This window comes from Tamandua tetradactyla, chromosome 16 (assembly GCF_023851605.1).
Source record: "Tamandua tetradactyla isolate mTamTet1 chromosome 16, mTamTet1.pri, whole genome shotgun sequence".
Taxonomy (NCBI): Eukaryota; Metazoa; Chordata; class Mammalia; order Pilosa; family Myrmecophagidae; genus Tamandua; species Tamandua tetradactyla.
This window is the reverse complement of record NC_135342.1, coordinates 8,439,852-8,511,940: the sequence shown is the minus strand read 5'-3', so window position 1 is coordinate 8,511,940 and position 72,089 is coordinate 8,439,852. Positions and strand designations below refer to the sequence as shown.

Genomic DNA, 72,089 nt, shown 5'->3' with positions numbered 1-72,089 from the left:
CAGCCCTGATGCTTGTAGAGGGTGGAGCCAAGAAAAAGCTGGTCTCCTGAGTATTCCCCAAGATTGCATTTGGAGAGAGGCAAGCCACTGCATAGGCCCTTGGAAAGGGTGGGACTGCCACTTTCAGAAGCCCTGAAGATAAATGATACTCAGACTTTGAAATCTAATGGACTTTACCCTACGGGTTTTCAAAACTGTGTGGGCCTGGTGACCCCTGTGTTCTTTCCTCCCTATGGAAATGTGTATATGTATTCTATGACTGTTCCTCCTTTGTGTGTTGGCAAAAAAAAAAAAAAACTTGTTTTGAGTTTTTATAGGTCCAGAGCCAGAAAAGAATTTTGCCTTAAAACAGACCATGCTTGTAACTAACTTTGAGATTTTGTACTGGCTGTAACCTTGTTTTGTATTTGTAATGTTACTGAAATGGTTTAAGTTTCTCTTATATTGTTAAGGAATGAATGTATTTTTGTATATGGGGAAGACATGTCTTTTTTAGGGTCCAGAGGGTGGAATGTGCTGGTTTGAAAGGATGTATGGGTCCTAGAAAAGCCGTGTTTTAATTAAAATCCCATTATGTAATAGCAGAATAATATTGTGTGTTTGAAACTGTAATCAGATCATCTCCCTGGAGATGTGATTTAATCAAGAGTGGTTGTTAAACTGCACTAGGTGACAACAGGTCTCCACCCATTCAGGTGGGTCTTGATTAATTTCTGAAGTCTTTTAAAGAGGAAACATTTTGGAGAATGGAGGAGATTCAGAGAGAGCAGAGCACAATGACATAATCATGAGAAGCAGAGTCCACCAGCCAGCGAACTTTGTAGATGAAGAAGGAAAATACCTCCCGGGGAGCTTCATGAAACAGGAAGCCAAGAGAAGAAGCTAGCAAATGATGCCGTGTTCTCCATGTGCCCTTCCAGATGAGAAAGGAACCCTGACCATGTTCATGATGTGCCTTCCCAGATGAGAGAGAAACCCTGATTGTGTTTGCCATGTGCCCTTCCACTTCAGAAAGAAACCCTGAACTTCATCTATCTTCTTGAACCAAGGTGTCTTTTCCTGGATGCCTTAGATTGGACATTTCTATAGACTTGCTTTAATTGGGTCATTTTCTTGGTCTGAGAGCTGTAAATTAGCAACTCATTAAATTCCTTATTTTAAAAGTCATTCTGTTGCTGGTATATTGCATTCTGACAGCTAGCAAACTAGAACACAACAGAACTTATGGGATGTGGCAAATGCAATGCCATGAGGGAAATTAATTGCTTTAAATACCTGTATTAAAAAACAATAATGGAAAAAATCAAGGACTCATCTGCTCACCTAGAGAACTTAGAGAAGGAACAACAAATTCAACCCAAAGCAAATAAGAGAAGAGAAATAACAAAGATTAATGCAGAAATAAACAAACTGGAGAACAGCAAAGCAACAAAAAGAATAGAAAAGGTTGGTTCTTTCAGAAAACCAATAAAATTGATGGACATCTAGTTAGACTAATAAAGAAAAAAAGAGGGAGAATGTAAATAAACAAAAATAAAAAATGAGAGGGGGTTCATTCTTATGAACCCTGAAGAAATTTAAAGAATCACAGGAGAATACTATGAGCCACTGTATGCCAACAAAATTGACAACTTAGATGAAATGGACAAATTCCTAGAAACACACAAACTATCTATACTGACTGAATAAGAAAGAGATCTCAACAAACCAAATACAAGTAAAGAGATTCAATCAGTCATCAAAACTCTTCCCACAAAGAAAAGCCAAGGACCAGACAGCTTCACAAGAAAATTTTATCAAACATTCCAAAAACAACTAACAGCAATTCTTTTTAAACTTTTTCAAAAAATTGGGGAAAAAGAAATGCTACCTAACTCATTTTATGAAGCTACTATTGCTATAATACCAAAACTAGATAAATATGCTAAAAGAAAGGAAAACTACAGACTGATCTCCCTAATGAATTTAGATGCAATAATTCTCAACAAAAATATTAATAAATCAAATCCAATGACACATTAAAAGAATTATACCCCACGACAATGTGAATTTTGTGTGGGAATGCAAGGGTGACTCAACACAAGAAATTCAATCAATACATTACAGCACACTAACAAATTGAAAGGCAAAAATCACATGATCATATTGATTGATACTGAAAAAGCATTCGACATAATTCAACATCCTTTCCTGATAAAACATGTCAAAAGGTGGAAATTAAAGGAAACTTCCTCATTGCCATAAAAGATATATATGAAAAACCTATAGCCAGCATTATACTCAATGGGAGAGACTGAAAGGATTACCCCTAAGATTGGAAATTGGACAAGGAAGGATGCCTACTGTCACCACTATTATTCAACATTGTACTAGAAGTCCTTGCTGGACATATTAGACAGGAGAAAGAAATAAAAAACATCCAAATCAGAAAGGAAGAAATAAAGCATTTATTATTTGCAGATGACATGATCTTATTCTTAGAAAACCCTGAGAAATCTATGATAAAGCTACTTGAGCTGATAAACAAATTCAGCAAAGTTGTGGGGTACAGAATCAGTGTTCAAAAATCAGTAATGTTTCTATGACCTATCTAAGAAGACAAAAAAGGAAAAATTCCATTGAAAATAGCCAACCAAAAGAATCTGGTATCTAGGAATAAGCTTAATCTGGGATGTCAAGGGCCATACACACACATTGCTAAACATTGGTAAAAGAAATTAACAAATGACCTAAATAGATGGAAAGGCATTCTATGCTGATGGATAGGAAGTTTGGCTGTCATTAAGATGTCAATTCCATCCAAATTGATCTACAGATTTAATGGAGCACTGATAAACTTCTGAACAATATACTTTGAAGAGTTGGAAAAACTAGTTATAAATTTTTTTTGGAAGGGAAAGAGACCTCAAAATAGCTAAAGGTATCTTATAAAAGAAGAGCAAAGTGGGAGGACTATCACTTCCTGACGTTAAAGTTTACTATAAATCAACAGTGGTCAAATCAGCATGGTACTGGCACAAAGATAGAAATATTGACTAATGGAATCAAATCAAGAGTGTAGAGATAGAGCACCAAATCTATGGACAACTGATCTTTGATAACACCTCCAAATCCACTGAACTGTGATATAATAGTCTTCAATAAATGGGTATGGTTGAATTGGATATCAATAGCCAAATGAATGAAAGAGGACCCTTATCTTACACCCTATACAAAATTTAATTCAAAATGGATTAAAGATCTAAATGTAAGATCCAATACAATTAAATTTCCAAGAGAAAATGCAGGGAAACATATTCAAGACCTATTAATAGGAGGTAGTTTCTTAAACTTTACATCTAAAGCACAAGCAGTGAAAGAAAAAAACAGACAAATGGGAACTCCTTAAGATCAAGAGCTTCTGGGGCCTCAAAAGACTCTATCAAAAAGGTGAAGCGGTTGCCAAGTCAATGTGATAAAATATTTGGAAATCATATACCAGATAAAGACTTTATAACCCATGTACATAAAGAAATTATACAGCTCAACAACAAAGGAACAACTTAATTACAAAATGGACAGAGAATTTGAATAAGTGCTGTTATGCAAAACAAACACACATGGTTAAAAACACATGAAAAGATGTTCATTTTCATTAACTATAAAGGAAATACAAATCAGAATGACAATTAACTATCACTTCACACCTGTAAGAATGACTGCTATTAAAAAACCATAAAACTAAAAATGTTGTAAAGGATTTGGAGAAATTGGAACACTTATTCATTGTTGGTGGGAATGGATAATGGTGCAGCAACTATGGTAGACAATTTGGTAATTGATCAGAAAACTAAATATTGAGTGCCATATGATCCAGCAGTACCAATACTCAGTTTATACTTAAAGAGCTGAAAGCACTGACACAAACAAGCATTTGAACACTTACGTTCATAGTGACATTATTCATAATTGCCAAAAGATGGAAACAATTCAAGAGCTTGTCAACAGATGAGTGGATAAACAAAATGCGGTATATATGTATGATGAAATATTATGCATCAAAATGATGAAATGAGGTCCTGAAGCATATAATAGTGTGGATTAACCTTGATGGCATAATGCTGAGTGAAATAAGTCAGACACAAAAGGACAGATACTATATAATTCTGCTATTGTGACTCTGATATAGGTAATCTCAGAGGTTATGTTGTAGAATATAGCAGACCTAGAGGTACACAAAAGCTAGAGTTGGGGGAGAGGCTACACTAAGAGATTGAACCTAAATGCAAGGGAACAGATAGAAGCAATGGTAGCTAATTAGCAGGGTTATAAACAATATTGTCATAGTGAAGGTAAATGTGATTAAAAGGGATGTTTAGTGCTAAGTCTCCTACTGATTAAATCTACAATTACAAATAATTTCTCACATGAACGATTTCAAAGGTTTGATAAGTGTACAAAAAGTCCATAGTAGAGGAGCATGGGGGGAAACTAAAAATGCATGCTATGGTGAATAATTAACAGAAAGACATCACAGTACCATAGTACTACCAGAGGCAACTAACTGGGGAGGAGAGGCAAGTGAAAAGAGATAGTTTCGATTTGATAGTTGGTGATGCTGTGTTTATCAGTTCTTTGTTGCTATGGACCAATGAAAATTGTCTAAAATTGAGAGTGTTACTAACTGTAATAACTAAGCAAGGATACTATAAGACAGGTTTGTTTATTTTAGATGTTATCCATGATGCCCAATAGATGGAGGGAGCTGAAGGCTACCAGAACTGAGAAGCTGAATGGCAAACTGTAAAACATTTATATGATGGAAGATGATATGGCTACAAAAGGGAAAGATGTTGAGAGGCATGCGATGAACTGAGTAGACAGTGGGGATAATGTGTTTTGCAATTTAAGTCAGAAATGAAAGAACAAATATAAGGTCCCTTTTAGAAAATAATTATATAAAAATTGGAGCCTAGATTTTAAGCAGTTATAGCAACCACACTTAGTTCGATGTTGTAAGTGTATTTCTGGAAGCTGAGATAATTGCATGTCAGCTGGTAATTCCCTGGGCCTTTGAGTAACTGTATGACACCTAAGACCCAGAGATGGAGTGCTTTAGCCATGAAGATTAGCATAGCTATGTATAATAATTGCCCAAATAACCTAAGGGGAGTTATGGCCTCAATTAGAGTTATAAATGAAACCAATCTGGCTGGGTCTAAGGTAAATCAGAATACAGGGTAAAAGATGATAGTGTATGTATTCTAGACCTGCATGGGACCAAAAGCAGAGAGGTTTATTATGCCTAGAACTTAGATTTTCTGTAACACGTACTCTAAATCAACCTGTCTGGATAGCTCACTTGAATGATCAAGACTCCTGGGGCCCAGAGTGGGAATGAGGCCTTGTAGTTCTGTGTAGCTTGGTATAATTCCAGGATACATCTCAGACTGTGGTGGGCTGATAATTGTGATGTGTTTGTGGAGTTCCTTGAAGATCCGAAGGTGTTCTAGTTTGTAAACTGCTGGAATATGATATACCAGAACTGAGTGGATTTTTAAAAAGGGAAATTTAATAAGTTACAAGTTTACAGTTCTAAGCCTATGGAAATGTCCAAATGAAGGAATCCAGGGAAAGATAACTTAATTCAAGAAAGCTCAATGCATCTAGAATAACTCTGTTACTGGGAAGGCATGCTGTTCCCTTGCTACTAGGCTTTGTTGCTTTCTCTGTTTCTGTGGGGGTTCTTCATTTTGCTTCTCCAGGACTAGTTTTCATCTCTTGGCTTCTCTTGGCTCTCTCCAGGTTCTGGATTGCTTAACATCTCATGGTGACATCTTCTTGCCCCAAGCATCTCTAAACATCTGTGTCTCTGTTCTCCAAATGTCAGCATCTATGTCAGCTCTACTTTTAAGTTTCTCTTGGGTCTCTCTGTGTGGCTCTGAGTTTCCTCCTAAATGATTCTCCCTTTAAAGACTCCAATTATCTAATCAAGACCCACCTAAACTGGGTAGAGTCACATCTCCATCTAATTAAAAGATTACAATAGGGTGTGCCACATCTCTGTAGAGATAATCTAATCAAAGTCTCTGACCTACAGTATTGATGCAGGATTAACAACATCTGCTCCCACAAGATTGTGCCAGGTTTAAAATATGGATTTTCTGGGATATATAATACTTTCAAACTGGCAGAGAAAGAAAAACATTTTGGAACTATTAAACTTTCTCATCTGGGAGGCCCTGGGTGTCCTCTCAACCATTGGGGACTTCCAGGAAAATGAACCTGACCCTTGATTTTGAGGCTTGCCTTTATGAAACTTGTTTCTGCAGGGGATAAAGTAAGACAGCCCATGGTGAAGCCTAGATGTTGCTTTCAGGGAACTTCTTTTTTGCTCAGATATGACCTCTCTTTCTCTAGGCCCAATCCTGCAAGGAAAATCATTGCCCTCCCCCCTGAATGGGACATGACATCCAAGGATGAAGGTCTCCCTGGAAGTGGGTGGCATGGCTACAGGGTATAAGTCTGGTTCTGTCACTGTGGCATCAACAATGCTTTTAGGACCAATGTGGGGGGGGGCAAAATTGTAATAAAATAAAGCATTAATGGGCAAGAGAGATGAAATGGAGTCAAGAGGCTATTCTGAAGGCCACTCTTATGGAAGCTTCAAGTAGATAGTGCTGATTGCTGTGGTTTGTTAAACCCAAACCAAAATTACTCTTGTTGATTCTTAAGAACACCTAGGGCTTGAGCCAAGACTACATAAAAGTTTTGTGCACTAAGTTTGCTTTCCTGGAACCTATAATTCCCAGAGGGTTCCTAGGTCAGATAAATCCTGAAACCCAGAGGTACCAGCCTCTCCTAAATGATCAATTAATTAAATCCCCCTATCCTTTAGTGTTGACACCCATTCCCAACATGAAAAAGTAAGAATGAGCATTGCCAAAAGATCTCTATAGATTGGGGAAAGATCAAAGGAGAAGGAGGAGGTATAACAGAGAGAAAAAAGATTTGGCAAATGAGCATGAATGCTGAATCACTATATTAATATTCCTTCTAGCTTCCAGTGTTTAGAAGTATCCAGAAGGAAAAATCTGAGATGGTGGAATAGCAGCCCATGGCAAACTCTAGGATCTGTTCTGTAACTACTTGTTGAAGTGTGCTTTGAAAACTATTGCTTGTTTTTCTTTCTTTGCTTTGTATATACATAATGTTTTACAATAAGAAATGTTAAAAAATATGGGGCAGGGATGGACTAAGGGGTGCCATTCTCAAAAGTCTGCCAAGCAACTCTTCTCCAGCTTAAAAAAACACCAGCATCAGATCCCAAGAGAGATGAAATGGATAATACCAAGGATAATACCTGCTCAAAACCAGAAACTGCTGTAGATGTACATGAGGTAAGATCTCACACTTCTGCCATGAGGAGGTCCATGGGCTGAGGTGACTTAGTCTTTCCTGGTCAAGGAGCTTGAATCTCATTGGCAGCCAAGGGCTTGCAGTCCCTGGACTCTGGGGAAGAGATGGCTACTGAGTTTTGTTTGAAACTACAGTTACTTGTCTGTTGGGATCAATCAGGTTTTCTTGGGTGCCTGCTTGCAGATACTCATCCCAATGCTCCTTTTACCCACAGAATCAGAGTGTTGCTCATATGCAGAGATCTCCTGGAGAAGGAAAATCTGTCCCAAGGGCAGTAATCATAGTAATGCAGGTATGATCTTACTTTTAGATCAGGAGGACCGTGCGCAGGCAAGCAGATGTACTATCCAAGCCATGGGTGGCCTGATTGGGTTTGGAGATCAAGAATGCATGTAGTCTGACCTCTTTCCAGAGGCTGAGGCAGCTTGGAAGGGGGGCAGTTACTGGGGTTCTGGAGATGACTCATGGTGAGATGCCAAAAAGTGGAGTCAGACCCTTCTCTCATGCATATGTTTTCCCACAGGATTCTGTCTGTGCTTTGAACCCAGTGTGACTTTGGAAAGGAAGAAACCAAAGCCTCCAAATCTAGTGACTACAGTAAGTGTGAGGAGAATCATGATGCCCACCAGAGTGTCTACTCAAGGGCACTATTGGACTCAGCAGGTAGCCCAAATCCAGGTCCTAGAAGAGGCATAACCTTCCTGTGTGCTCTGCCTGAGGGCATTTATCAAGACATGGCCCAGGTGCTGGACAAGTAGATACATCCTCAATTGACCTGGGAGCAGTTCTTGGGGCTTGCTTAGCTCTGTAGAGCCCTGTGCACCAAGAAGCAGATCTTTAACACTATGGCCACCCAGGCAGCTTATGCCTTCCCTGTGTTCCAGTAAGAAATGTGGGTGAGACCTCAATTTGGACAGAGTCAGATTCATGAGTAACACACCTTTCTTGAATTTAAGCAAACAGTTATTTATTGATTAATAGAAAAAAGAGAAGAATAAAATAAAGTAAGTTATATCACCAGGTGGAAATTCACCCACACCCAAAAAAGAATGCTGGGGAATCCCAGAGACAGCAATTTTTGGATTTGACTGAAAAAGTGATGAGCAGTGCATTCTCCTCTTGGTTAAGATTTCCCAAATCTAACTGCTTGCATGCATGTTTCACAACTTATATGATATTTTTACACAATAGTGTCTGGATTCCAATTAGCTTGCAGGACTTGGCCCAGATGGTCCTCTGGGAACTGGGTAGGGACTGAAAGGAGTTTCCTGGGATCTAGGTAACTTTATCAAAGTGTGTATCCTCCCAGCTGGATTGCACATTTTAACAATTCAGCACCAAGGTCAAATAATGGCAACATCAGTTGAGCACAGAAAACTCTATAAACTTAGCTTCCTTTCTTTTTGTTTCACCCTGCTGAAGGCTGGCTTGTCCTAGCCCCTCTGCCCAGTCCTCAGGAGCCAGTGGGAGATGGAGAAGCACCTCTGGCCTATTCTGAAGGACAAAGTTCCCATTCCTTCCTGGCACAGGCAATAGCCAGCACCTTCAATGGATCTGTTTGAGCAGGGGTACCTGCACCCCTAATGTGCAGTGGACATGGCTCTTGCAGTGAGAACAAAGTCCTGCTACTTATCAAAGTCTTACACATGACTCAGAGAAGACTTTAGACACAGTGCCTTAATAAATTACAGAACCTCAACAAAGAGTCTGTTTACTTTTCTTAAAACCTATATGTATGCTTATTTTGATTGGATATTTCTAATTATATAAAAAGAATGTTAAAGTGTGTTATATTGGAGTATAATTTACATAAAGTAGAATTCATATTTATTGGTATCCAGGTCTATAAGCTTATAACTATATATAGTTTGGAACCCACCACCACAATCTAGGTATACAGATGTTTCATCACCCCAAACATTCCCCCCCCTTTTTTGAAATCATTATCTTCTCACCACCTCACACTCAGGGAAACTCTCATCTAGTTTGTTTCTCCATTGGTTTATCTTTTCCAAAATGTTATACAAATGAAATTGTACAGTATAGAACTATTGAATCTGGTTTCTTTCATTCAGAATAACATCCCTGTATTAGTTTTTTAAGCTCATGGGATGCAATATACTAGAAATGGAACAGCTTTTATAAAGGGAATTTAATAAGTTAGACATTTATAGTTCTAGACCCATGCAAATGTCCAAACCAAGTCATTCAGGGAAAGATAACATGACTCAAGAAAGGGTGATCTTGGAAGGCACATGGCTGGATCTGTTGGTCCTTGTTCCTGGTTTCATTGTCTCCAGCTTCTGATGCCAGTGGTTTCCTCTCTAAGCATCTGTGGGCCTCACTTAGCTAGCTTCTCTGGGACAAAACTCTGGGTTTCATCTCTTAGCATAGCATCTTCTGGGGTTGGAGATTTCTTCTCTTCAGTTCCTGCTATTTCTGTGAGTCCTTGCTTAGGCCTAGGCTATTTCTGACTTGATCTCCAGATTCCTACATTAGCTCTGCTCTGAAGCAACTGTTCTCCAAACAACTGGATCTGTTCTCATCTCTGAACTCTCTCCAAAATATTTTTCTTTTTAAAGGACTCCAGTAAGCTAATCAAGAAGCACATTAAATGGAAGGAGTCACCTCTCTATCTAATCAAATGGTCACACTCACAATTGGACAACTCACATCTCTGTGGAGATAATCTAATCAAAATTGTACCTTACAATATTTAATCAGGATTCAAAGAAACAACTACTCCCACAGGACTCGGTCAGGATTAAAACATGGCTTTTCTGGGTACATAATAGATTCAAATCAGCACAGCCTCTGATATTTGAAACCTCAGATATCAATTCTCTTGTTTCTTTGACAATTCAAGCAGAGATTCATATAACTATGCCATGTTTCCAGTACCCTCATCTCTAATCTGAGTTCTGCTTTGGGAAGGTCACAAGGGCTAGTCCCTATCCTTCTCATTTTTAATCCAAGATTTCCAACCTTGCCTGGATCACTGTCTTGTGACTAAGAAAAGTCAAGGAGTCCAGAAAGTTCATAACGAACTCCTTCAATAGTGTCAGGTGTTGGGTACACTACTGCTTCACTTTTTATTACTCAGTGGTAATCAATTCAATGATTGTAGCAAAGTCTGTTTAACCATCCATTAGTTGTTATACATTGGGTCATTTATAGCTTTGAAGATTATGGTATAACATAAAAAAAAAATCCAAACAGAAAGATCTTACTTTGAGTCTTACTTTTGTGATGTAAAATGTTTATTTTTAAGTGTTAAGTATTTGATATCTTAAAATTGATTTTTTGCAATAATTAATTCTTTAGATCAAATTTTAGATGCCATCTAAAATGAGGTCACAGAGTTTTATGAAGCTCTGTAAAAGATATCAAAACTAAAGTATTTGATGACCAATAATATATCACCAAATCCCACAAGTATCTCATGAAAGAGAATTGCAACTTTAAATGTCTTCTGGGACTGGAGAATACTGACACTATTGAAGTAGTGCATTATGAACTTTCTGGACTCCTTGACTTTCCTTAGTCCCAAGACAGTGATCCAGGCAAGGTTGGAAATTTTAGATTAAAAATGATAAGGATAGGGACTCGCCCTTTTAACCTTCCCAAAACAGAACTCAGATTAGAGATGAGGGTACTGGAAATACGGCATAGTTATATGAATCCCTGCTTGAATTGTCAAAGAAACAAGAGAACTGATATCTGAGGTTTCAAAAAAATCTGATTGAGATTTTTATTTCACAAAGTACAATCAAAAGGAAAGGGGATAAATTCATTTCTTCTCAAAGTATCTCTAATTTCTCCTTGTCCAATATAAATTACACTGAAGTCTAGCAAACCAGAAAATTCAATATTTTATAATGTTCCTGAAGTTTGATATGAAAAACAAAATACAGATATTATCAAGATGCAGGACTCTCCAAAGTCATGACATTTGGTAAATGCAGAGGAGTGAATACAAGAAAAGGAGAAGTATTTAATCAATCTTGTGGTTGTGGGTTTAAAGTTTACACATCAGTTTGAAATCATATTTGGTTATATAGATATTGAGAAATAATTAAAGATATGTGTAAACATAACTTCTTGGTCTGTGTGCTTGGAAGTCCTAAGAGTATTAACAGCCCAGTAGCACAGGACATACCCAGTACCCAGATGTTGGTTTCTAATTAAATGTCCCTTGGAGAGCTGACAAAAGCAAAGACATTTGAATATGAAGAAAGAAAATGCCCTTGGTAAAAAAAGTCAAGGACACCAGCAGATGTCAGCTCTATATCTTCCCAGCTGACAGAGGTGTTCCAGACTCATCAGCCTTTCCTGAGCCAAGGTGTCTTTCCCTGGATACCTTAGTTTGGACATTTTTATAACCTTAGAACTGTGAACTTACAACTTGATGTATTCCCTTTATGAAAGTCATTCCATTGCTTGTACACTGCATTCCAGCAGCTTTAGAAAACTGAAACAGCTGGACTTAGTGATTTCCTGCCAAATCTACAGTGCAGAATCTTGTCAAGGTGTTTAAACAAATGATTAATGTGAACATCACTGGTGACAAATCATGTTAATTGCATGGAACCTCTGATATAGTATGATGAAATGTTATATTTTTTCCCCAAACCCATAAGATCAATCTAATGATAAGAAAAACACCAGGTAAATTCAACTATAGGGATACTCTGAAAAGCATCTGACCAATACTCTTCAAATCTATCATATTCATAAACAAGGAAAGATTGAGAATTTGTGATGGCAGAGAAGAGTGGGGTGACCTGAGACTAAGTACAATGAGATATTTTAGATAGATCCTGAAAAAGAATACTCAAACAAGGAAAATTAGACTTCACCATAAACTATGGGACAAGTACATAACAAATGATAATGTATTTTTGGGGAAAAAATAGTCTTTATTAAAGAATATGTAACTTTATGTTTATTATTTTAGAAAAACAATTAAACTCTAATGGTTGGTTAAAGAAAGTTATGAAAATATAAAAAACATGCAAAAAGGAAATTGATAGTGTATTAGTTAGATTCCTCTAGAGAAACAGATCAGCAGGAGATATCTATAAATATTAAATTTATAAAAGTGTCTCAAACAACTGTGGAGACATAAGAGTCTCAGATCTGTAGGACAGGCTGTGAGCTGGGAGCTCCAATGATGGTCCTCAGTAAACACTCAGGAGAGACTGGCTGGCAGAAGCAGGAAGAGTGATTGCCTTTTCTGAATCCTCCTTAAAAACCTTCCTGTGATTAGGTAAAGCTTCACTCATTTCAGAAGACATACCCCTTAGCTGACTGCAAATGCAATCAGCTATGGATGCAGCCAACATTGTCATGATTTAAGTCCATGAGATAGCCTCACAGCAACAGACAGACCAGTGATTGTCTGATCAGACAACCGGGCACCACCAGCTGGCCAAGATGACACATGAACCTGACCATGACTGTCCACCCCTACTTAAAATTAGGGCAAAGAGATGCCCCAGGGGATCTCATATATTCCAGGAAAACTGTTCTTTACCTCCATTGTGTAGTTGTACTCCAATTTCCCCCAATAGCCAGGGTCAGTCACCCCAGTCAGTAAAGTAATCCCCTTCTTGGCTTGTTGATCCAGGGGCATGAGTAGCCCAAAGTGACCAGGTGGCAGTCTTAGATTCAGTTCAATGGAATAATTTTTTTCTCCTGTTGGAAGCCTCCCCTTCTAAAACTAAAACCTGTAGACCAGCAGAGCTCAAGGTTGCAGGTACAGGAAGCAAAATTTTTCCTAGTGGGTCACTAGGGGTAATAGTGAATGGTGCCACTCCTATTTCCACTGCTTGATTCCTGGACCATATGTATCCTGGCCATGGGAGATACAGCACCATACAGTGGACACTGATTCAGAGCTTATGTTGTTTCCTGGAGAACACCCCACCCCAGCCCTGAAAGGTATTGTCACCTATTTGGCAGCATAATTGAGGTTTTTTTAAACCTTTTTTTCTTGTACAGTAAAACATATATACAAAGCAAAGAAATAAAAAAGGAATAGTTTTCAAAGCACTCTTCAACAAGTAGTTACAGGACAGATCCCAGAGTTTTCAATGGGCTATGATACAATCCTTTCATATATTTCCTTCTAGTTGTTCTAGAATATAGGTGGCTAGAGGGCTTAAATATGTTTTTATCATCACAATTACCCTTTCTCCTTTCTTTTTTTTTGTGAAAAATTACACATGTATAACAAAGCTATAAATTTCAAAGCACAACACCACAATTAGTTGTAGAAGCATTGACCAATGGAATTGAATCAAGAGTGCAGAAATAGATCTCTAAACCTATGGTCAACTGATTTTTGACCAGGCCCCCAAATCATCTGAACTAGGACAAATAGTCTTTTCAATAATTGGACATGGAAGAACCGGATATTAATAACCAAGAGAATGAAAAAGGACCCCTATTTTACACCCTAACAAAAATTAACTCAAGATGGATCAACACCTAAATGTAAGAACTAACACCATAAATCTTCTGGTAGAAAATGTAGGGAAACATCTTCAAGACCTAATAATAGGAGGTAGCTTTCTAAACTTACACCCAAAGCATAAGCAACAAAAGAAAAAAATAGATAAATGGGAACTCCTGAAAAGCAAATGCTTCTGCACCTCAAAAGACTTTGTCAAAAAGGTGAAGAAGCAGTCAACTCAATGGGAGAAAATATTTGGAAATCACATATAGGACAAGGGTTTGATTTCCTATATATAGAAAGAAATCATACAACTCAATAACAAAAGAACAAACAACCCAATTATAAAATGGGCTAAATATATGAATAGGCATTTTTCTGAAGAGCAAGCACAGATGGCTCAAAAGCACATGAAGAGATTTTCATTTTCATTGGCTACAAGGGAAATGCAGATCAAGACTATAATGAGATACCCCTTCACACCTATAAGAATGGCTGCTTTTAAACAGACAGGAAGCTATAAATGTTGGAGAGGAGGTGGAGAAACTGGGATAATTATGCACTGCTGGTGGGAATGTATAATGGTGCAGCCACTATGAAAGACTGTTTGGCGGCTCCTTAGGAAACTAAATATTGAGGTGACCTATGACCCAACATTAGCACTACTTGGTATATACCTTGAAGAGCTGAAAGCAATGACACAGACATTTGCACACCAATGTTCATAGCAGCATAATTCACAATCTCCAAAAGATGGAAGAGAACCAAATGCCCATCAACAGACGAGTGAATCAACAAAATATGATATATACATGTGATGGAATATAACACAACAGTAAGACAAAATGACATCCTGAAGCACACGACAAGATGGATGAGCCTTGAAAATGTAATGCTGAGTGAAGTTAGCCAGACACAAGACAGATACTGTATGTTTTCATTTTTAGAGCCAGCATAAAGATATAATCAGAGGCATTTAATGCAGAATATAGGGGACAAAGAGGTATATAGAAGCTAGAGACGGGTGAACCATTAGCTAATGAGGTTGAACCCCAATAAGGGAATAGATAGGAGTGAAGGTGGTTCTCTAGTGTGTCTATAAGTAATATTACCATACTGAAGAGGAACAAGATTGAAAGGGGTATAGAGCTATATGTCCCACTGATTAACACTACAAATATGAATAAGTTCTTGCAAGAATTACTTCAAAGATATGATCCTTGTATAAGGAGTGTTTAAGTCCAGGGTACAGAGGGAAAACTGCTATTGCGTGCTATGAGCTATGTTCAAAAAGAAACAATCGTGTTGAAAATAGATAGTAATTCACATTTTAAAACTTTAACTTATGTATGAGACTAAGCAAAAAATGTTTATTTGGTACAAAATTTATATTTTGACTAGTGCATTTCCTAATATAACTTCTGTGGACAGTTTAATTGAACACATTAAGTACATGGAACCTTGAGTAGGGCATGAGATTTTGTAGGTTTGTCCAGAGTGATGCCCCAATAAATCCTAGAGTGATTTAAACAATGAATTAAAAAGTATTTGCAAAGTCCCCTTGGGGGAATGGTGAGAAAGGGAGAAAATTCAACTTCCCCCATTTGGAGAATTCCCGATATTCTCAAAAGCAGTGGGGACAACCAAAGCAAAAGGCTGAGCCCTCAATCTTGGGGTTTGTTCAAATGAAATTTATGTCTAGCCTACAAAGGTTAGACTAAGCCTACTTAAAATTAGGCCTAAGAGTCACCCCCAGAGAACCTCTTTTGTTGCTCAGACGTGGTCTCTCTCTCTCTCAGCTAACATGACAAGCAAACTCACTCTCCTCCCCCTTTCTACATGGGACATGACTCCCAGGGGTGTGACCTTCCTGGAAATGTGGGTCAGAAATTCTAGAATGATCTGGGACTCAGCATTAAGGGATTGAGGAAATATTCTTGACCAAAAAGGGAAAGAGAGAAATGAGATAAATTAAAGTGTCAATGGCTGAGAGATTTCAAACAGAGTCAAGAGGTTATCCTGGAGGTTATTCTTATGCATTATATAGCTATCACTTTTTTTCATTGAGGTATAGTGGAGAGGTTGGAGGGAAGTGTCTTAAAATGTTTACCTGTGTTCCAGTAGCCATGTTTCTTGAAGATGATTGTCTAGTGATATAGCTTTCATGATGTGACTGTGTGATTGTGAAACCTTACGTCTGATACTACTTTTATCTACCTTATGGACAGATAAGTAAAACACATGGATTAAAAATAAATAAATAATAGGGGGAACAAATGTTAAAATAAATTTAGTAGATTGAAATACTTGTGATCGGTGAGGGGGAGTGGTAGGGGTTATGGTATGTATGAAACTTTTTCTTTTTATTTCTTTTTCTGAATTGATGCAAATGTTCTAAGAAGTGATTTTGGTGATGAATATACAACTATGTGATGATATTGTGAGTTATTGATTATATACCAAGAATGGAATGATCATATGGTAAAATGTTCATGTTTGCATGTTGTTATGTGTTTTTTTTTTTAAATAAACCATCAGCATTTCCAGAACAACAGCAGAGGTAAATAATGGAAGGAGGGACAAGAGTAAAGAGGAGGTTTAGATTTCCTATTTGGTGAGATTATGTTTACTGGTTTTCTTTCTCTTGGGAACAATGAAATTATCTAAAATTAAGAATGTTAATGGACTGTGGACTTTGGACCTGATGACCGATGAATGCAGGCAGCTGCAGGATGCAATGAAGGAGAAGTAGGTTGGTGAACAATGGTGTATACTTATGAACAACGTTTGGCTGCTACAGAAAAGAACAAAGTCGTGAGTCATGCAATGATGTCAACGAACATATGGGGCATTTGGTGAGACAAAATAAGCTAGAAACAGAAGAACTAGTTTAGAAGACTGATGCTACCTGACTTCAAGACTTATTAATAAAGCTACAGAAGAGAGCCCAGAAACATACACAAATATAGTCAATGGATATTTAACAAAAGGAGCAAAGGCAATTCAATGGAGAAAGCAGTTTTTGTTTTTGAATAGATGGTTGTGGAACATGTGGGCATTCACATACTAAAAGGGAATCTAGACACAGATTTTACACATCTCACAAAAAAGTAACTCAGAATGGTTCATAAACCTAAATATAAAATCTGAAACTATGAATACTTTAAGGCATAACCTAGAAGAAATTTTTTGGCACCTTGGGTTTGATGATGACTTTTAGACACAGTATCAAAAGCATGATAAGTGAAAGAAAAAACTGACAAGGTGGATTTCATTAATATTTGTTGTTGTTGTTTTTATTTATTTTTTATTATCAAAACAACCTACAAACATGAACATTCTTAACATACAAACGTTCCTTACTTGGTGTACAATCAATGGCTCACAATATCATCACATAATTGTATATTCATTACCTTGATCATTTTTTAGCACATTTGCATCACTCCAGAAAAAGAAACAAAAAGAAAAAAGAAAAAATGTATACATACCATACCCCTTTCCCTTCCCCTTCAATGACCACTTGTATTTCCATCTACTCAATAGATTTTAACCTTTGTTCCCCTTATTTTTTCTATATCCCTTACCACTCCCTTACATTGTTCACTAGTATTTCAATCTACTCAATTTATTTTAACATTTGTTCCCCTTCTTATTTATTTATTTTTAATCCATATTTTCAAACTCATCTGTCAATATCATAGATACAAGGAGCATCAGTCACAAGGTTTTCACACTCACTGACTCTTAGGCCTAATTTTAAGTAGACTTAGCCTATCCTTTGCAGGGATATTTCGTATGAACAAACCTTAAGATTGAGGGCTTGGCCTATTTAGTTGGTTGTCCCCATTGCTTGCAAGAATATCAGGAATTCTCCAAATGGGGAAGTTGAATTTTCCCTCTTTCTTGCCATTCCCCCAAAGGACTTTGTAAATACTTTTTTATTCATTGTTCAAATCAATCGTCTATCTTTCCAACTGGTTTCATTTGTTCCCCTGGCCCTCCCCCTCTATCATTCTCACATTCAGCTTCATTCAATGTACTAACACTATTGTGCTACAATTACATAGTGTTGTGCTATCCAGTTCTGAATTTTTGCAATCAGTTCTGTTGCACAATCTGTATCCCTTCAGCTCCAATTACCCCAAATCTCCTGATGGCCTCTGTTCTTAACTGAAATTCTCCAAGTGCATTCGTTAATGTTAGTTTGTATCAATGAGACCATACAGTATTTGTCCTTTTGTTTCTGGCTAATCTCATGCAGCATAATATCCTCAAGGTCCATCCATGTTGCTACGTGCTTCATGACTTTATTTTGTCTTCCTGTTGTGAAATATTCCATTGTATGTATATACCACAGCTTGCTTAGACACTTGTCTGCTGATGGACATTTGGGCTATTTCAATCTCTTGGCAATTGTAAATAATGCTGCTATAGACATTGGTGAGCAAATGTCTGCTTGTGTCCTTGCCCTCATGTCCTCTGAATAGATACCTAGCAATGGTATTTCTGGGTCATATGACAATTCTATACTTAGCTTCCTGAGGAACTGCCAAACTGCCTTCCACAGTTGTACCATTTTCCATTCCCACCAACAGTGGATAACTGTGCTTCTTTTTCCATATCCTGTCCAGCACTTGTCATTTTCTGTTTTATTGATAATGGCCATTCTGGTGGGTGTGAGATGATATCTCATTGTGGTTTTGATTTGCATTTTCCTAATAGCCAGGGATATTGAGCATCTTTTCATGTGCCTTTTGGCTATTTGTACTTCCTCTTCTGAGAAATGTCTGTTCATGTCTTTTGCCCATTTTGTAATTAGGTTGTTTGTCTTTTTGCTGTTGAGTTTAATAATCTCTTTATAAATTCTGGATACTAGACCCTTATTTGGTGTATTGTTTCCAAATGTTGTCTTCCATTGTGTAGGCTGTTTTTTTTTTTTTTTTTACTTTCTTGACAAAGTTCTTTGATGCACAAAAGTTTAATTTTGAGGAGTTACCATTTATCTATTTCTTTCTTCAATGCTAGTACTTTGGGTGTCAGATCTAGGAACCTGCCTCCTATTATAAGATTTATAAGATATTTCACTACATTTTCATCTAAAAGTTTTATGGTCTTAGATCTAATGCTTGGGTCTTTGATCCATTTTGAGTTAATTTTTGCATAGAGAGTGAGATATGGATCCTCTTTCATCCCTTTGCATGTGGATATCCAGTTCTCCAGGCACCGTTTATTAAAGAGATTGTTCTGTTACAGGTGAGTTCACTTGACTGCCTTATCAAAGATCAATTGTCCATAGATGAGAGGTCTATAACTGAACACTCTATTCAATTCCATTGGTCAGTATATCTATCTTTATGCCATTACATGCTGCTTTGACCACTGTAGCTTTGTAATAAGCCTTAAAGTTGGGTGATGTGAGACCTCCGACTCCATTTTTCTTCTTCAGGATATTTTTAGCTATTTTGGACACCTGTCCTTCTAAATAAATTTGGTTATTGTTTTTTCTATTTCTGAAAAGTAAATTTGGGGGATTTTAGTTGGTATCGCATTGAGTCTAGAAATCAAGTTAAGTAGAATTGACATCTTAACAGTATTTAGTCTTCCAATCCATGAACATGGTATGCACTTCCATTTATTTAGGTCTTCTGTGATTTCTTTTAGCAATATCTTTCAGTTTTCCTTATATAGCTCTTTTATATTCTTAGCTAAATTTAATCCCAAATATTTTATTCTTTTAGTTGCAATTGTAAATGGATTTTTTCCCTTGATTTCCCCCTCAGATTGCTCATTACTAGTGTATAAAAACACTACAGATTTTTGAGCATTGATCTTGTAACCTGTCACTTTCCTGTACTCATTTATTAGCTCTAGTAGTTTTGTGGATTTTTGGTTTTTTTTGACATATAATTTCATATTATCTACAAACAGTGAGAATTTTACTTCTTCCTTTCCAATTTTGATGCCTTGTATTTCTTTTTCTTGTCTAATTGCTCTGCCTAGAAATTCCAACACTAAATGTTGAATAACAATAGTGATAGTGTACATCCTTGTCTTGTTCCTGAACTTAGGGGGAAATTTTCAGATTTTCCCCATTGAGGATGATATTAGCTGTGGATTTTTCATATATTCCCTTTGTCATGTTGAGGAAGTTCCCTTCTATTCCTATTCTTTGAATGTTTTCAACAAGAAAGGATGTTGAATTTTGTCAAATGCCTTTTCTACATCAATTGAGATGACTATGTGGTTTTTCTGCTTTGATTTGTTGAAACTGTGTTACATTAATTGATTTTCTTATGATGACCCATCCTTGCATACCTGGGATGAATCCTAATTTGTCATGGTGTATAATTCTTTTAATGTGCTGCTGGATTCGATTTGTGAGAATTTTATCAAGGATTTTTGTGTCTATATTCATTAGAAAGATTGGTAGGTAATTTTCTTTTCTTATAGTATCTTTGTATGGCTTTGGTATGAGGCTGATGTTGGCATCATTGAATGAGTTAGGTAGCCTTCCCTCCTCTTAAATTTTTTGAAGAGTTTGAGCAGGATTGGTACTAATTCTTTCTTGAGTGTTTGGTAGAATTCACATGTGAAGCCATCTGGTCCTGGGCTTTACTTTTTGGGGAGCTTTTTTTTTTTTTTTTTTTTTTTATAGAAACTTGTTTATTTTCCGGCAACTTGTTTACGAGCCTACACAAGAACAGCTTATGACCACTCAGTGGTTGTTCCTACCCACTCAGTGGCCTGAGCAGTGGGAGCTGCAGACCAGTCTTCAGTTGCAGGCTGAGCACTCCAGTCTTCAGTAGGGAACTGCTGAATAGGCACAGAGGGCACCTGTACACCTTCAGACCAGTCTGCAACCTCAGGCTGAGTAGCAGTAAATTCAGGAGCTGGAGCAGTCCATTCGCCCTGAAATTCCTCCTTGGTCACAGCCTTTTCAGCAGCAGCTTGCTCTTCCTTTTCAATCTCTTCAGGATCCCTGTAGAAGTAGAGATCAGGCATGACTTCCCATGGGTGCTCACGGGAGATGGTGCCACACATGCGCAAAACTTCCCGGGCCAGCATCCACCACATCAGACCCACTGAGTGAGCTCCCTTGTTGTTGCACGGGATGGCAATGTCCACATAGCGCAGAGGAGAATCTGTGTTACACAGTGCAATGGTGGGCAGGTTAACATAGGATGCCTCTGTGAGAGGCTGGTGGTCAGCCCTGGGATCCGTCACCACCAGAAGACGTGGCTCTTTTGGGAGCTTTTTAATGACTAATTCAATTTCTTTACTTGTGATTGGTTTGTTGGAGTCATCTATTTCTCCTTGAGTCAATATTGATTGTTCATGCCTTTTTAGGAAGTTGTCCATTTCATCTACATCGTTAAGTTTTATAAGCATAAAGTTGTTCATATCCTCTCATTACCTCTATTTCTGCAGGGTCAGTGGTTATGTCTTCTTTTCCATTTCTGATTTCATTTATTTGCATCCTCTCTCTTCTTCTTTTTGTCAATCTTGCTAAGTGTCCATCAATCTTATTAATTTTCTCATAGAACCAACTTTTGGTTTTGTTGATTTTCTTGTTTGTTTTCATGTACTTAATTTCATTTATTTCTGCTCTAATCCTCATTATTTCTTTCCTTTTGCTTGCTTTGGGGTTGGTTTGCTGTTCTTTCTCTAGTTCTTCCAAGTGAACTTTAATTCCTTGATTTTTGCTCTTTCTTCTTTTTTGATATAAGCATTTAGGGCAATAAACTTCCCTCTTAGCACTGCCTTCACTGCATCCCATAAATTTTGATATGTTTTATTTTCATTTTCATTTGCTTTGAGACATTTACTTATTCTCTTGCAATTTCTTCCTTGACCCTACTGGATGTTTATGACTGTATTGTTAAGTCTCCAAATATTTGTGAATTTTCTGGCACTCTGCCTATTATTGATTTCCAACTTCATTCCTTTATGATATGAGAAAGTGTTTTGTATGATTTCAATCTTTTAAAATTTATTGAGACTTGCTTTGTAACCCAGCATATGGTATATTCTTGAGAATTATCCATGAGCACTTGAGAAAAAGGTGTATCCTGCTGTTGTGGGTGTAATGTTCTATAAATGTCTGTTAAGTCAAATTAATTTATTGTACTATTCAAATTCTCTGTCTCTTTATTGATCCTCTGTCTAGATGTTCTGTCCATTTCTGACAGTGGGGAATTGAAGTTTCCAAATATTATGGTAAATGTGTCCACTTCTCTTTTCAATGTTTACTTCATGTATTTTGGATTACTCTGGCTTGGTGCATAAATATTTATGATTGTTATGTCTTCTTGCTGAATTCATTTTATTTATACAGTGTCCTTCTTTGCCTCCTTTAATTGTTTTACATTTGAAGTCTAATTTGTTGGATATTAGTATAGCTACTCCTGGTCTTTTCTGGTTGTTGTTCACTTGAAATATCTTTTCCCAACCTTTCACTTTCAACCTATGTTTATCCTTGGGTTTAAAATGTGTCTCCTGTAGACAGCATATAGGTGGGTCTTTTTTTTAAATCATTCTTCCAGTCTTTGTCTTTTGACTGGGAAGTATAATCCATTAACATTTGGTGTTATTATTGTAAGGGCAGTATTTTCTTCTACACCTTTGCCTTTTGGATTTTATTTGTTATATTTATTTTTTCTTCTTTTTACCTTTACTGATAGTTTTCATTTCTACACTGTTCTTTACACCTGTCTCAACTGTCTTTTCCTGTCTGTCTCTAGTGCTCCCTTTAGTGTTTCTTGCAGAACCAGTCTCTTGGTCAGAAATTCAGTGATTTTTTTTTTTTTTGGTCTCACAATGCTTTAATTTTCCCCTCATTTTTGTAGGACAATTTTGCTGGATATAGAATTCTTGGTTGGCTATTTTTCTATTTTAGTATATTAAATGTCATACCACTGTCTTCTCACCTCCATGGTTTCTGCTGAGAAATCTATGCACAGTCTTATTGGGCTTCCCTTGTATGTGATCAATTGCTTTGCTCTAGCTACTTTCAAAAATCTCTCTTTCCCTTTGACATCTGACATTCTAATTAGTAAGTGCCTTGGAGTATATCTATTTGGATCTATTCAGTTTGGGGTACACTGCACTTCCTGGATATGCAATTTTATGTCTTTCATAAGAGTTGGGAAATTTTCAGTGATAATATCCTCCATTACTTTTCTCCTCCTTTTCCCTTTTCTTCTCCTTCGGGGACACCCACAACATGTATATCCATGCGATTCATGTTGTCACTTAATTCCCTGAGTACCTGTTCATATTTTTCCATTCTTTTCCCTATATTTTCTTTTGTTTGTTGGATTTCAGGTGTCCTGTCCTCCAGTTCATGAATCCTATCTTCTGTCTCTTGAAATCTAACATTGTAGGGTTCCATTGTTTTTTCTTCTTCTCTACTGTGCTTTCATTACCAGAAGTTCTGTGATTTGTTTTTTCAGACTTTCAATTTCTTCTTTTTGTTCATTGCTTACCTTCTTTATATCCTCCCTCAATTCATTGATTTGATTTTTGATGAGGTTTTCCATGTCTATTCAAACATTCTGAATTAAGTGCTTCAACTCCTATATCTCACTTGAATTAATGGTTTCTTTCTTTGATTGGGCTATATCTTCAATTTTCCTAGTATGGGTTGTTATTTTTTTTGCTGGTGTCTAGAAATTTAATATCCTTAGTGAATTTATTCTGGTGATTGTTTTAACCACTTTTAGCTAGGATTTTCTTGTTGTTCTTTGACATTTACTTCAGCTTGTTCTAGACATCTAGCTTAGGATTTGTTTAAAAGATAAAAAATTTTCAGTTCTTGTTTCTTGTCCTGCCGGTATGGTGCCTTTTTCCCCTTAGTGTTGCTTCCTATTGAAACAGAGCTCGAAAGATATTAAGGAATGATGAGAAAAAAGAAAGGAAGAAAGAAAGAAAGACACAGACGGGCTCAGGGGGTCTGAAGCTTGAGTTTACTTCAGACAGACTTCAGACAATTTTATTCTCAACCAGATCCTAGTTATATACCACAGGATGTCAATAGATATGCAGGCATTTCCTGAGGGAGCAAGATTCTTCTCTCACAGTGTTCTTCATACTTAACATAACTGTTTTGGGTAAACATTCTCTTCCTCCCAGGCTGCTCTACATAACAATCTCCACAGTTTACCGCTGCCATCCTGAGGCCAGCAGCTTGCAACAAATTCTGTAGGTCTTGCTTTAAACTCTTGGCTTCTACATTTCCCCCTTTTTATTTTATAAGCTGAGGAAAACAAGAATCACCTTTTTAGGGTGACTATAAGCAGAGGTGACCGCGCCTGTCTTAGGTTGCCCTTAGGCTCTGAAGGGTTTTACCCATCATTGGCTGCCAGTCAAGCTCTCTGACTTTGATTCACAAGAATCACATTGTTATAAGCAGAGGTGACCGTGCCTGTCTTAGGTTGCCCTTAGGCTCTGAAGGGTCTTACCTGTCATTGGCTGCCAGTCAAGCTCTCTGACTTTGATTCAGGAGGGAGCCAACGAGTTTTTGCAAGAATCACCTTTTTCTTTGTTGTTAAACACAGCTGAAGAGGAAGTGAAGTATAAACAGCCCCAAACCTAAGATTTTTTAGCTCTTGGGTAAGTGATTGTGCAACATTACCTCCATAGGCTACATGTAGATTATTCTAATTTTACATTTTAATACCTCTTTTTTGTAATTCTAAGATATCAGGACTTAAACTATCTGAAACCCTTAAAAGATGCCTTTTCCCTTTTCCCATTCTATTTCAGACAGGCCATATGTTAAAAGAGGGTAATACAAAAACTGCTCTTAGTCCTTTTACACTTTAAACTTTGTAAAAAATTTAAATTATACATTTGATCTTCAATATGAACCAATGTCATTTCTATATCATTTAGTCTATTATTAGTTTGCTCATCAATGAGCTTGTCTATGCCACAGTTCACTGGTGTTTTTCTAACAATGCTGCATCTGTATAGTTTGTGGCAATGCGGTTCCAGTGACTGCAGCTACTGTGATGCTTCCAATGATTCCAATGACAGCTGCAATAATGAGTCCAATTAGTCTATTAGTAATTTTTATATATTCTTTTGCCAAATGGATCAGTATATGTGTTTCTGGAGAGGATTGCAAAGATCTTGACATCTGCACCGGCAGCCAAATACCTCTTCTCCTTGCTGCTATAATCGTCTCATTTTCCTGCAACATAAATGCTTGGGGACAAGTGAATAGAGAATAATTTTCACAATTAGAAGTTTGATTTCTTATATGCATATGAACTTTAACAAGTATATATGGATCTCTAATACATATTTGTATATAGTGTTTATGGCTGCTAAAGAGAAGTTATAGTTACTAGAATTCACTATGAAAATTGGTCCCAGTCCTAGGAAAATTCCCCATAAATTTCTCTGAATAATGTATTTATCATCCCAAATCATGGCACAAATCATCCTCTATGTAATAACTCTGGTTTAGCTTGCCTATTCATATAGTCTGAGTTATCTTCAACCCCACAGGGGAATCTCACAATTCCATAGGAATCATTAATTATGATAGCTGCTCGATCCATATGACATGACTGCCATCCATTCCAACTTTCTTTCCCACCTAACAGGCAAGTATCTGTTGTATCCAGAGTTAAGCATATAGGTCTTTCTAAAAATGGAATTAAATTTGACACCAGTTTTCTTCTTACTGGACCTGGGAATCCTAAACTTGTATTTAGGTTATTTTGGTAAAGTTGGATTGGCCCATGTTAGGGCTCACAGATAATCCCAGTAAGTATAAATATGTCCCTGTCCTTCAGCAATCAAAATTGTATGTCCTATAGTATACATTACCCATTTAGTTATTTTTTGTCCAGGTCGATATGTCTGGGTTTTATTCTCTTTGAGGGAATCCAAACTGAAGTTCTGTCATCTGCAATGACAAGAGCAAATCCCCTACCCCACACCTTTACCATTCCTGGTTTCCATAAATCATCTTTAACATCTTTCCAATAGATTGGCTGCAGCTGCAGTTCTGTTTGGGTTGTATCATTTTTCTTTCCCAAAGTAGTAAAATGTTGTTCTGCAGGAGTCTGTGATGAATTATCATAAATGTTTAAAAAATTTAGAGTAAACAATGTCTTTGCTAATTGACCTTTAGGAGTACTTATTTTCATAACATTATCCTCCTGATCATCGTCTCCCCATTTTTGTTTTAAAAGCATAGACTTTAGCGTCTGGTTTGCTCGTTCAATAATTCTTTGCCCTGAAGGATTGTGTGGAATTCCTGTAATATGAGTAATATTAAAAGTAGTACAAAATTTATGAAATTGTTTTTCTGTATAAGCAGGACCATTGTCCATTTTAATAGATTGAGGGCATTCCACAACAGCAAAAGCATTAAGTAAATGTGATTGAACATGGCAAAAATGATCTGCAGATTGTGTGGTAGCCCAGACGAAATGAGAACAAGTGTCTATGATTACATGTACATATTGCATTTTATTAAAATGTGAAATATGAGTAACATCCATTTGCTATAATTCATTTGCTTTTTGACCTCTAGGATTAATCCCTGATGCAAATGGGAGTGCATTTAAAGGCCCACAGGTTTAACAAGTCCTAAAAATGTCCTGAGCTTGCTGTTTAAAAAAGATGGAAATTTCTTTCACAGCCCTTTGCTATTGATATGAGTCAATTTGTGAAATGTTGTGGGATTTTGCATTACCCCCATAAGAGTATCTGCTTGCTGATTTTGTAATGATAAAGGACCTGAAAGATTGGTTTGAGCTCTTTATATTCATGATAAAAAGGGGAGTAATTCAGCTTTTGACTAATGTTTGTGAATGTAAAAACATTTAGAACAATTCATTTCTTTTAAACAAAGAAGCCGTCTCAATGTGAGTAACTGTTTGGTAAACATATTCAAAATCAGAAACAATATCAAGAGATTGTGGAAAACTTTGCAATACCTGAATTACAGCTGCTAATTCAGTAAGCTGGGCTGAGGTATAAGGTATTTTCTAACTTGTTTTCCACTGGGGTGACATAAAGACAGTAATAGCTGGTGGAGAAGCTGGAAATATTTTAGGCAAAAATCCATTGCGTTCATTTTTAAAAATTGTAAAAGTTTTGACATAGCAAATGATTATTCATTTGTCCTTTAAAGTCACTCAATACTATTTGCCAAAAGGTATTGAAAATATATAGACTTTGAACCTTTTCCTTTGTGAGATTACACACTATGCGATTGAGATCATGATATTTTAATTGATAATATTTTTGGTGACTTTTGGCTATTAAAGAAATAATCTTTTGCAAATATGTATTTAAACATTTTTGTCAATAGTTTGGTAAAAAAATCCATTTTAAAACACTGTCTTGCTAAAATAGGCCTGTGGGAGATTGCAAGGTAAAGAAAATAATAAAATCAACAGGCTTTTTTAGATTTATTTGAACAAGCTGTCCTTTTTGAATGCATTGTTCAATTAATTGTAACTCTCGTTCAACTGCAGCTGTTGACTGCTTTTTGCTTAATAAATCAGTATCTCCTTGTAAAATATCAAACAAATTTTGTAACATATAATTAGGAATCCCTAAAGTGGCAGGTAGCAAAAATGAATGCAGAGTGCCAATAGTGATGTGTACTCATAGTAAATGACCAGATTTTTAAAATTGAATTCATTGGATTGATTAAAAAGGAATGCAAGAATGTGGATTCTTTATAATTGGTTGTGCATTTTTGCTAATTTTAAATTTATTTCATACAGTTTTTATGATATTTTCTCACAATAGTGGCCAAATTCTGATTTGCTTACATGACCAGGCCCAGTTGGGTCCTCTGGGAACTGGCTAGGGACCAAGAGGAGCTTCCTGGGACCTAGATATCTTTATTAAAGTACACCTCCTTCTGGGGGGATAGCCAGTCCTCCCAGCTAGAGTGTACATTTTAACTATTTCTTACCAAGGTCATGTGATAGCAATATCAGTTGCATGTAATGGCAACAACAGGTGAACAAAAAGGACTCCACAAGTATATTTTTTCCTTGCATTCAACCCTCAAATCTGATCTGCTTCCAATATAAGCCATGGTTATCCTGGGATAAATTTAGTTTGTACATATATAGTTTATATAAACACTGGACAAAGCATTAAAGTATTTTGGCTTAAAGGAATTTAGGTATTTAAATGATTTGAATATCATTTAGTCAGTAATAGATTCATTTATAGTAATAGTACTTAGATTAATAGATTAAGCCACCTGGTTTAGGGCAAGAAAAGAAGCACTTTTTGCCAGTATAATGATACCCAGGAGAAAATCAGTATTTTTTATACAGATAACAACATGATAAAAGTTAACATAAGTTATTTTGATAAAACACAGACTCTTTGCTTTTTAACTAATTATTTAGAATTTTTTTAATATATCTTTTCATTAGAACAGGCTAAAAGTCCAAGAAAACATTGTCATTTTAGACTCCTTAAATCTTTCTTGATTTTAACCATAATTTCTATTTTTACAAACCCTCAGCACTTATTATATTAGTTTAGGCTTTGTCCTATATTTTTCTCACTTAGTAACAGTTATTCATTTTAGGATAAAACTATTCTGTTTTCCTATTAATAAAAATACATCTTTCATATTTTTCATACTTAAATCATTATTTTGAACAAATATTTTACCACATATGTAATTACCATCAAAATGAAATTTGTTAGAATGTTAAATACTTAAAACACTTTAGTTAATGTTTCAAATATGCATAACTATCAATATATAGTTTTTAACAAGAATTTTTAGTTTTAAAGTTCTTAAAATATATTTCTTTTTAAAATATGAATAGGAGCTAAACTCATGGCCAGTTTCCAAACCACTGCCTGTCGAGAATTTAAGCCAACAAAAGAAGATGGGGCTACTATTCCCACTCTCTGTCACAAGACTTTACTTGTATCATTGGTATAAATTTCATAGAATAATTATTCAGACTAAACAAAGGTAACCTAACAGAATACCTTGAGTCAGAACTACAATCCCGAACTGCACACCCCGTTGAGGACCAACCTGCCACAGGAACCATCAATGAGCACTGACCCCCGTTTGGTATGGCACCTTTCTCACTGAATACTCTCTGACTCAGGTGTACATGAATCCCTATATAAAGGCACCCATCAAGAACAAGTCCAGAAACCAATCTTTCTTTATCCTGCTCTGCCAAAGGCAAGGCAAAGAAGTAATTTTTAAAATCTATCATAATAAAGCAGTTCTTAGAAATTACAACTGGTGTGGGCAAGCCAGGCTGCAATGACTCCATAGGCTGAACCACAGTATCAACTTTTATCAAATCAGTCAACATTCTCCATTTTCATGACCTCCCTCCTGCAATAAATATTGGAGAATTCCAAGAACCACGAGACTCCTCTAAACGTCCTGCTCCAAACTGTTCCCAAATCAACCGAGTCAGAGCCTCAAACCTCTCTACAGATAAGGGCCACTGCTCAACTCAAAAAGGCCCACCTGTAGTATTTGTAGTGGATGTCCCTGGAGCATCTCCTCACTTTATGCTTTAAGAGTTCCCTTATTAGATCCCTGTTTGGGTGCCAATTGCTGAGTCTGGCTCAAGCAACTGTCGAAACAGGGTAAGAAGTGGTAGTGGGAGACTGAGAAGAAACACAACTTAGAGTTTAAGACAAAGCATGAGCCAGGTAGTTCATTGCCTGACTGAACACAATAACCAAATAGAAACAGGAATATTTTCCCTGTCTTATGTTCACTGCAAAGCCTTCATAACGAATTTCCATTACTTAAGATTTAAAGCATTATGGCCTTAAGGCTGAAATCAACAACAATGTTTTTGAATAAGATCAAATAAACTTACTAATTCAGATGTTTTAACAGGCACCCCAGTAGCTTTAACACACACACACACTCCTCCAGCCACCTATTATGATTACCCGTTACCCTGATGATCCAAGGAAAATGCTTACTTTACCAATATGACTCGAGTCCTCTTCTATTGGCTGGACACACGTGCCTCTAATGAGACTTTTCCTTGGTTCCTTAATATTGATTTGGAGTCTTCTTCTTCGAGCCCCACCTTGGGCACCAAATGTTGCTTCCTATTGAAACGGAGCTCGAAGGATATTAAGGAATGATGAGAAAAAAGAAAGGAAGAAAGAAAGAAAGAAAGAAAGAAAGACACAGATGGGCTCAGAGGGTCTGAAGCTTGAGTTTACTTCAGACAGACTTCAGACAATTTTATTCTCAACCAGATCCTAGCTATATACCACAGGATGTCAATAGATATGCAGGCATTTCCTGAGGGAGCAAGATTCTTATCTCACAGTGTTCTTCATACTTAACATAACTGTTTTGGGTAAACATTCTCTTCCTCCCAGGCTGCTCTACATAACAATCTCCACAGTTTACCGCCGCCATCCTGAGGCTAGCAGCTTGCAACAAATTCTGTAGGTCTTGCTTTAAACTCTTGGCTTCTACACCTTAGGAAGGTCTACTTAGGTATTATAGACCCCAGTAAGATTTTCCCCGATGATACTGGTCTCCTTTCAGGAGGAAAGGGTCACCTGCATCAGTTTTCCCTGAGGGTGAGACCCAGCAGGTTGAAAGGCTTTCCTAAGAAACCTCTAGACACCATCTTTTTCTTATCCTGCCCAGTATGTGGTGCTTGTCTGCCTGTGGGTTCTATCAGCATAAAGTGATGCAGTACTTTTAACTTTAGACTGTCCCTGCTGAGGAATGGTTGAAACAGAGGAGAGTTTGTATACTGGCTTTAATCATTTCAGTTTTCCAGACCCTGTGGTCTGAATTCCTTGTGGGAGGGATTCCACCAGAGCTTGGACACACCCCTCTCCTGGGGAAGGCACAGCCTCCACACAAGCTCTCAGACAAATTTAATTCTGTCCTTGCCTGGAGCAGCTGGAGGTGAGAAGACTTGCAGTCGTATCCAAAGAGCAGCCAAACTGTAGAAACATAGCTACAAAAAAGAAAAGAAAAAAATCCTTTTCAGAGCAGGACCCCTATTCCTTGGGTTTGCTAATCAAGAGATTAAGTTGGTACATTGTTCTATGTATCTCCAGGTCCTATACACCCCCTCCTTTTCTTCAGGGTCCAGACCCTTTCAAGTATTTTGTGCTGTCTGATAAAAAAAATTGTTTTCTTTTTCTTTTTCTATCAACCCTGCCCCTCTGTGCCAGGGCAAAAACCAGCAACCACAGCTTTTACTAGAGGTTCAGTTGAACTGGGGGCCTACTTTTAGTAGTCAGAATTTGTTAATTATTTCCACAATTGGAGCTTGGTTGAGCCCAGCCCCTTGCTGTTTGTAATGTCTCTTTCCTTTCCTCTCTGGGTAGCACCTGTGGGGGAAGATCACCAGCATCCATGGCTTGGGGGACTCATGGTTCTGTGTAGGACCACACCTGGTTCAGCTTGAAGAGACTCTTGTACACCATGTCTTGTCACTGATGTGGCCCCAGCAATTGTTCTGTCCTTTTCTTGGTTATTTACTAGCTGCTCTGGAGGATGAATTAAATCCCACACCTCACTAAGCCCCGACTGGGAATTTAATTAGTATTAAAAACTTCTGCTCTGTGAAAGGCATCACTGAAAGAATGAAGAGACACACCACAGACTGGGAAAAGTTATATACAAAACACATATCTGATAAAGAACTTGCATCCAAAGTATACAGAGAACTCTTATAAATCAACAGTAATAAAACAAACAAATCAATTTAAGAAATGGGCAGAAGAGAAGATACACAGATGGAAAATAAGCACCCAAAATGGTGCTCAATATCATATGTCATTTGAGAATTACAAATTAAAACCATGACATTCTACTATACATCTTCAGAATGACTAAAATCTAAAAACTGCATAATACCAAATGCTGGTGAAGATATGGATCAACAGGAACTCTCATTTATTGCTGTTTGGAATTTAAAATGCTGCAGCTACATTGGAAGAAGTTATACATAGGCTTACTGTGTGATACAGAAATTGCATTCATATACATATTCACCAAAATGAGTTGAAACCTGATGTGAGCTCAAAAACCTGGACATAAACTATTGTAGCACTGTCTTCATTACTGCCCAAAACTAGAAGCAACTAAGATGGCTTTCAATAGGTGAAAGACTAAACAAACTGGCATATCCAGCAATGGGATACTATGCAGTGATAAAAAGAAATGAGCTCTTAAGCTATGGAAAGACAGGCAAAAATCTTAAATTCTTATTGTTAAGTGAAAGAAGCCAGTCTCAAAAGGTCACATACTATATGACTGCAATTACATGACATTCTGGAAAAAGTAATATGATATAAACAGTAAAAACATCAGTGGGTGACAAAGGTTCCAGGGAAAAGTTGAATTGGTGAAGTAGAAGGAAATTTTAGGACAGTGAATACTTTAATGGTAGGTACATGACATAAAAGATCCATCAACACCAGTAACATTATACAACACATGTAGTAAATTTAAGTAAACTATAAACTTTAGTTAATACCATGGAAGTTTCAAACAAAATTTTGACAACTCACTCATAATATGTAACATGTTAGTCCTGTAAGAAGGGGTAATTTTTCCACAGCCAATCCAAATAACACACCAATTTGCAGTAGATATAAGGATGCTTCCTATTTGAAGAGACATGGTTATTATATTAATGCATATTTACTGCCCAAGTCTGCCCACTAGTAAATGCTATAGCATAGATGTATAAAATGTAATAGTAAAAACCCAACATCTTTATCCAATGAATAAGATAAATGGCGATTCAGAATTGCAAAATAAAAGTGGCTTGAGAAAATAAGGAAGATTTTAGTAAAACATTCCTGGAAGACTGACAAAGTATTATTCTGAATATTTGTTACAAAACTTTGTAAGGAATATTAACAGTTGGTCTGTTTGATACTGAAAATGCATTATCTGTAAACCATAAATTATTAATATTTTAGTAACCTGGGACAAATCCAGCAGGTAAATAAGTAACCACAATTATTGAAAATTATAGTCTTTGGAATTCTAAGGGCTACTCCATTAAGAATAAAAAAATTATATTCCCAAGGGAAAACATACTATGAAAACCAGAAAATATGCTTTGAACCACTGACTTTAGAGACATAAGTATCAAGAAAGTATGTAATGATGTAATGATGATGAATTGTGGAAGGGTGATATAAGCAAAAATGTCAGAGTAGGGAACCCTCAATTATCCATGCCTTAACAAAAACAAGAAATAAACAGGTAAAGACTCTCAGAAATTATTTTACTGGAACTCTGGAAACAATTCAAAGGTTCACAGCAATGAGGTGCCTGTTCATAAAAGGTAGCAGAATCTTGGCAGGGAAGTTTTAGGGCATTTTAACCATACTCTGTCCACATACCCTGCTCCTCAGATTTGTGGCAATCTTGAAACTATAGCCCACAATCCAGTATGGGTTACTAACACCAGAGGGCACAGAATGGATCTTACCCTAAAGAAACAGCTCAAAAATATTTTGATCTGCATGGTGAGTTCCTGAAAGATTGGTTTGAAAGCCTAGACTTTATTTTGCACAACTGAAAACTCTCCCTGTGTGGACATCTTCCCATGGGGTGCTTCTAGAAACATTCACTCTCTAAGCCCAATTCTGCAAGTGAAATCATTGTCCTCCCCACTATATAGGACACGACTTCCAGGGGTGAAAGTCTCCCTGGTGACATGGGAGATGATTCCCAGGGATGAATCTGGCCCTGGCACCATGAAACCAACAATTCCAACCTGACCAAAAGGGGGAAAAGAAGTGTAACTAATAAAGTGCCAGTGGCAGAGAGAGTTCAAATAGAGCTGAGAGGATACTCTGGAGTTTTCTTTTATGCAAGCTTCAGTTAGACCTTGCCTTCAATCATAACCTGCTAGACCCCAACCAGGACCATTACAGCCAATTATAAAGAACACCTAGGGCAATATATAATATTTCACAAACGTTCTATGCACCAGACTAACTTTCCAGAAACCTACAATCTCCAATTGGGCCCCTGGACCAGATAAGTCCTGAAACCTAGAGGGCCCAGCCTCCCCAGATGTCAGATAATTCCATCTCTCTACCCCATATTAGTGACAGATCCAACATGAAAGAGTTAGTATGGCCATAGCATAAACTCTAAAGAGAGGGATGGAAAGATCAAAGGTGATGATGGAGTTATACAGAGAAGATAGGATTTAACAAATGAGTATGAATACTGACTCATTAAACTGATATCTCTTTTAGTTAGAAGCAAAAACCTAAAATTGTGGAACTGTAATCCATGTCAAACTCTGAAATGTTCTACTGCTAATTGTGGTGTTGTACTTTGAAATTTATTGCTTTTTTGTATATATGTTATTTTTCACAAAAAAGAAAGAAAAATGTCGATTTTGATGATAAAAATATATTCAAGCCTTCTAGCTTCCTACATTCTGGAGCAGCTAGAAAGAAAAATCGGAGAGGATCATATGGTATCCAAGACATACTCTGGTATCCGTTCTGTAACTACTTGTTGAATAGTGCTTTGAAAATGATTGCTCTTTTTATTTCTTTGCTTTGTATATATGTTGAACTATACAACACAAGTTAAAAAAATTAAAAAAATGAAAAAATTTGTGAGAAATAAATGAGATGTGAATCAAAATCATTCTCTAAAAACATCTATCTACTAAGTAGAAAAGATGACAGTAAAAATAAAAGACATGACAAAACGCAAATAGCAAAATGATCCTATCTTATTAGTAATTATATTAAATGTAAATGGATTAAACTCTACTTAAAAGGCAGTTATTATCCACGGGATTAAAAAAATCTCAATATGCTGTCTATAAGAGATCATTTTAGAAGCAAAGACAAAGATAGGTTGACAATAGAAAAAAGTATATTCCATGCAAGCAGTAACCAATAAAGGTGGGTAGCTATAATAACATTAAAGCAGACATCAAGTCAAATATTTTTTATCAGAGATAAAAATGACATTATATAATGATAAAAGGGACAATCATCATGAAAATCTAGCAGTTACAAACACACATGCACCTAATAACAGAACCTCAAATTATATGAAGCAAAACCTGACAAAATTGAAGGTAGAAGCAGTCATTTCTAAAATAATAGTTTGAGACTTCAAGGCTTCACTTTCAGTAATGGGTAGAAAATCTAGACTAAATATATATAAGGAAATATAAGACTTGAACCCTATAAATAAACTCAGCCTAACAGAAATTTCCAGAGCATCCACCATACAACAGAGTACACTCTTCTCAAGCATAAATGGAACATTCTTCAGGATTGACCACATGCAGAGGCTCACAACAAGTTTCAATGAATTTAAAGAGACTGAAATCACTGTAGATAACAACAAAATTAAATCAGAAGTCAAAAACAGAAATATTGATTAGCCACTGTAAATTAAACAACTGATGGGTCACTTTTAATCAACCAATAGGTCAAAGAGGACTTCATAAGAGATTCTATAAAATACATTCAGACAAATGAAAATGACAATGAATTTACCAAAGTGCACAAAGAGAGTAGTCCTCCTAAGACTATCTCACTTCAGACACCAACTACAAGTCAAAGGATCCCTCAGTGCCACCCACCCTCACTTCAAACCAGCTTGCTACAAATTTGGGGATCCCATGATCACCCTATTCCCCCTAAGATCAAGAGCAAGACAAGAATGCTTTCTTTTGCCACTGCTATTCAATATTGTACTAGAAGTTCTAGTCAAAGCAAGTAGGCAAGAATAAAAAATACAAAGCAGTCACATTGGAAAAGAAAATAAAAACTATTTTGATTTGCAGGTGACACGAGCTATATGTAGAAAATCTTAATGAAGCCACACAAACACCATACCCTAATTTAAAAAAAGCAACTTAAACGATTCATACACAAATTCAGTCAAAATTGCAAGGTGTAAGATTAAGCACTAAAAAATCAGTTATTTGTTCATGCATTGTTGTGACATCTGAGAGTCAGAGTTAGAGCAGTGAACTATGAAAGGCAGCATTACCCATTCAGCAACTGTTAAGAAAGCTGAAAAAGTGGCCAGACTTCAACTAGAGAAATGAATGAAGCTGATCTGGATAGGATTAAGGTAAATCAGAATATTGGATAAAGGATGATATGGCCCACATTTTCAAGCTTTAACATCTGTGTGAATCTGTGTGAAGGGAAAGAGATTTATTTGGTGCAAAATTTACATTTTGGACAGTGCGTTATCTAATTTAGCATTATGGTCGATTTACCTGAACACCACATCTACATGGAATCTCGAATATGGCAGGAGATCATGTTGGTTTGTTCAGGTTAGTGTGATGCCCTGGTATATCTCAGAGTAATTTGGGCAGAATATAAAACTATTTGCAAAGTCCCCTTGGGGAACTGGAGAGAAAGGAGGAAATATTCAGTTTCCCCATCTGGGGAATTCCTGATATTCACACAAGCAGTGGGGAAACCAATTCAATAGGCTGAGCCCTCAATCATGAGACTCGCCCTTGTGAAGCTTATTCCTGCAAAGGAGAATCTAAGCCTACTTATAATTATGCCTAAAAGTCACCCCAAGAGAACCTCTTTTAGTTGCTCAGATGTGGCCTTTCTCTAAGACAACCCGGCAGGTGAACTCACTGCTGCTACAAGGGACCTGAATCCTGGGGATGAGCTGGGACCTGGCATCATGGGATTGATAAACCCTTTTTCACCAAAAGGGGGAAGAAAGAAATGAGACAAAATAAAGCTTCAGTGGCTGAATAATTTCAAACAGAGTTGAGAGGTTATCCTGGAGGTTATTCTTACACATTATATGGATATCCCTTTTTAATTTATGGTGTATTGGAGTGGCTACAGGGAAGTACATAAAACTGTTGACTTGTGTTCCAGTTATGTAGATTCTTGAAGATGATTGTACATAGCTTTTACAGTGTGACCAAGTGATTGTGAAATCTTTGTGTCTGATGCTCCTTTTATCCAGGGTATGGACAGTTGAGTATACAAAATAAGGATAAAAATTAAATAAATAATTGGGGGGTGGATAATGGGTAAAACATTGGGTACATTGAAATACTGGTGGCCAATGAGAGGGAGGGATAAAGGGTATATAGGTATATATGAGTTTTCTCTTTTTTATTTCTTTTTCTGGAGTGATGCAAATATTCTAAAAATGATCATGGTACTGAATATACAACTATGTGATGATGCTGTGAGCCACTGATTATATAATATTATTGGACTGTATGTGTTTTAAAGATTTCTCAATAAAAATATAAAAAAAATACCCCTGGGGGGTGGTGGAAGGGGAAGTCAGTTGTTTTTATGCACTGGCAGTTAACAACCTGAAAAGGAAAACAAGAGAACAATTCCATTTGTAATAACATCAAAGGAAATAAAATACCCAAGAATAAACTTAAACCAAGGAATTGGAAGACATGTAAAGAAAAGTACAAAACAATGTTGATGTAAATTAAAGAATACGTAAATAAATGGAAAGATATCCATGTTTAAAGATTTGAAGACTAACTATTGTAAAATTTGCAATATTATTCAAAGAGAATTGCAGATTCTACACAATCTCTATCAAAATTCCAATGGGCATTTCTGCAGAAAGCAAGGAATTACAAGGAGCCCCAGTGAGCCAAAAGAATATTTAAAAAGTACAAAGTTAGGAGACTCAAACTTCCCAATTTCAAAACTTACCACAAAACTACAATAATCAAAACAGTAGTACTGGCATAGGATAGACACACACACACGTAATAAAAATGAGAGTATAGAAATGAAATCATATATTCAAGGCCAACTGATTTTTAACAAAGATGCCAAGACCATTCAAAGGGGAAAGTATAGTATCTCATCTTGATTCAGTAGTGCTGGGACAACTGAATATCCAGAGGGAAAATAAAGAAGTAATGGCCTACCTTTCACCATGAGAAATAAATTTTAGTCACACTGGATCAAAGCCCAAAATGTAAGTGCTAAAACTATAAAACTCTGAAAAAAAACAATGGATAATAAACATTCATGATACTGGATTTGGCAAGGGATACTTAGATATGATAGCAAAAGCACAAACAACAGAAAAAATAGGACTTTATCAAATAAAAAATTTTGTGAATCAGAACTGTCCTAGCTTGCTAGCTGCCAGAATGCAATATACCAGAAATGGAATCACTTTTAAAAAGGAGAATTTAATAAGTTGCTAGTTTACAGTTTTAAGACCAAGAAAATGTCCCAATCAAAGCAAGTCTATAGAAATGTCCAATCTAAGGCATCCAGAGAAAGATATCTTGGTTCAAGAAGACCAGTGAAGTTCAGGGTTTCTCTCTCAAGTGGAAGGGCACATGGTAAACACAGATTTTCTCTCTCATCTGGAAAGGTACATGGTGAACATGGCATCATCTGCTAGCTTCTTCTCCTGGCTTCCTGTTTCATGAAGCTCCCCGGGATGCATTTTTCTTCTTCATCTCCAAAGGTCCCTGGCTGGTAGACTCTGCTTCTTGTGGCTATGTAATTCAACTCTGCTCTCTCTTAATCTCTCTTTCTCCAAAATGTTTCCTCTTTTATAGGATTCCAGGAAACTAATCAAGATCCATCCAAATGGGTGGAGACACATCTCTAGCTAATCCAGTTTAACAATCACTCTTGATTAAATCACATCTCCAGGGGGATGATCCAATTACAGTTTCAAACATACAATACTGAATAGGGATTAGGAGAAAGGCTGCTTTTAAAAAATGGGATTAGAATTAAGACATGGCTTTTCTAGGGTACATACATCATTTCAAACCAGCACAAGGACACTGCAAAGAAAGTGAAAAGATAATGAAAGGAGATATTTGGAAATTGTATTTGGTAAGGGCCTAGTACCCAGAATATATTAAAAAAACTCTTAAAACTCAAGAACAAAAAGACAAAATTCCAATTTAATAATGGGTAAAGGGCTTGAATAGATTTTTCTTCAAAACAGATTTACAAATGGTCAAAAGAAATATGAGAAGATGCTCAACATCATTTGTAATCAGGGAAATGCCAGTCAAAACCATGTAGCATTTCACAACCACTAAAATGGCTATAATAAATAAAAATAAAATCAAATGTTGGCAAGGGTATGGAGAAATTATAACACTCTACACATTGGTGGTGAAATATAAAATGGTGCAGCTGTCAAGGAACTGTTTGGCAGTTGCTCAAAAAGTTAAATATAGAATTACCATATGATCCAGCAATTCCACTTGGAGGTGTACATATACATCCAACTGAAAACAAGAATTCAAACAAATACTCATACACGAATGTCCATAGAAGAACAATTTACAGTAGTCAAAAGATGCAAACATTACAAATGTCCATCAATGAATGAATGGATAAATGAAATGTGGTATATCCATATGATGGAATATTACTCAGACTTAAAAAGGGAGGAAGTAGTGATATATGCTGTACTACAAATGAACCTTGAAAACAAGCTAAGTGAAAGAAGCCAGGCACAACAGGAAAAATATTATATGATTCTAATTACACATAATATCTGTAACAGGAAAATCAACAGATACAGAGCACAAATTAGTGGCCAGAGGCTGGAATATAGAAGACGAAGAGTGTATGGCAGTAAGTAATGGGTGATGTGGGAGCAAAACCTGTGCTCTCAAATATATACAAACATGATTGTGCTAGGAGAGTTAAAATCCTTATATTGGAAGAAAATACCAACTGGTATAATGCTGACTTACTTTGTGGGAAATATACAATAGGAAACAGGGAAAGGTGGAGATTAAAAAGGGATGGTGTGATGAAAGCAAGTTTATATCAATATTTGCTCTAGATTTTATCAAGTTGAATGTCCTAGGAATTCCATTTATAGGTATACACTTTGGCAAGTCTTACATATATATTTCAGGGGATATGTTTAAGAATGTTCTCAGCACAACATAAAAGTGAAAACCTGGAAATGACCATCAAGAGGAGAATGGATGAATTCATTCTGTAAAACACATGCAGAAAAAATGGACCCCTATCAAGTGCGTGGTTCTTCGAAGGTATACATACCCCAGAAGAAGATGTTCTAAAATTTAATACACTACTGGGTGTGTGAACACCCTCTAAGTAGGACCTTTTGATGAGGCTACTTCAATTTTAAGATGTGACACACTTCAACAGAATGGGTTTTAATCTTCTTACAGGAGTCCATTATAAGAGAATGAAATGCAGACAAAGCCATGGAAGATAGAAGCTGAAAGAAACAAAACCTGGAAAAGAAGGGTGAGACCAGCAGATGCCACCATGTGCCCTGCCATGTGACAGAGGAACAGGAGCCAAGGAGCCAAGGAGCTCTAGCAGCAGGTCTTTGGGAAGAAAACATCACCTTGATTTGAACATTTTCATAGCCTGAAAATGGTAGGCTTAAAGTAATAAGTTCCCATTGTTTAAGATGAACAATTTCATGACATCTGCTTTGAGTAGCCCAGGAAACTAAAACAAAGGACCCAGCAACGTGTGCTGATCATGGATGCAAGGTGACAATCCCCTAGCTGACAGGAGGGAAACAAAGAGAGCAGCAGCCTTTACAAAAGTCTGAGCTTTTAGGATATGTCATTAAGACTGAAGAACTCACAATTAAGATTGAAGAAACTTACTAATTGAGCTATTAATTACATAATATATTTTAAAAATAGAAACATGCAATTTGGCTCATTAACTTTTTTCAGTCTAAGTCTCCTTGTTTGTTATATTACGATAATACTGCCTCTTTTGCCAAGTCCTCTATTTGAAATCATATCTTCAGATCTTTTAACTCAATTCCTAGCATAAAAGAGACATGAGGTGGGGGGTACTCTTATTAAAAGTATTAGCAGACATATGATTATAAATAAATGGAAAAGATTTTATTGGAGAAGATGCTTTTTAAGAATGTGATTATGGTAATTAATTTTTGCATGGTAAACTTTTTGAGGTTAAGTCTCCTTTTGTTTGTCATATAGAATCTCTTTTGCTGGTTTCCTCTAGGTATTTCAAATCATAACTTTGGATCTCTTTAAATAATCCTTTCAATAAAAGAGCCATTAAGTGAGGGGAGCTCTGACTGTATGTATTAGTGGATCTATAGTTGTGACATTATGAATAAAAAGAAATGAATAGATTCTACAAGATTCGTAAAGGTCATCCAAGGAACATATGTAATTTTAAGGGGGAAATAAGTAAATGATCCACAACAAGAGTTTCCTTCAGGGCCTTCATAGAAACTATTACACATGTCAAATGGTGCATAAGCTTCTTATTTGAAGCCTTCAGCTCATAAGTGTATCCAGCATATCTAACAACAACCAGACAACATCTCTATTCCTCTTAATTCCACAAAATTCCATAAAAGTGTCAAAAATATTATCACCCAGAGTCTGGCTTTGTATAAGCATACAATTAGCAGAATCAAATGGTGATATTTTGACTGTCTCTTTTACCAACTCACCTCATGAACTGGCAGTGCCATACTGATTATGGGAAACAGAGTCTTTAGTGCCTTTGAGTCTACTCAGAGTAGAAAACCCATTGTAAAAACTGATTAAAATTTTCCTTTATTATCACAATTAGTTTTTGTTCTTTTCAGTGAAAAATAACATATAAATGAAAAATGAATAAATTTCAAAACAAAGCATCACAGTTAGTTGTAAAACATATTTCAGAGTTTGACATTAGTGACAATTCCAAAGTTTTAGGTTTTTATTTCTAGCTGCCCTAAGCAGACTAAACAAGATATCAATTTAATGATTCAGTGATCATATTCATATGTTATTTATCTTCTCTCTATAAGTCCACCATCACCTTTGATCTCTCTATCCCTCTTTTTAGGGGTGTTTGGGCTATGTCCATGCTAACATTTTCATGTTGGAAGTGTCTGTCAATAATATGGGGTAGGGAGATGGAACTTTCTGATGTTCTGTACAGGCTAGGCCCTCTATATTTCAGTACTTATCTGGTCCAGGAATCCATCTGGAGGTTGTAGGTTTCTGGAAGTTACACTAGTACATGGAACCCTTGTGGAATCTTATATACATAAAAACCCATTTTTAAGATTCTGTTTCTTAAGAACCACCACACTCCTGGCACCAAGCTGTATTAGCTAGGGTACTCTAGAGAAACAGAATCAGCAGGAAATATCTATAAATATAAAATTTATAAAAGTGCCTCATACAACTGTGGGGATGTAAGAATCCAAGATCTGTAGGGCAGGCTGCAAGCTGGCAGCTCCAATTAAGGTCCTCAATGAACTCCCAGGAAAATCTGGCTGGCTGAAGCAGAAGGAGTAATTGTCTCTTCAGAATTTTCCTTAAAAGCCTTCTGGTGATTAAATTAAGTGTTACTCATTGCAGAAGACACTTCCCTTAGCTGCTGCAAATGCAATCAGCTGTCATGCATCCAAACTGGTCATGATATAAGTCCATGAAATGTCCTCACAGCAACAGAGAGGTCAGTGCTTGCCCAACCAGACAACTTGGCACCACCACCCTGGCCAAGTTGACACATGAACCTGACCATCACAGATCATATGACTATTTTGCTTGGAATAAAGTGACAAGAAAGAGAAATTAATAGTGGGTCTGCAAATAACATTGGAAAGTGTTTGTATTAGAGAGAATGCCACAAGAAACATTTGAGTTTAAAATCTGAAGTCCTTAATTTTTTTCTGTTGTCTGAAACCCGCAATTATTAAGTGAACTTTTTCTTAAGATCTCCTTCTCTGATTTCAAGAAGGAAAAAGTCTCACCATGCTCATCAGACCACAGCTATTTTCAATATGAACCCATACTGTCTGCATGAAGCACATCTCACCCATTGTTATAGTCTGCCAAAGCTGCCAGATTGCAACACACCAGAGATGGATTGGCTTTTAATAAAAGGGGACTTATTTAGTTAAAATGTATAGTTCTCCAGAGGAAAGGCAGCTAACTTTCATCTGAGGTTCTCTCTTACATAGAAAGGCACAAGGCGATCTCTCCTGACCTTCTCTCCAGGTTTCTGGATTTCCAAAGCTTTCCCCTGGGTGATTCCTTTCTGCATTTCCAAAGGTCTGGGTTAAGTTGCAAGTGTTGAGATGAGGTATACTGATCTGCTTGGGCTGTGCTGCATTTAGCTTTCTCTTTGAAGTTTTCCATGAATTAAATGAAACATCACTCACTGAGGAAGGCACTCCCCTTAGAGACTGCAGATGCAATCAGTCATAGATGGGTTTCACAAGCTAATGATTCAAATCCACAGCAACAGAACTAGGCATCATCACCTGGCCAAGTTGACACTTGAACCTAACTACCACACCCATGTTGCCAAATATTTTAGCCATTGCTGCTAGACACTGTGTCTGCTGAGATCATTGAATTTGACCCTCATTATCACTGGTACAGAGGTTTTACATAAATTATTGCATTTTGAATTACTGTCTGTGATTTTAGCACATTAATAACTAAATTACAGTCCTTAAGAACCTTAAAATTCAGATTTTGATACCATTTGGCTAATACCAAGAATCACTGTCAGGAAGGGTTTCATTCATTTACATTAGCAATCAAGGGTTGTTGTGTAGGGTGGAAACTTCCAGTCTCTCTGTACAAACTCAGCCCATTTCTTGAGAGTTATTCCTAACTCTCCTGTGGCTTTGACACTGAGTCAGTTTCTACTGCAGGAGAATCACTTTTCCATATGTGAGCACTACCCAATAACCTGTTAGGTCTCCTTCCCTTATAAACTCTGCCTCTTAACCAGCAATACAAAATACTCACTTGAGTCTAGCTGCTGCCAGGATGGTGGGCTCAGTGTGACAGTCGCTACCACCCACATAGTGTGAGGAGAAGGCAGCCAGATGGTGAGATATGAGTTAGTGATTTGGTGACCTCATGTCCACACGGAACTATCATATCCCCTGTAGTGGCAATGACAGCCTACACTTGGGAAAGCAATGAATAGTTATGAAAATTTTCTTCAGAGTTTTCAATCCCCAGAAATGATTAAAGGTTTCTACTGAGCATTTTCAAGGATGATTTCCTGTCATCTTAGGTAACAAATTCTCACCTAAGCAATCAAGAACTGCTGAATTCTGAGCAATGAAGAATTGGCATAGATGCTCATGTATCTCCTTGCATTCTATGCTCTCTGTAAAGTTCTTATATTGACCATCCAATTGTTTGTTATTTCTCAGACTGTAGAGCACAACCATCATTTAATTTATTGCCAAATAAATGTATCACATAAAGTAAATGAAGTTTCAAACTGAGTATTCAATTTGATTAATGTGAAAGCAAAAACATAATATCAATATGTGGCATGCGTAAACAGTTGCCTCATTTAACTAACTTAATTCAAGATAACCAAGAAACCTAAGTGAGGTGGACATTCTCTAGAAAAAAAATACACTTTGCCAATTTGGAAGTCAGTAGAGATGGGAAGTCTAAACAGAACAAAGTCAATAAAGGAACAAGAGTTTATAAACATTGCTCAAAATGAAAAGCACCAGGATCAATTGTTCATTGGGTAGTTTCTGCCACTCTTTTAAGTATCACATAAAACACTGCTATTTATTTAATTCAAAAGCACAGAAAAAGTAACATTTCCCAATGACTTTATACATCAAATAAAATATTGATGATAAAAAAACCCAAAGATTATATACTGAATCCAGTACTGCTGAAAGATCCCCAAACACCCTTCAGATGGAGACCTTTTTATATGATGTATAAAATATAGCTCACAGACTGAGTAGGAATATAAAATAATATTTGATAATAAAGGTCAGATTATTTATGTAATTCAAGTATGTTTCCATATTTTAAAATCCATTAACATATTTAATTACATTTATAGTGATAAAGATCAAGAGCATTGAAGGAAAAGTGAAAATTCAAAATGAGTTTTTGAAAAACATGTTTATAGATAAATCTTAACACACATACAGTCAATACATAGTGTACAGTGTCTCACAATATCATCACATAGTTGTATATTCATCACCTCATCCTTAGAACCTTTGCATCACTCTAGAAAAGAAACAAAAAAGATAAAACTCATATATTTCATACCTCTTGCCCCTCCTTCTCATTGACCACCAGTATCTCAACTTACCCAATTTTTAAAATCTTTATTCCCCCTATTACTTATTTTTTATCCTTATTTTTTTTACTCATCTCTCCATACCATGGTAAAAGGAGCATCAGACACAAGGTTTTCACAATCACACAGTCACATTGTGGAAGCTATGTCATTATACAATCGTCTTCAAGAATCAAGGCTACTGGAACAAATTTCACCAGTTTCAGGTACTTCCTTCAAGCCACTCCAATATACCCAACTGAGATTTATAAATCAAATAGAATTTAGATACTAATATGTTCCACATATTTGGAGATTGTGCCAAATACTAGAGAAATGTTCCATATCTACCTACAATTGAATATATGTAAAATTAAATATATCACACACACAGCATATTTATAAAATATAAAAATAGTCATAAGATGGTGGAAAAAGGAGCACTATAATGCACACCACCACCAAAATCACCTAGAGAACAGGCAAAACCTGTTCCAAGAATCTGTTATCATACTCAGGAGGCAGGGGAGGGTGATGCTACATACAAGTAGAATTAGATGAAGAAATGGAGAAACTGCAGAGAGTGATTCAGTCAGTGTCAGTGCCCCCTTGCGTGTCCCCTACACTAGAGGTCAGCAGTATCTGGTCAGCCCAGTTCTTGCCCTGCTGCCTGATTCCAAGTAGGAGAGTCAGGGAAGTTCTTTCTTCTACAGTGAAGGTAATATGGCACAGTTTTTATAAAACTGTTGGCCTGCAAAATTGAACCTCTGGGTCCTGCAGCCTTGGTCCTTTTTGGACAGGCACCCTAGCACAGTTGTTTCCACTTACTCATATCAGAGGGGACATGTTAAAAACTTGTAAGGCTGTGGGGAATACGATGCTGAAGACTGTCATCTATTGGGTAGGCTGGGAAAGTGCAGTCTTGGTAAGAGACTTTCCTGATCTCTTCCCATCACCCTTTGGAACTGGTTTGCACCCCTTGCATGGGACCCTGACCCTGATTTGGCTGTGGAATATGGGCAAAGCAAATGGCAAGTAAGAGCTTTACCATGAACCCAAACAACAACAAAATCTTAGACAGGAAAGGAAACTCAAACTTCAGAATAATCTCATCAAGATAATCAGATGCCTGGAGACCAGCAAAGAAAATTACAAGACATACTAAGAAGCAAATATATATGGCCCAGAAAAGGAACAAATTTAAAAAATTGGAGGAGAAACAGAATTTGGAACAATTAATCAAATATTTTCCATCAAATCTCCTAAATCAATTGAAGGAGATGAAGTACAGTATGGCAAAACAGATAAAATATATTAGAAAGACACTAGGTGAGGATAAAGAAGATTTGAAAGCATGCAAAGAAAAATATCAGATCTTATGGATGTGAAAATCAAATAGAGGAAATTAAAAATGCAGTAGAGGCATACAACAGAAGATTTCAACAGGCATAAGGTAGATTATCAACCCAGAAGATGAGAGACCCAAATATGAAATGACAAAACAGGAGATAGAGAAAAGAATGGGTACATTTCATCAGGGTCTCAATATTTTGAGGAATTTAATGACAACATGAAGTACAAAAACATACAGTTCATGGGTGTCTCAGAAGGAGAAGAGAAGGGAAAAGGGGCAGAAAGAATAATAAAGGAGATAATGGCTGAAATGTCATCTTATGAAAGACATAGGATACAAATTCAGGAAGTGCAGCATACTCCAAAATGAATAAACCCTGATAGACAAACTCTGAAACATGTACTAATGAGAATGGGAATTACAAAAAATAGGGAATTCTGAAAACAGCAAGAGAAAAAGTACTTGTCACTTACAAGGGAATCACAATAAAATTGAGGGCCAACTTCAGAGACCATGGATGCAAGAAGAGACCATGGAGGCAAGAAGGCAGTGGTATGACATATTTATTGTTCTGAAAGAGAAGAAGTACCATCCAAGGATCCTATATCCAGCAAAAGTGTCCTTCATAAGTGAGGGAGAGGTTTAAATATTCAGTTAAACAAAATTTGAGAGAATTTGTTAACAAGAGTCCAGTCCTACAAGAAATACTAAAGGGAGTTCCTCAGGCTGGGAAGAAAAGACCATTGAGAGAGGCTTGAAGGACAGCACAAGAATGAAAATCATAAGCAATGGTAACTGAAAGTATAAAAAGAGAGACAGACATGAGCTATAATATTTAAAAGACAAAGGAGAAAACGGTTGAAGTAAGCAATGCTTTTACAATAATAGCATTGAAAGTTAATGGATAATACTCTCCAATCAAAGGTAGACATTGGAAGAATGTATTAAATATGATCAATTTATATGATGTCTACCAGAGACTAATCTCAGATATAAGTTATGCTGGTTTTAATCTGTCATGGACTCAGAAAAGCCATGTCCTTTATCTTGATTCAGTACTACTGGGTGGTATTTTTCATATTGTTTCCATGGAGATATGACCCACCCAATTGCGGATGGTAGCTTTTGATTGATGGTTTTCATGGAGTGTGTCTCTACTCATTCAAGGTGGGTTTGCATATTAGAGCCCTTTAAAAGGGAACCATTTTGGGAAAAGCTTTAGAGCCCATTAAGCCAGACCTTCAGAGATGAGGAAGGAAAATGCCCCCAGGGGAGTTTCATGGAACAAGAAACTGAGAGGGAAAGCTAGCAGACTTTATCATGTGCCCTTCTGGCTGTGAGAGAAACCATGAACATCACTGCCTTCTTGAACCAAGATATCTTTCCCTGGATGCCTTAGCTTGGACATTTCTATAGCCTTGCTTTAGTTTGGACATCATCACAGCCTTAGAACATGTAAATTGGCAGTTCAATAAATTCCCCCCTTTTTAAAAGCCATTCCATTTCTGGTATATCATATTCCAGCAGTTTGCAAATTGAAAAACAAGGATACAAATAGGTTGGAACTGAAAGGCTAGAAAACATATTCCATGTAAACAATAATCAAGAAAGAGCTGATAGCTATAATAATATCAGGCAAAATAGACCTTAAATACAAACATTTTATGAGAAAAGGAATGATACCATATATTGATAAAAGGGGAAATCCAACAAGAAGAAATAGCAATCACCAATATTTATGCACCTAAGCAGAATGCCTCAATATACATGAGGCAAACCCTGGCAAATTGAATGAAAAAATAGGTGTGTCTATAATAATAGCCAGGTACCATTATTATAAAAGATTATTATAAAATACAAAACCCACTATGATCAAGTGGGTTTTATTCCAAGTATGCAAGGATGGTTTGACACAACAAAATCACTTAATATAATACATCACATTAACAAATTGAAGTGGAAGAACACATGGTCATAATGGATGAAGCATTCGACAAAATCCCACAAACTTTCTTAAAAAAAAAAACACTTCAAGAGATAGAAATAGAAGGAAACTTCCTCAACCTGATAAAAGGCATATATGAAAAAGTTACAGCTTACTTCATACTACACAATGAATTACTGAAACTTTCCCTTTAATATTGGGAATAAGACAGGGATGCCCGCAGGCACCATTCCCAATCAATATTGTGCTAGTATTCTAACTAGAGCAATTAGATAAGAAACAGAAATAAAAGGCATCTAAATTTGAAAGCAAGAAGTAAACACTGTCACTTTTGGCATGATCCTATATTTAGAAATTCATGATGTTGAAAAGAAAGCTGTCTCTGAAAGATAGTGAATGCTCACCCAATCGTGGAGGGGAAGATAATTTATTAATGATCTCACAAGAATGGGTGTGCAGCCAAAAAGTGGTGGCTGGCACACCAAACAATAGGAGGCAGCAACATTTATACCCTAAGCCTAACATGCAAATCCCTCCCCTGTTTCCCCATTGGCTCGAGTACTCTGGAAGTTGCAGCCTATCTGAGAGGCCTAATTCACATTTTTCCCCATATAAGGACATGGTACAATCCCCTAGCTTACATTAGAGGCCTCTTTCCCACCCCCTCTGTGGAATTAGTCTGGGCTGATTTTACAGACTTTGTTTAGTAAGTTTCATTTTCCCCACTCCACACCATTTTGTGTGAAAACTAAATTCAATTTTATTCTTACAAACTCTCCCTCTTTCTTTTGGGCCTTTTCAGTTTTCAAATTCTGGTCGTTTTTCAACCCTGATAAGGGCTTTTTCACATTCCTCATCATAGGGATCTTCCTCTTTAAGGGGGTAAAAATTGTTTTGTCTGTACTGAACAGGCATTTTCTTGGTTAGGGCAGTCTTAATAAGTTTCTGAGTTAACCCCTGGGTATGGCATGATGCAACACCCGATCACTGTCAGCATCCCAGTTACATTGTTTAAGGATGCTAAAATGGATAGTGCTACCCCTTTCCATTTTCTGAACCAGTTTTCTAACCATTCTGAGAGGGGGTTATCAATACCTGAATTCTCCTCCAATTCTTCAGATAAGGCCATTCAGCCTTATAAAACTTAGGTGATAGTCCCATCTGGGGCTGTAATATTGGGGATGAATGTACAACAACTACATGTGATCATAATACAAACATCTCCCTTTTCAGCTACCATCATATCTAGGATTATCCTGTTTTCCTTTGTCATTCGGCTAGTAGCATCTAGCTGTCCTGCAATACCCTTCACTCCATCTCTGGTGTAGTTCATAAATCTTTGTTAATTACAGTATGTGCAATTAATCCAGTCAACATTTTTATCAACATTGACCCACAAGAATAAGAATAACTCAAATCCTGCAGCAGCTTGATTTCTAACCTTAAACTCATCTGGAATTCCACATGGTGCACTTATACTGTCCAAATAAGCTCAATCATTGAAGAACCAAGTAAGCTTCTTCTCTCTCTTTTACCCCAGACTCTATATTTAATTAATTCCATATAGGAATTTGTATCTCCATAGCCTGTCTCTATGGTTGTTTCAAATTTTCTGTCTTGACTATCCTGATAATTGTGGGGAAATTTTGAATTGGAGAATTAGCTCCTGGTTGGGTCTCCTTGGGTGCTACTTAAGAGCTAGCCAGAAGGAATATTGTCTGGGAAGTGCCCAGTTGGGGAGGGCATGTATATGGAACTTTTCCAGAGGATCTCTACCAGTGACATCTTTCCCCATTTCATATATTCTATCAATTACTTGATTTCTGGTGCTCTCCCTATTTGTTTGTCTTTTGAAATATTTTTAATAGTTATTACTGCTCGATTGTGCTGGAGGTTCTTACCATATGGTGGGGTATTGCCTTTATAGAAGGTTATCTTAATTTGTAATGGATTGTGCTGGCAGAGCACCCCTTGTATTGGGTAGTCCATTATACAAAAGCCCAGGAGAGACAGGGCCCATGTGGCCAAGGGGGATATTGGTGGTTACTTCTTGGTTCTGGGCATAGATACTTATTTTCCCCCACTCAATTGCTGTTGATCTGCTAGGTTTCCACAGTCGATTACTTGGCAAGCATCAAACTATACAGTTTGAGACTCTAAACCTTTAGTTACATTTACAACCAATTTGATGGGGCTCGCTGTGTCCCAAATTTGGAACATCATAACCAATATAATTATTCTCATTTTTAAATCAGGTTTTGATCCCTCAGCTGTCTTATTAAAATACAGAATCCAACCCTCAACCCCTTCTTTCCCTCCCAACTATGATCTCTTTACAATAATCTTTACAGGGTTTGATATTGGAATTATTTTCCAGGAATAAGACTTTGCTGTTGGGTACTTATCATCTGGATCAGGTACTGGTCCTTTTATCTGGGTGTTGTGAGCCTTTTCCTGCCATCTGGACTGCCATTTCACTTGTCAATAGAACTGGATAAGGTCCTTCCCAGGCCAGTTGGAGTTGGACTCTTTTCATGATTTGATGAAGATACAACTGCCGGGTTGGTATTGATGGACAGCAATTTCAAGATGGGGGTATGGGACAGCAGACCATGGTGCCTGAAGGATGACAGAGTAGAATGCCAGCATATGTCCTTAAGGAAGAGGCCCTTTGAATCTAAAGAAGGGATATTTTTAGTTTTCCTGAGAAAAGGCAAGCCAAAGAGTATTTTTTAGGGGGAGATCCCTAACTCTTTTCTAGGGGCAGGTCTAATTCTTAGCAGAGGTATAGGAAGATAGTTAGTCCAAGGTAACATGGTTTCTAAGACCAGTTTAGAATGATGCTTCTTTAAGGCCTGATTCATTCTTTCCACTCTTCCTGAGGATGGCAGATACCAGGGTGTATAGAAATCTTAGCAATACTTAAGTTTTGCATGACATCCTGCAACACACAGGATGTACCATTGTCAGAATTGATATTTTCTACCAACCCATAACAGGGGACAATTTGTTCAAGAATTTTCTTGGAAGTTCTGGATGCTGTAGCTTGAGTTAGATGATATGCCTCCACCCATCCTGATAGACGGCCTGCAAGAACCAGAATATATTTCAGTCATCCTATTAGAGGCATCTCAGTGTAATCAACTTATATGCTTTGAAATGGTCAGAGGCCTGTTTCTTTCCCCCTTGCACCTGTTTCCTTAGAACCCTTTGGCAAATTATGCATCATTCACATATTTGTTCAGCTATGGTGTAGAGGCATACACACCCCAAACATTTAAGAACCAGATCACACATGGCCTGTACTCTCCAGTGACTTCCCTAATATTAGACTGCTAATATTTTCCTCATTAATTGCTTATTCAACATTTGTGTACCCTCTGGGGTTCCCATTTTCCCTGACCATCTGAGTTTGCTCCTCATTGTTCCAGTTCCTTTACTTCCTTCTCAGAGAATACCTCAAATTATCTGGGAATAGAGGCTATTAAAACCATTAACCTTGTTGAGGGTCAAAGGGAAGCCTCCTTAGCCATTTTGTCTGCCAACTTGTTGCCTTTTGCCTCAAGGGTATGGTGCCTGTTTATGTGACAACTTCCTTCTATTTGGCAACCCCTTACCTTCAGGTTCACCCCATTGGTATTATCATGTCCCTTCCCAACAAGTTACTGCCAGCTTCTGGGATGTACAGCAGGGGGCTTTTAATTTGGTTTTCTTCCGAAAAGATGTTAGTAGGCTCAAGAATAGGGTCTTTAAATCCCTTCCCCTTTACCCTCCAAACTCTGAGGAAGCTACTGGAAAGTCCAGTCCCCTTTGGCACGTGGTCCACAGAGATTGGTTGCCCCATGTCTACCAAAAGTATAATTTTCTCCTGATATGGGCCCAGCCTCAGATTTACTAGAGGCTCCCAGTAGGCTGTTGGGATGAGGAGCCTCTGACCCTCCTAATCCTCAAAATTCATCAGGGGTATCATTGGACCTTCTTTCTTTAAACTCAGGCAATCCCTTTTGAAATGATCAGGTTTCCCACAGTGATAACACCCTAAGGAGTCTTGTGCTCTCCTTGCTCTTCATCCCCTCTAGCCCAGACTGTTTCTCTATCTTGCCTCTGCCTATCTCCTCCCTGCTTTCTCTCCAATCTCTTCTTGACCATGTATTCAACTATTCTCCACATAACTCTAGCTTTTTGCATTTGGCTTTTCTTTTCTCTTCTCATGAACACTTTCTGAGACTCTCTCAGTAACTCTTCCTGTGGTTTGTCCATTCACCCCTCCTTTTTCTGGATCTTTTTCTTTACATAAATACCACTTTATGTAATTGATATTTAGCATTCTTTGTGCCACAGGACTATTAGGATCCATTCTTGGGTATTTCCTCACTTGTTTCCCTTCAACTTTTGCAGGTAGGCAAGGAAGTCTCAACTTTCTCTTGAGTCTTTTCAAAGGAACTATTTAGGTTCAGAGATTTGGATCCAGACAATTTTATGCTCACTCTGGGTGGGTGCTGCCTCTCCCATTCTTTCACAGCTGCCCTCCTCACCACTTCCCTTTCTTCCCCTGTAAAGAAGGTATTCAAGATGGACATAAGTTCAGACCAGTTATATAAACTATGGCCTAAAAATTGACCCAGTTGTTTTGACTAGCCTCACTGGTTGTCCATGAATGATTTCATCTCTATCTCGAAGTTCATTACTTCTGTACTTGTCAATGAGGCATTTACATAACTGATTCCCCCTGGTCCAATAGGTACTTCCCTCAGAGGGTATAAGGACCCAGTGCATATGTTTTCACTCACACTTTCTCCTTCAGAGTTCCCCAGAAATGGAAAATTTTGTAACTCTTTCTTACACTGTTCCAATTCCTTCTTCAACAGTTGGTGGGTAAGTAACCGGTGGAGCAATTGGTCCCCATTGGCCCTCTGGTTCTCTGGGCAGGGTTAAGTGTGTTTGTTCCTTTGGGCCTTCAGGGTCCATAAGACCCTGGCTGCAGAAAGGCTGGGCGGCATGGGAGGGCATGATGAGGTGGAGCCAGTGGAGGTGGCGTCAGAGTCAGCTGGAACAGTGAGAAACTCTAGGGAGGGAGTTTGTTTGGCCTCGGGCCTCATCTAGAAGGATGCTGCCCAGATGGAAAACTGAAACATTTCCAAGGTCCGGGGAAAATTGGAGAGGAAGGAGACGTCACCTCTGCTGTGGAATCTCAGGCCTTCATTCATCTGCCAATGTCCAGCAACTCCAAGGCGAACTGATATCTGTCTTCCAGATTCAAGGCCTAATGCTTTTTCAGCTTCTGGAGATGGATAATTTCAAGGAACCAGAGTTTCATGACAACTCCAGTTCACAGAGCACTTCATGAAATAAGAGGAGGAAACAACAGATTATCTGCATCTTTTTACCTTGCCAGGAGTCTAGCAGATGTCCCTAGGGAATACGACTCTTCTCAGTCATTTTTAGCTGAAGTTAATTTTATGTTGAAAATGGAGACTTTGGTTCTGGATATTATTATTTGGATATTTTTTTGATGGTCAGAGAAGGCAACCATTTGGAGATGGTGTACATGAAGACTACCGATATTATGCATGTAATCACTATCTTTCCCAATGAATGTCACAGAATCAGGGGAGGCATACTTCAGGTGACTAAAAATTAGAAATATTATGCTAGTTTATAGTTAGATTTACTGACCTTTCAATTAAAAAGATGCTCTTTTCTGAGATTATTTTTGGAAGCTAATAAATACTCCTAGTGAAATACATTTCTGTTTCCCCAGACTTGCTAAACCAAGTTGCAAATAGTTACTGACCTACACTGGAACAAAGAATTCTTGTGTCCATTTATTTTATTAATTTATGTTATATAAACTTGATACTTATCTCAAAGCTGTTTAGATTACTAACACTATGAGCCTTGAAAACCTAGAGAAGTTCATGCCTATAGTTGAATTGAATTTAGGTTTATTTTTGGTAGAATTGGAAAGTCAGGAATTCAGAGAAACTGGTCTTGAATCTGGGAATGAAAAGGAGCCTAAAATTAATTGGTCATGTTAGGTGATACATAAACATGGGCAGCTACCACCCTCCTTAGGGATATAAGTGAAAGTTAAGTGTTAACTAACAAGGGATAACTACCACCTTACTTTGACAGAATTTTTACTCTTTCTCTTAAAACTATTTTTGTAGCTCAGAATTTATTTCTTGAACTGGTAAAAACAACAGCAACAACAATAAATAACATTTTATCATCAAATGGCTTATCAGTTATTGAACATATCTTTTTTGTTATTCTTTAGGGAACAGGTAATAAATATTAGTCATATAATTAAGAAAAAAATTAAGAAAAATATGTTTTCCATAACTATTGATTTTTTATCAATAATATTTTGATTTTTTTACAAAGACTAGAAGAGAGATGTGAAATGCAGTTGTACTTTATGCCTAAAAGTACTGAATTACACTAGAAAAACCAAAGTAAGCTGACTTTCATTATTTTTTCCAAGTAATCATAGGCCTTAAATTTTGGTATGATTAAAAAAAAACAATACATGAGATATAATTACTGTATCATCCATTTAATTTCAAATAAGCTCCCTTAAAAATAATTTGCTGTACAAATACTTTGATTGTAGAAAACATTTTTATTCATTGACTAGTAATCATTTATATGTCTAGTATTTTCTCTGGCTCCCTTTCTCTCTTACCTCTGGTACCTTACTTGGGAAAACAACATCAATAAACACAAAATAATCACAGAATTATAATTATAGTATTACTGACTAGAAGACCAATAGGGAGTCAGAGATGATCACAGTGGGCTGGGTGTTAGAGCATGATTTATGGAAGAGGCAGGATTTGAATGAGGCTTTATTCTTGAATTTCATATTACATGAGGAAAAAGAAGGGCATTTTAGATGGAAAATTGGAAAGAGCGCAGTGAAGGCAGAGAAGAGAGTTTTTGCAGGTATCAGTTGTAATGGAGAGAAAAGGCAAATTTGACAGTTTTTAAGGAAAAATGAATATCATGATTTGAGAAAGTTAATCATGAAATTATTGAAAATTGGGGAATACTTTGGCATTGTATGCCAAAAAATTGACTGCCTTTTTTGTTTTAAATGTAGAATAAAGGATTACAAAAATTGAAAAAAAAATACCCAATCATCAAATTTATTTGGAAGGGCAATGGGTCCCAAGTAGCCAAACACACCTTGAAATAGAAGAAGGAAGTTGGAGAATTCACACTGCCTGAGTTGAAAGCATATTACAAAGCTACTGTGGTCCAAACAGTATGGTACTGGCATACAAATAGAAATAATGATCAATGGAATTGAATTGAATGTTCAAAAAAATACCCATGCATTTATGGTCCATTGATTTTCAATAAGGCAGCCAAGTCCACTCAAACAGTACAGAAAAATCTCTTTAGCAAATGGTGCCTGGAGAACTGAATATCCATAACCAAAGGATCTTGGGGCTTGCCCTGATGAAACTTATTCCTACAAAGGAGAAACCTACTTAAAATTATGTAAGCCTATTTTTAATTATGTAGGCTTAATTATAAACTGATTTATAATTATGCTTAAGAGTCACCCCCAGAGAACCTCTTCTTGCTCAGATGTGGCCTCTCTTTCTACACCAACTCTGGAAATAAACTGACTACCCTCCCCACTACATGGGACATGATTACCAAGGTATAAATGTCCCTGGCAACATGGGACATGACTCTTAGGGATGAGTGTTGCCCTGGCATAATGGTACTGAGAAGGTCTTCTTGACCACAGGGGGTAAAAAAAATGGCTATGAGATTGCAAATACAGTAGAGAGGTCATACTGGAAGTTATTTCTATTCACTGTATGGATAGTCATTTTTAGTTTCTAGTGTATTAAAATAGAAGGAAATACCTGAAACTATTGAACTGTAATCCAGTAGACTAGATTCTTAGTGATGATTGTATAACTACAATATTTTTCTTGAGTGACCATGTGATTGTGACAACTTTGTGACTGGCACTTCTTTTATGCAGTGTATGGGCAGATAAGTAATAAAATAAAGACAAAAATATGAATAATTAAATAATAGTGAGCATAAGGTTAATGGGATGTTTTGGGTGTTCTTGTTTATTTGAAAATTTTTGGAGTAATGAAAATATTTTAAAATTAATTGTGGTAATGAATGCATAACTATATGATGATACTTTGAGCCATTGATTTTCTGCTTTGGAGAGATTATATGATGTTAATATATCTTAATGAAATTGGATTTAAAAAGATATTGTGTTAGGCAGAGGTTTCTTAGACTTGAAAACCAAAGTAAAAGCAATGAAGAAAAATATAGATAAATTGGACATCCTCAGTGGAATACTTTTACACATCAAAATTCTTTCTCAAAATGTGAAATGGCAGCCTACTCAGTGGGTGAAAATATTTAGGAACCACATATCTAATAAGAGTTTATTGACCATAATATATATATATAGAAATCCTACAACTTATTAATAAAAAGACAACCCAATTTTAAAATGGGCAAAAGACTTGAATAGATGTTGTTCCAAAGAGGAAAACAAATTGCTAAAATATGCATGAAAACATTCTCAACATCACTAGCTATCAGGGAAATCCAAATTAAAATCACAATGAGATATAATTTCACATCTACTAGAATGACTACTATTAAACTGATAGAAATCTGCAAGTGTTGGAGATGATGTGGAGAAATAGAAACACATAATCACTGTTGGTGGGAATGTAAAATGGTACATTTACATTGTTCCAAACTCTGTGGAACATAGTTTGGCAGTTTCTCGGAAACTAAGTCTAGAACTATCATATGACCTGTCGATCCTGCTACTAGGTATACAATCAGAAGACCTGAAATCAGTGACATGAACAGACTTTGTACACTGATGTTCATAGTGGCATCATTCACAGTAATCAAAAGACAGAAGCAATCCAAGTGTCCACCAACTGATGAATAGATAAACAAAATGTGGTTTATACATATGAAGGAATGTTACTCAGCAGTAAGAAGGAATAGAGTCCTGAAGCAAGAAGATTATGGGTGACCCTTGAGGATAGTATGCTGAGTTTAGTAAGCTAGACACAAAATGCCAAATATTGTATGATCTCACTAATATGAGCTAGTTATAATAAGTGAACTCATAGTGTTAAAAATCTAGAGTATAGGTTACCAGGAGTAGGAGTGATGGTAGGGAATGGGGAGTGGATCCTTAATGTTCAGAAGTTTTGATGATACTGAATTTAAGTGAATGGAAATGGATGGAGGTGATGGTAGCACGTTATGATGAGTGTCATTAACAACATTAAATCGTGTGTAACTGTGGTTGAAATGGGATGTTTAGAGATGTATATATCACTAGAAGAAAATCTAGAGGATAAAACATGAAACTATACATTTTGCTTTGCGAAAGCTGCTGGAATTCAATATACAAGAATTGGGCTGATGTTTATAAAGGGGTTTATGAAGTTAGAAGTTTAAAATTCAAGGTCATAAAAATGATCAACCTAAGGCATTCAGAGAAAGACACCTTGACCGAAGAAAGGTCAATGCTTGTCATATGGGAAACCATATGACTGGCATCTGCTGGTCCTTGTTCCCAGTTTCACTGCTTCCAGCTTCTGATACATCTTTAAGTATCTGTGGGCCTTTACTTGGCTCCTCCAGGACATAAATCTGGGTTCTGTCTTGCTTGACATCTCATGCTTAACAACATCATGACGATGTCTGCTGAGCTAAGTCTCTCCAACCATTTCCCCTTTTAAAGGACTCTTGTAAACTAATCAAGACCGACCTTGAATGGGCAGAGTCACATCTCCATCCAATAAAGAGGTCAAGTCTACAATTGGGCGTGCCACATCTCCACGGAAATAATCCAATCAAAGCTTCTACCCTGGACAATAAGTCTGCCCCCAGAAGATTGGATTAGGAAAGAAAACGTGGCATTTCTGAGTTACACGATAATTCCAAACCAGCAGAGCATATAACAGTGAATCCTGTGGTGGACATGACTGTGATTACTAGTACAAATATACAAATGATTGTAGTAGTTAGATTCAGTTGTCAACTTGGCCAGGTAAGCATACCTAGTTTTGTTGCTGTGGACATGAGTCAATGGTATGTGAACCTCATCTGTTGCTGATTTACATCTGCAGTCAGCTAGGAGGCATGCCTGCTGCAATGAAGGACATTTGACTTAATTGGCTGGTGCTTAAATGAGAGACCACAATGTAACACAGCCTAAGCAGCTTAGCATTCCTCATCTCAGCACTCGCAGCTCAGCCTAGGCCTTTGGAGATGCAGAAAGAAGTCACCCCGGGGAAAGTTGTTGAAACCCGGGGCCTGGAGAGAAGGCCAGCAGAGACCATCCTGTGCCTTCCCACATAAGAAAGAACCTCAGTGGAAAGTTAGCTCCCTTTCCTCTGAAGAACTAACAAAATAAATCCCCTTTTATTAAAAGCCAATCTATCTCTGGTGTGTTGCATTACAGCAGCTAGCAAACTAGAACAGATTTGGTACCGGAGAGTGGGGTGCTGCTGCAGTTTGCAAATGCCAGATATGTTTGAACGGTGTTTTGGATGGCTAAGGGAAAGATTTTGGAGGAATTGTGAAGAGAATGATGGAGAAGTCCTGGAGTGCATGAAGGGACTATTGGTGTAAATGGAACCATTGCCAATCTTGACAAAGGAGGACACAAAAGGGAGAGATTGGAGTTTGCAGACTGAGAACCATGGAAGTTCGGGTCAGAAGCCAAGAAACCTCAGCCAGGAGAATGAACCCACCCATATACATGGAGAGGGTGAGTTTACCCTGAAGGGTGAGGATGAGCCTCTCATCTTGTTGCAGTGGAAGAGTTGTGTAGCCTCAGGTCTTGGAGAAGGCAGAGCATACTCTTTGGGGGACTGGGAGAGCCTGGCTGCCACCACATGGAGGGGTTGAGCATGTGCCATAGAAATGGCAGAGAGCCCAGGGGTGGCCCAGATGCCTGGAGAGAGTGGAACTGAGAGGTGTTTTCCTCAATGTTCCCCGAGGTTGATTTGGAAAGAGGCGGGCCACTACATAGGCCCTCAGAAAGGGTGGGACTGCCACTTTCTAAAGCCAAAGGATGAATGACTTTCAGACTGCGAAATCCAATGATGTTTGCCCTGCAGGTTTTACATCTGTGTTCTTCCAATTTCTCCCTATGGAAATGAAAATCTGTATCCTGTGAATATCCTCCTTTGCGTATTGGCACTGGACTTGTTTTGAGATTCACAGGTCCATGCAAGAAGAGAATTTTTTGCACCTGTTTAAGGTGATGCTTGTAGTTGTCAAGTTGACAAGAGGTGGACATGACATGTGGTAGTTAGATTCAGTTGTCAACTAGGCCAGGTGAGCATACCTAGTTTGTTGCTGCAGACATGAGCCAATGGTATGTGAACCTCATCTGTTGCTGATTTACATCTGCAGTCAGCTAGGAGGCGTGCCTGCTGCAATGAAGGACTTTTGATTTAATTGGCTGGTGCTTAAATGAGAGACCGTAATGTAGCACAGCCTAAGCAGCTCGGCATTCCTCATTTCAGCACTAGCAGCTCAGCCCAGGCCTTTGGAGATGCAGAAAGAAGTCACCCCGGGGAAAGTTGTTGAAACCCAGGGGCCTGGAGAGAAGGCCAGCAGAGACTATCCTGTATCTTCCCACATAAGAAAGAACCTCAGTGGAAAGTTAGCTCCCTTTCCTCTGAAGAACTAACAAAATAAATCCCCTTTTATTAAAAGCCAATCCATCTCTGGTGTGCTGCATTCCAGCAGCTAGCAAACTAGAACAGTGCTCTTTCATGAACAGGACAAATGTTAAGTCACTATTATAAGGAGATAATAATAGAGTACTGTATGGGAAAAATACTCCTACAGCACCTATGAAGTTAACAATAATATTTTATTATTCTTTCATCAACATATGCACCTCACCAATTCTAAGCATTGATAATACTGGAAAAAGGTACAGAATATTTTTTGGAGTAATTAAAGTGTTCTAAAATTGATTATGGTGATGAATACACAATTATGTGATGATCCTGTGAACCACTGATTGTACACTTCGGATGGATTGTGTGATATGTGCTATATCTCAATAAAACTGCTTAAAATGATCATACTGATTAGCTAACCCTGTAAACTAAGTGAAGGAGGGCATAAGCAAGAAAATTGCACAGTGAATTATAACAATCAAAAAGGATGAGAGAAGACTGTAAATGCAACAATAGAAATAGAACAGAAAAATAGACATATGATAAAAAGCAATAAATAAAGCTATTTAGGTGAAACCCCAAAATGTAAGAATAAGACTACATTGCAAGTGTATGAAGTTCTGATGAGCATTCATAAATAATAATACATCAGAAAAGGAAAGAATGGTCAAATTCATTTATAGAAATTTCTATATCTAGGATGAATTCTTGTTATCCAGAAAAATATATTACTTAATACTAACTCCAAATGAATGAGAACTCTATCAATAACAAAATAAAAATTATAAGGTCATAAAAATATATCCCCAAGTTGCACTAATTCTGATTTTCATGGGCAAAATTTAAGGCAATAAAACCCACATACTGCCGCGGTCCAGCCGCAGCAGAGGGAACGGGCTTGAAGGTGTGGAGGGTCGTCGGCGCGAGAAGAACACCAAGAGACAGCTTAGAGAATTTTCTTCTGAGAAGAGTTGCTTGCATTTATTTTTGCTTAACTGATTTTATACCTTTATTCTTGGCAAGGAAACAGGTATCACAGAATCATGGTTGTGTCATGGCTTACGTTTTAGGTAAAGTTACAGGTTCAGGGAAGCAAAGCGAAAGTACACGTTTTGATTTTCTTAGGAACACTTACACAAGATTTTAATAGCAGCAGGATATTGGCTTAAACCACAGACATTGTGTTTGCAGTTTTCTGAGTTTAGACTTTCTTTTCCTATTATTCTACAGGTGAGGCAATATGTCAAGACCTATTTTAGTCTGGTTAAAGCTTAGCTTGTTTTGATTAAAAGGTTACATTGTTTACTTAGATTTTTTATTGTTTTATAGCAATGGACCGGTGCCGTGGTGGGGAGTAAATTTCCAGGATGGCTCAATGCAGGGTTTTTTAATTGTAAGTGTTTACTTTCTATGGGGTACTTTTCTGTGACTTGTTCTAAAAGCACTTCTGACTGCTGTATCTGCAGCATGACTTGCTTAATGGGGGCGTCCCAACCTAATTTTTTCCAAACAGTTATTAACAAGGTTTTGCAATTTGTACAATTTGTATCATTTTTTCCAATTCTTTTGCTTTCTGATTTGTTTTGATATAATGCTTGGAGCACAACCAGCAACAAGAAACACACAATTAGTGTCGTTAATCCCAGTATTTTTCTATTACACCATTTTATGCCTCGTCCTCTTTTGGGGCGTTGAAGGCCTTGCCACCGCCCTTCCTTCCAGGGAACCGTGTCAAACCGGGGAGGAAAAAGAGGACGCGGCATTTCCCCCTTTATTTTTTAAAATTTCTTTTTGCTGGACTCTCTCGATTTGCTTGATAGATGCCTTTATGGTTTTGATTGCTGTGGGAAAGCAAAAAATAATAATTAATATTATAGTCACAGTAAGGCCGAAGTTTACTACATTGGGCCATCCAATAATTGGGTTAAGATTTTGTAAGGAGGACCAAAGACTATTTGCTAGGGTTTCATGTTCTGTTATATGTGCCTTACTTATGTCAGTTATTTGTTGTTGTAAAGCTAGAATATCTGGTGCTAGTTGAGTGTTATGCCATATTCCTTGTAAATGGGTTTTTACTTTTTCCCATGACTGCTCTGTTTCATTATAGGGCGCTGGGGTAATACATATCCATTTATAATTAACATGACACCGGGTGGTAAGTTGGGTTTTTAGATTTTGAATCTGGTTTCCTAAATAAATAACTGTATCTTCTAAGGCGTCTACTCTAGTCTCTAAGTTTCTATCTAATTTTTCTTGTAGGGTTAAAGCTAAAGAAATATTATGAGTTAGAGTATTTACATGATGAGCGGTTTGTTGATTTTGAATGAGGGCTGTAGTTGATATAGCTAAAGAAGCAATAATGCTAATTAGAGCGGTAATTCCTAAAATTAACGTAGCTACAAAACGCTTAGGTCTCATTAAGTTGTTCAGCCTTTCCATAACTTGATAGCCAACATCATCAAACCATGGTTCATTTAACTTAACAGGTAATAAGACATAAGAAGGTTGATGCACAATAAGAAAAGTAGTATAATTTTTTGGCAAGCCAGAATTAATACAATTAGTAAGGAGACAGTTAGTGCACGTGATATGATAGGCATTATTCATTTGTGTGATATTAAACATGTGAGTCTTTCCTACTAGAATAGCATGAGGTGCATTTACACATGCACGAATGCCGTAAGGAACAGGGGTTGAACTAGATGGGCGATATAACAACACCATATTAGTAGCAGCAAGCAGACGAAATAAGTTATTATATAAACAAGTTCGATTATGGGATGAAGCACTACTTTGATAAATGGGGGTCACTAATCCTGGGGTGAACCACCGTGTAAGGGGTTCCCCATCTGTAGGTAGACTCTTGTTATAAGTATATTTGTCTGTATTATTTATAATATATGCAGTATAATTATAATTAGGTGAGGAGACTGAAAAATCATAAATAGTAAGGTTACTTTTTACAGGGTGATATATGTTTGCTTTATGCAAAAAGCCACACTCAAGCCATCGGGGATAGCCTGTAGAGTGAATATTTTTCCAATAGATGTCTTTTTTAGGATATTTTTCTGTACAAGACTCAATCAAAGAGTTAAAATTTGAGGAAAGGTTTACATAACTTTCATTGTAGGTATGGTACCCAAGAGAAATCATGTTGAGCCCCCAGATGCTTCTTTTAGTTCCTTTATGACTTGGGGAATCAGTATAATATGACCGATAATTGATAGGCAAACAGCCAGGAGGAGGAGTCCCGGTTATTACAAAGCATAGAGGGGCTTCATCAGCATATCCGGTAAAATTAACATTATCAGTACTTTTAAAAGGAATAAGTGAACTAGGGAGTCCTCCCATAAGATTGGTATTATTAGTAAAGACCTTTAAGTTTTTATCCCCCCACGCAGTGGGGTGGAAAAGTGGTGGGTTAGGTATATAAGCCCAATATGATTTATTTACAGAAGAACCAGATACCTGACAGGAAAGAAGTGCAATCATAGCCAGAAACAGGTGAATAGGAGTAGGAGTTTTTCCGGTTATTAGGACTACCCTTTCTGCGTCAGCAGTAAGCCTTTTTATCTGCCCCCAAGTGGGCAGACTAGCTTGTCTGGTAGATTGAGCCTGCGGGGTAGAAGAGAGAGATAAATCTTCCATTCCAGGCACAAGATCTTCATCCATATTCTCCTGGGGGTAAGATGATGGGTTCTTCCACTGCGGAGGAAGAGGGGCTCTCCTCTTGTTCCCTCTCCGGGATGGGCGCCGATATGGGCCGAATGAGCCTATCAGGAATCCAGACTGGGGTTTCTGCATCCTGTGGGAAAATACAAGCATATCCTCGTCCGGATGTTAGTAACACATCAGGACCTTTCCATTGTCCAGTTAGCACATCCTTCCATTTTACTAAAATTTGAGGCTGTATAACTTTATTCCAATGTCTACTCATTGGAGTCTCACCTTTTTCATTTGCATTTAAGTGATTAATGACAAAAAGACTGTGATTAATGATGTGATGAGGCGATAAGTACTTACTTTCACTATCTTGCAGTTTAGTAATTTGGTGCTTTAATGTTTGGTGGGCTCTTTCCACCACCGCTTGACCTTGGGGATTATAGGGTATTCCAGTAGTATGTTTGATATGAAACTGATGACAAAATTGTTCAAAGCCTTTTGAGACATATGCAGGGGCATTGTCTGTTTTTATATGTTGAGGTTTTCCCATATAAGCCATAGATTGTATAACATGTTGTTTTACATCTTTTAAAGCCTCTCCTGTTCGTGCAGAGGCAAACAGAACATGTGAGTAAGTATCAATAGTAACATGTACAAAAGCTAACTTTCCAAATTCTTTAATATGAGTTACATCCATTTGCCATAAAGCATTGGGTTTTAAACCCTTAGGGTTTACTCCAGTATGCAACTGTGGCAGGTGAGTTATACAAATAGGACACTGTTTAATGATTTGTCTAGCCTGTTCCCGAGTGATTTTAAATTGTAACCTTAATGCTGTAGCATTTTGATGATGCAGTTTATGTGCATCTTGTGCTTGACTAACAGGAGTTTGTACTGGAAAGGCAACATAGTTAGTAAGTTGGTCAGCTTTAGCATTACCTTCTGTTAATGGTCCTGGCAAATTACTATGACTTCTGATATGTGCTACAAAAAAGGGAAACTGTCTCTGGTGGATGAGTTGCTGTAATGTTAAAAGATAGTGACTAACAGTAGAATTTTCAGAAATATAAGCTGTCTCAATAACAGGAAATAAATTTGCCACATAAAGAGAGTCTGTGTATAAATTAAAGGCCTGAGGGAACAAATTAAAGACTTTTATTACTGCTAATAATTCAACTTTTTGGGCTGATTTTTCTTTTGTCTGTATTTGTTTTTGAAGTTTTTTGGAATATATAGCAGCCGTCCCTTTAGCAGACCCGTCAGTGAAAATTAATTCTGCTGGGGGGGGTAGGGGTTGAACACAACACCTTTGTGGAAATATAACGGGGTGTTTTTGTATAAATTGCAGTATAGGATCTGAGGGAAAATGATGTTTAATTTCCCCTTTAAATGCAGTTAAATTTATCATCCACTCATCATTATATTGTAATAAATGTTCTAATTGATTTTTAGTATAAGGAACTATTATACAGGAGGGATCAGCCCCTAACAATTGTTTACTTCGATTTCTTCCTTGAATGATTAATTCTGCCACTAAGTCTGGATATGGTTTTAAATTTTTATGCTGATTTATTCGGAGGTGTATCCATTCTATTGGACCTGTCTGCCATAGACAAGCAGTAGGTAAAAAAGGGGTATCTAATATTATTAGAGCCCACTCTTGTGCTATGTTTATTCTTCTTAAATGACTTTGACTTAAAGCTTGATTTACTAATTGAAGTGCTTGATAGGCTTCAGCTGTAATCCCTCGTTTTGATGTAGGTTGAGAATCACCTTTTAAAATATCGAATAGGGGTTTTAATTCTATAGTAGTTAACTTTATGTAAGGTCTAATCCAATTTATATCTCCCAGTAGTTTTTGAAAATCATTTAAGGTTTTTAATTGATCAACTCGAATTTCCATTTTTTGTGGGATTACTTTGTCTTGTTTAATTACTCTTCCTAAGTAATTGTATGGAGGCTGTTTCTGAATTTTTTCTGGTGCTACTATAAGTCCTTGTTGTTGGAGGTTGAGAATTAGCTGTTCCAAAATGTAATGTAAGTAATGGTAGTTTGAATGTGCTAATAGTATATCATCCATGTAATGGATTAAATATACTTCAGGGTATTTTTCCCTAATATTCTTGATTGCATTGTCTACATATTTTTGACATAATGTGGGGCTATTTTTCATTCCCTGAGGTAAAACTTTCCATTGATACCTTTGATACGGTCGCTTAAAATTTGTTGAAGGAACACTGAAAGCAAAGCGCTTACAATCCATTGGATGCAGGGGGATGGTAAAAAAACAATCTTGCAAATCGATCACTACAATATTTGTATTGATTGGGATTCCAGTAGGTGATGGTAAACCTGGCTGTAAAGCTCCCATAGTCTCCATAGTTTTATTTACTGCTCTTAAGTCATGTAATAGCCTCCACTTTCCTGATTTCTTTTTTATTGCAAATATAGGAGTATTCCAGGGGCTAGTAGAGGGTTCTATATGCCCCTTTTCTAATTGTTCCTTAACCAGGTTTTGCACAGCTTCTAATTTCTCTATATTTAACGGCCACTGTTCGATCCATACCGGATCATTTGACTTCCATTGTATACGATCCGCAGTAGGAACAACAGTGGCCTTTAAGCTAAAAAAGTCTCGGATGATGTAACTAACTGTACCTCCATTTGCTGTAAGATATCTCTTCCCCACAAAGAGAAAGGCAAGGCGGGTACTATATATGGCTGAAAAGTTCCTTGATTGCAGTCATCCTGCCACTTTAGTATCTGAGTGCTTTTAGCTATATTATGGGCCAAACCTACTCCAACTAATGGGGCAGATGACTGGGATATTGGCCATGAAGAGGGCCAGTCTTTTCCAGCTATACATGAAACATCTGCACCGGTATCCAATAACCCTTCTATAGGCTTTCCATTAATTAATAATTTTTTCATAGGCCTGGCTTGCTGAATTTTTTGAACCCAGGCCACAACATTGCTGGATCCAAAAGACCCCTTGTCTCTTTTTTGTAATAATGTAGAATTAGGTGTATTATAGTAAGGAACAAGAAGGAGCTGTGCTATTCTCTGCCCAGGATGTAATTGAATAGTTTGTCCAACAGCTTGTACCATAAGCTTTATTTCCCCAGTATAATCTGAATCTATTACCCCAGGTAAGGTAAAAATGCCAGTCTTCGAAGCTGAGCTACGCCCTATAATTAGTCCCACCGTTCCCTCGGGTAGAGGACCTTTAACTCCAGTATTAAGTATTTGGACTGACATATCTGGTGAAATGATACAATGTTCTCTAACTGGCAAGTCTAATCCAGCGCTTCCAGGAGTTGCTCGGACCAAGTCATAGATGGAAAGGCAGTGCTTTTCACTGCTTCTTTCCCCCTGTTCTGATTCGGGGCCGGAGGACACCCCAGAAATTCGTTTTTTTGCTCATGAGGAACTATTGGCCCTTTTTGGAAAGGTGTAGACATAGGTCCAGGCGCCAATGGAGTGCCATCCTTGTGGTATTTTGACCTGCAATCTTTAGTCCAATGAAAACCTTTAGCGCATCTGCCACACAAGGAGGTAGGCCTCAAATTTTGAGGCGAAATTTGGGGAGGCATTCCACCCGGAAGGGGGAGGCTCCCTTGGGTGTTCCTCACAGGGCACTCCCTACTAAGGTGTCCAAACTCTCCACACTTAAAACATCCCTTACCTCTATGAGGGTTTTGTGAATTCTGCTGCATATTTTTTAAGAGTTGTTGATAAGGCAGTCCTTGAAGGGCAGCTGCCATTGCTAGGCCCTGAACATATGCGGGGGAGGCGTCCGCGCACATTTTTATATAATCAGTTAGAGAACCAGATTTTCTGATTGGCCTGAGCAACGCCTGACAAGTGCTGTTGGCGTTTTCAAAAGCTAGTTGTTTCAAAACAATGTCTTTGGCTTCTTGACTTCCTGTTAATTTTTCTACATTTAGTTCCAGTCTAGCTACAAAATCTTCATACGGTTCCTGAGCAGCTTGTTTAATAGTGCTAAGAAAGGAGGACTTTAAATCTCCAGCTGGCAGCTGCCTCCAAGCCAAAACTGCAATTCTAGAGACTTCCTGTAAAGTTTCCCGAGTGAGCTCAAGCTGGGTTTTTGGGTCAGCATATGGACCTTCCCCTATTAACATGGAAAGCGTGATCCGGTTTTGGGGTCTTTTTAATAAATTTTTCTGCACTAGCCCTTTTGCCTTCTCCTCATAATCTGCTTTCCATAACAAAAAACTCCCGGGGGCTAGACAAGATCGCGCAGTAGAAAACCAATCAAAAGGAGAGAGCCATTCACTGGCTACATTATCAAGTAGTTGTAATGTATACGGGGAAGTCGGGCCAAGATCTTTGACAGCCATTTTTAATTCTTTTATTAGTTTAAAAGGGAGCGGTTCCCATTGAGGGGGCGAATTATCATCTCCCCATATCACAGGATAACACTTTAACTCTGTGTTGCCCTGAGCTTTAGCCTCTTTAACTGCACCCATAAAGCCTACACACAAAGGCGTGATATGAGCTTGCGGCTTTAAACGTGGCCTAGGTTTCTTTTTCTTTTTTATTTCAGGTGCCGAAGCACTGAAGAAGGAACTGACATTGTTATGTTCATATTGAGCCGCTACTCTTTCCAATTCATCTACTTCAAAAGGATTAAGTTTATCCTCTCTTTCTGACTCTGCTTCACTTTCACTTTCTGAGGAGCTAGAATGGTCTTTCTGTATATTATAAGCAGGAGGCCTCTCTATACTGGTATAACTGCCTGTTTTAGCCATAGCTGTAACTAATGGTTGCTCTTCTTCAGTTGCCACTTCCCTGGCCATGCAAATAGCCTCATGTGTGGGGTCAAAACTATCTTTAAGGACATTCCATAGGGCAAAAGCATCAATAGGGACTCCATCTGGCCCATTTCTAGTATAATATTCTTTCATCTGTTTTCCTACTTTTTGCCAAGTATCTAAGTTAACAGTCCCTTCTTCTGGGAACCAGGGAGAAACATTTTGCACAAAAGAAAAAAATTCTCTAAGCTGTCTGCTGGTAACATTTATACCTCTCTTTTTCAACATATGCTTTGTTATATCTACAAACAAGGAGCGTTCCTTAGACTCCGTATGTCCCATGATTACTCGCTCTATCCGTACTTCCCAAGTACCTGACCGTAGCCAGAGGCCTGCAGTGCCTTATAGCGAGAGCCTTATACCCTCCCGTAAAAGAGAAAGCTTACCTTCAAGTCCCTGTTCGGGCGCCACTTGCCGCGGTCCAGCCGCAGCAGAGGGAACGGGCTTGAAGGTGTGGAGGGTCGTCGGCGCGAGAAGAACACCAAGAGACAGCTTAGAGAATTTTCTTCTGAGAAGAGTTGCTTGCATTTATTTTTGCTTAACTGATTTTATACCTTTATTCTTGGCAAGGAAACAGGTATCACAGAATCATGGTTGTGTCATGGCTTACGTTTTAGGTAAAGTTACAGGTTCAGGGAAGCAAAGCGAAAGTACACGTTTTGATTTTCTTAGGAACACTTACACAAGATTTTAATAGCAGCAGGATATTGGCTTAAACCACAGACATTGTGTTTGCAGTTTTCTGAGTTTAGACTTTCTTTTCCTATTATTCTACAGGTGAGGCAATATGTCAAGACCTATTTTAGTCTGGTTAAAGCTTAGCTTGTTTTGATTAAAAGGTTACATTGTTTACTTAGATTTTTTATTGTTTTATAGCAATGGACTGGTGCCGTGGTGGGGAGTAAATTTCCAGGATGGCTCAATGCAGGGTTTTTTAATTGTAAGTGTTTACTTTCTATGGGGTACTTTTCTGTGACTTGTTCTAAAAGCACTTCTGACTGCTGTATCTGCAGCATGACTTGCTTAATGGGGGCGTCCCAACCTAATTTTTTCCAAACAGTTATTAACAAGGTTTTGCAATTTGTACAATTTGTATCATTTTTTCCAATTCTTTTGCTTTCTGATTTGTTTTGATATAATGCTTGGAGCACAACCAGCAACAAGAAACACACAATTAGTGTCGTTAATCCCAGTATTTTTCTATTACACCATTTTATGCCTCGTCCTCTTTTGGGGCGTTGAAGGCCTTGCCACCGCCCTTCCTTCCAGGGAACCGTGTCAAACCGGGGAGGAAAAAGAGGACGCGGCAACATACATCTCCAGATTCTGTACTTTCTAATTGTGCTATATTAAATGTTAAGACTCTCTCAAGAATTCTGACTGAGCAAGTCTCTCTTAGTTACTTTTTTCTTTCAGAAATTTCTTGCTGATCATGGCCCTTTAATACTATTGTTTGAAATTTGCATTTTCTAAATCCTGGTGTATATTGAGCTCATGGAGCATTCAGATAAAGTCATTTCTCATTAACATCGCAGGATGGGGGTCCATCTCTGATAGGAAACTTGGGTATCAATCCTTCTCATATGGATACTACACAAGATGAAACCTGTCAATAATGAAGTCATTAATTCATAGTGATAACCACAGGATGTAATTGGAGATTAAGAAGTGAGCCATAAGTTTATTCCCTTAACAGCCCTGCAGAGATAGAACTCTGTAGCACAAAATTCATTTTTAAAGTGTACAATTCAGTTTTTGTATGTTCAAAGTTGCCTCATTATTACCACTATGCAATTTGAGAATATTTCATCACCAGAAGATGCAAAACCAATTTCTTCTTCCCTGCCATTCCATCTCTAGGACAATCTTAACCTGTTTTCTATCTCTATAAATTTTCCTATTGTGGATTTTTATGTCAATAGAAGCATGTAATTTCATTTTAGCATCAGCTGTCTGGTTATGGTTGTTATGGACGGTACTGACTTAAGCATTCTCCTGGCAGATGAATGTGGAATCTGTGGAATCACTATTTCATTCTGATATAGCTGTACTAATGCCTCTAGCCCAGCAGAAAAATCAGCACAGAAACTTAAGGATAAAGCCACCTGGTTACATAAGGTAGACAGTGGTTGTTGATTAGATTAGTCCATCAGGATGGGTTCAGGGCCCTTTGGAGCAATGTTGAGGTCTACACTGCCTTTTGGCCTCATCCTGTTTCTTGGAACACTGATGATAATATTCTTCATCATATGATGCATGAGGTATTTATTACAGTTACTCCAGCTCCTATGTCATGTTAATCAATCATGCATTCATGGTGCATTTTTCAAAGGGCAAGACACTATAGTACTAAAGGGTGGATATCATTGGGAGAAAAGTTTCCATGGTTTCCTTCTAGCATACATTTCTTCTGAGTAGGTGTATTGGCATATTTTATTCTTGGCTCTCTCTTTATTATGTGGTATAGAAAATATCCCTAGAAGGTAGAGATATTGGCTTCCTCTTGGACAGAGCAGACTAGTTTGCATTCTTATTAGTAAAGTTGCTGTTTTCTATCAGAGAAAATGGTGAGGTAGGTGTGCTAACAGTCCCCTTGAAAGATTGGAGATTCCGAAGGTCAGAGTAACTCAACAGTGGCTTAACCCAATGCAGGTGGTGGATCCACATGAAATTCTCTGCATCTTTCTCTTGGGTCTAGGAGGGCAAAGGAAATGATGCAGCTCATACTACCAGCTGTCAGATGATTAAAAATTCCCTTTGTCTCTGATCCAGGAGTCCTGTGTCTTCTTCTAACATCCATAAACCATACATCATAGTCAGGTTCATGTGTTGACTTGGCCAAGTGGTGTTACCTGTTTGAATGTTTGGGCAAGTGCTGACCTGTCTTTTGCTATGAGGACATTTCATAGAATTAAATCATGATCATATCAGCTGCAACCACAGATGAGTCCATTTTTAATTAGCCAAGGGGAGTGTCTTCTGCAATGAGCATTGCTTAATATAATCCTGGAAGCCTTTTAAAGAGGATCCAGAAACAAGGGGCTCTCTTTCTGCTTTGGCTGGCAAGCCTCTCCTTTGGAGTTCATCCAGACCCTCCATCAGAATCGTTGGCTTCACAGCCTGCCCTGAAGATTTTGGACAATGCATTCCCATGGTTATGTGAGACACTTTTATAAATTTTATATTGGCTAGTGTTTCCTGTTGATTCTGTTTCTCTAGAAAACCCTAACTAATGCAACTTGGTACCAGGAGTGGTTCTTAAGAAACAGAATCTTAAAAATGGGTTTTTATGAATGGTTATGTACTCTGACTGGAATCAAAGACACTAAGGACTCTGATTTCCAAAATCAGAATGTCACTCCCAATCCATGGAGTGAATTGGAAAAGAGATAGGAAAATATCACCATTCGATTCTCCTAATGCTTCACTTGTATGAAGCCAGGCTCTGGGGGATAATGTTTTTGACACTTTATGGAGTTTTGTGGAAATAAGAGGTATAGAGATGTTGGCTGGTTGTTGTTAGATACACTGGATACATTAAGGAGTGAAAGGGATGGTCTTAAGGCTTCAAATGAGAAGCTTAAGCTCTGTCTGAGAGATGTAGAAGTTTCTATGAGTATCTTGATGGAAA

General features: G+C 37.4%; 1 pseudogene; it reads right to left on the bottom strand.

Moving 5' to 3' along the window:
* Nucleotides 1-20,518: 20,518 nt before the first annotated feature.
* Nucleotides 20,519-43,690, bottom strand: LOC143658284 (small ribosomal subunit protein uS2 pseudogene; annotated as a pseudogene).
* Nucleotides 43,691-72,089: the final 28,399 nt, after the last annotated feature.